The 72,089-nt window shown below is 42.4% G+C and overlaps 2 protein-coding genes across 3 annotated transcripts in view; both read left to right on the top strand.

The window, feature by feature from the left end:
• The first annotated feature begins 25,834 nt into the window (after positions 1 to 25,834).
• Positions 25,835 to 58,385, top strand: SLC25A43 (solute carrier family 25 member 43). Of its 2 annotated transcripts, none has more exons than XM_036017027.1 (5): positions 25,835 to 26,369; positions 32,665 to 32,906; positions 36,422 to 36,594; positions 42,792 to 42,802; positions 52,829 to 54,789. In XM_036017027.1, the coding sequence occupies exons 1-5, from the start codon at positions 26,095 to 26,097 to the stop codon at positions 53,025 to 53,027; spliced, it is 900 nt and encodes a 299-aa protein (XP_035872920.1). In that variant the 5' UTR covers positions 25,835 to 26,094; the 3' UTR covers positions 53,028 to 54,789. The 2 variants fall into 2 exon arrangements, with proteins under 2 accessions (XP_035872920.1, XP_028379147.1); XM_028523346.2 differs by lacking the exons at positions 42,792 to 42,802; positions 52,829 to 54,789 and adding exons at positions 56,319 to 56,453; positions 57,354 to 58,385 and having other exon boundaries at positions 25,874 to 26,369.
• Positions 58,386 to 69,575: 11,190 nt separating this feature from the next.
• SLC25A5 (solute carrier family 25 member 5) overlaps positions 69,576 to 72,089 on the top strand; it is a 2,884-nt gene continuing 370 nt past the window's right edge. The window contains exons 1-4 of the mRNA XM_028522558.2: positions 69,576 to 69,805; positions 70,790 to 71,276; positions 71,516 to 71,656; positions 72,036 to 72,089. The exon at positions 72,036 to 72,089 is cut by the window's right edge and continues 370 nt beyond it. Of these exons, the coding sequence (XP_028378359.1) occupies positions 69,695 to 69,805; positions 70,790 to 71,276; positions 71,516 to 71,656; positions 72,036 to 72,089 (793 nt within the window). The 5' untranslated portion in view covers positions 69,576 to 69,694. The remainder of the gene's footprint in view (positions 69,806 to 70,789; positions 71,277 to 71,515; positions 71,657 to 72,035) is intronic.

The raw sequence follows: 72,089 nt of genomic DNA on the forward strand, positions 1-72,089 counted from the left end.
TTTCTTTGTTTTCTCTCTCTCCCTCTTTTTTTTTGCCATTTTCCTCCTCCTATTCCATATGCTTGTTTTTGTTCCTTCTCTGCTCCCACAATTATTTTTCTTCCCTTTGGTCTTCTTGTATTTTTTTTTTCTTTTACTATTTTATTTCTCTTTCTTCTTTTTTAAAAGATTTTATTTATTTTTAGAGATAGGGGAAGGGAGGGAGAAAGAGAGGGAGAGAAACACCAATGTGTGGTTGCCTCTCATGCACTCCTACTGGGAACCTGGCCCACAACCCAGGCATGTGCCCTGACTGGGAATCAAACTGGGAACCCTTTGGTTTGCAGGCCGGTGCTCAGTCTACTGATCTACACCATCTAGGGCTTCTCTTTTTTTAGTCTTTGCCCTTTTGTCATTGATTTTGCTGTTTTTGTTGGGGAGAGGGTTTTTGTTTGTTTTTGTTTTGTTTCATATGTTGCTTTGTTTCATTCTGTCAGCACCTGTACAACAGTATACAGATGTGGTTGGGGTTCAGCCTCTCAGCCAGCCAGCCAGAGGAGATCCCAACAACAAATGATCTAACAACAATCAAGACCCAAATATAGCAGGAGAGCAACATAACTCACAGAAGGGACATTCCTAGAACATTTAGCTCAGGAGAACAAGGAGACTGGACCACTGGATCCCACAGGACTCCTACCAGATAAGGCCACCCCACAAAGATAGGGAGTCAAAGCAGATCTACTAATACACAGAAACAAATAAAAAGAGACAGCTAAAATAGAAAGACAAAGAAACAATGTCCAAACAAAAGGAGAAATCCCCAGAAAATGAGCTAAATGAAATTGAAGCAAGCAATTTATCAGACATAGAGTTCAAAGTAATGGTTATAAGGATGCTCAAGGAACTTAGAACTACATCAGCACAAAAAAAGGACACTAACTATAAATAAGAACCAGTTGGAAATGAAGAATGCAATATCTCAAATAAAGAATACACTAGAAGGAATTGAAAGCAGGATAGATGAAGCAGAGGAGAAAATCAGCAATTTAGAAAGCAAGGCAGAAAAAAAAACACACAATCAGAGCAACAAAAAGAAAAAAAAGACTTAAAAAGAATGACGATAGTTTAAGGGAACTTTAGGACAACATGAAACATAACAATAGCTATATCATAGAGATACCAGAAGATGAAGAGAGTGAGCAAGGGATGGAAAACCTGTTTGAAGAAATAATGACAGAAAACTTCCCTAACCTAGTGAAGGAAAAAGTCATACAAGTTCAGGAAGCACAGAGAGTCATAGTCAAGACAAACCTAAAGACTCTACCCTCAACCAACATAAAAGAAAATCTTTAAATCCCTAAATTTAGAGGAAAAAACCCCACAATATTCTCACAGAAATAGAGTATGGACACACAATTGTAACAAAACAGAGAGAGAGCACTCTGGCAAACAAACAACTTAAAACAAAGCGATATGGTAAACACAAAGGAACACTAATTGAAGAATCAAAGCTAATACTGAGGTTTCCCCACTTGCCAGGCACTGTTGACTCCATGTAACTCCTGCTAAGCCAAAGTAAATCTCACTTCCTCAGGTGCAAATCCAAGCTTGTTGCAGCAGTCAGAACTGGGTGTGTGGGCTGGAGGCAGGACCAAATATATCATGAAGTTCAAGAAACTATGAAGGCAGTGTTGAATAAAGAACCAGAGTCAAGGTCTACTGGAAGCATTTTGTTGGTGAAGCAAAGAAAGACTGCAAACTGTGAGCCACCTTGTAGTGATCTTTGTTGGTTTGGCTGAATTATTCACCCCCCCCAAAAAAAAAGACAAACCCAAAGAGACCCATACCAAGACACATCATAATTAAAATGGCAAAGTTTAAAGACAAAAAGAGAAATAATAACCTTAAATGTAAATGGATTAAATGTTCCATTCAAAAGACATAGGGTAGCTGAATGGATAAGATGACATGACCTGCACATATGCTGCCTACAAGAGACACACCTCAGAACAAAAGATTTACACAGCCTGAAAATGAAGGAATGGAAAAAATTTTACATGCAAACGGAGATGAAAAAAAAAAAGCTGAGATAGCAATACTTATATCTGACAAAAATTTGTGCTTGCAGTATTAGTGTTATTTTTATTCCCTGGCTGGGTTTGTGGGGAGGTTGAGCAGAAGGGTATTTGTTTTTATTGGAATCTATTTGATGTACTTTTACATTTTGTAAGGCTTAGTGTATTTAAAACAAGATCGTATTATCCATGAATTCACTTAACTTGGCATAGTAAATGGGAAAAAAACCTTGAAATACACTATGAGTATAGCACTACCACCAAACCATCTGTGCTGTGGAACTCCCACTCTTCTTTCAGGATACCCTGTGTCCTATTTCTGACACCAACTGTCAGACATAAGACTAAGTGAGCATACTCATGATGTCAATCCATATGTTAACTAGTAATATCTTACTTTGTGGTTTAAAATATGAAGAGATATTCTGATTTTTATACTCTCCCTGAAAGGTTGGTGTATGGGCCAAATTACACCCCCCCAAAAACAGATATGTTGAAGTCCTAAACTCCAGTACCTCAGAATGTGACCTTATTTGGAAATAGGGCCTTTAGAGAGGTAATCATGTTAAAATGTGGTCATTAGGGTGGGCCCTAATTCGATATAACTGATGTGCTTTAAAGAGAAGAAATTTGGACACAGCCAGAGACACAGGGAGAATATCATATGAAGATGAAGGCAGAGATTGGAGCAATTCACTAACAAACCAAGGAACACCAAAGATTACTAGCAAACCACCAGAAGCTAGGAAAGAAGTATGGAAAAAAGTCTCTTTCACAGCCCTCAGATGAAATCAACACTGCTAATACCTTGATCTCAGACTTCAAGCTTTCCAGCCCCTAGAACTGTGAGACAATAAATGTTTGTACTCAGTCTGTAGTACTTTGCACTGCTTCTGTGTTAGTGATATTAATTAATATTAATATTAATGTTACTAATGCAGTTGAGATTCATTAATCTTGTTTACCATGTTAATGGAACTTGATATCTTTAAGGATACTTCTTGACTTCTCTAATTCACAATTTTTAGTGATTTTATTCAATAGTAGAAGACAACAAATTGTTAGAAATATTTTAAACTAATTTCTTCATTCAATAAATATTTATTGAACATGCTACATAACACTTATAAAAATATAGCAGAAAATAAAACAGACAAGCTTCTCCCCTCATGGAGCTTGTGTGCCATTGAGGGAGATAGACATGAAGCAAATAAAATAATATGTAGTGACAGACATTTTAAGTGATGTTAGGAAAATACAGTGCATTATGGGAGTATACGAGAGTGTTCATAGAAGTTCTCTCTGGAAAGATAATCTGTTATTTTCTTTTTAGCATTTTTTTAGAATTTTTAAAATTTTTCAATTACAGTAACATACAATGTTATATTAATTTCAGGTGTATAACACAGTGGTTAGACATTTATGTAACTTACAAAGTGATCACCCCAAATAAGTCTAGTATGGAGAGATAATGTGTAAGGTAAGATTTGAAGAAGGATCCCCATTTAAAGGCAAGGGGAAGATAATTTCGGAATTATCTTCTGAACTGCACAAGGAACTGCATGTGGAAATACCTTAGCATGTTTGAAGAACAGATGGGATATCAGAACTTGCTAATGCACTGTATATTGTGGAAAATGACAGACAGGAAACAACCAAAGATTACTAACTTGGAAACTTGGTGCCCTGGCTGGTGTGCCTTAATGGATTGAGCGCCAGCCTGCGAACCAGAGTCACTGCTTTGATTCTCCGTCAGGGCACATGCCTGGGTTGTAGGCCAGGTCCCCAGTAGGGGGCACTCAACAGGCAACTGCACACTGATGTTTCCCTTTCTCCCTTCCCCTCTGTCTAAAAATAAAAATAAATAAAGTCTTTCTTTTAAGAAACTAAATTTTAAAAAAAGAAACTTTGTGAACAATGGCAGCTATTTACTGAGTGAGGTGAGGAAAACTCTAGGAAGCACAGACTGGGTCAGGGTTCAAATCAAGAGTTCAGTTTTAGACATATTGAATTGAAAATCTAGTAAATCTTCAAGTGGAGGTATCAAGTGGACAATTGAATATATAAATTTGGAGTTCAGGGGAAATGTCTGGGTTGGAGATATAAATTTGAGGGTCATTAGTATAGATGGTATTTAAAGCCATGGGACTGGAAGGGATTAGTACAGGAGTGGGTATTATAACTAGAGAAAAGAAGAGGACCAAAGGCTGAGTCCTGGAGCATTCTGACATTTTGAGATTAGACTTTGTCAGATATGCACTGTAGTCTGAAACTCTCCCTTCCAATTTCTGCTGCCTAATCAATCCCTTTCTGTTCACAAGTATCAGGTCTGCATCATGGTCTGAGGCATTTCCTACATAATCCTGCTTCCTTCCACTTTGTCTTTCACAGGCAGTACTTCCAGTAAACCTCTTGCCCTACTAATTCTGTCTTAGTGTCTGCTTCCCAGAGGACCTCAATTGGCACAACTGGTACTAGGACTGGTCTGAGGAAACAGAGGAAAGGTTGGACTTTGGGACTGGATTGCATACTACCGGAAATGAAATGACGACTTCATCCTAGGTGGTATGTGGGCCAGCAATGGTCCCTGGTAAAAGATGGTGGCCCAAGTACTAAAATTTTCACTAGTAGTGAGTTGGAAGAATGTTCTAGCAAAAGATAATGCTCTGGCAAGCGCAATGGAAAATAAATGTGGATAACATTGCTTCCGAGGACAGTGGAGTTGACTGGTTGTTAAGTTTCACTGACACTCTGTTAAAGGGTTTTTTTTTTACTGCTGAGGACAATTAACAATAGAAAACTAAGTGTAAATACCAGAGTGCCTCTTTGGTAGCTCACGAAGAGGACCTTATCTCCTTCAATGAGTGAGCAGAAAAACCTAAAGACCAAACTAAGAACTTAATAATCAGAATCACCAAGCTTCAATGATGACTGAATGCTTATCTGAGGCAGGTCTGTTATGCCAAGGTTAGGGCTGTAGTTGGGAAAACTGAGGATCATGGTTCATGGCACGGGAACATCTAAATAGATACCCCTAGAAATTTGGGGCTCCCCAGACTGAATCCACAGAGCCTGCAGAGTTAACCCACTCTTTCTATTAAGGGCTACCATTCACACTGCCCCTTAAAAGAAGACTGTACAATGGTCACTCCCCTATAAGGCAACAAGATCTGCTTCCACCTATTTTCCTGGCTATTAGGCCAGTAACTAAGGTTAAGTCAGGGTATAATCCAGCCAGAGATGTGCTGGGCTTGCTAAGAAAGAAAAGGGTCTATACACCAAAGGAGCTGCAACACCTAGGCAACATATATTGGAATAAGTCAGAGAGAGATCCCATGGAGAGGATTTCAAGGGTATTTGATCAATGGGTCCAAAACATAAGACTGGATAAGGGAGAGTTTATTGACTTTGGGCATTCCATTGGGATGTAAGATTTAACACCCTGGGAAGGACCCTAGAGGTAGGTGCAAACTTGCTTTTATGGTGGCTCCTAAAAGCCTGGAGAAAGTGATGACTTACACTGGATGAGATTTAAATGCCCAAATTGCCACAGCAAATGGTAAAGAAAGGAATTAAAAGGCTCGGGGAAGTGAACACGCTGGAGTAGATATGTTACCTGATACCACAAGACCCACCAGAGAATTATGTTACATGGGAGAGCTCAGGAGACATACTATCCACCAAAGCCAAGAGGAATGCACTGGTGAGAGGGATGCCAGCATCACCAATAAGTTCTGTGGTAGCTCTTCTCTACAAACCAGGGGAGATGTTAGGGGGGACAATCACAAAGTTGGGTTCATTAATAGAGACCAACATAATAAGGACCAGGTGGCTATGTTTAACTGCCCAAAGCTAGAAGGCCACAGTAACCACAATGACTGGCAAATTCACAGGGCCAACCAAGGGGACTTAACCATCAGGGAGTCAAAAGGATTAATAAACTATGGTGTCCCTGGGAGCAAATAAATAGACGGCCAATAAGAATGTTGTTTAATTATATAATTTTTTAAACAGCAAAAGAAAAGGGACCAAGGATTAACACCCCAATAAAAAGCCATGATCCCCTACCTAGTTCCTGGACCTGAGTCAGTTTTCAGGCCTATAACCCATTGACTGAAGAAGTAGCTAGGTCCCCAGGAGAAAGAACCCTGAATCACCATGGCAATTACATACCTAAATGATAGTTCCAGTGCTTCTCTGAAGGGACCTATGGCCATTTACTTGGGTGACTGTACACTGGGGAAAGTGGAGACATTTAGAGGGTTACTGAGGATTGATACCCAGAGACCCAAAGTGTCTGTTTAGCAAGGGGTTCAGGTAATAAATAGGGAGTTATAATACAAATTTGGATAAGAGATATTTTGTATATATAGAAGTCTCTCCTGGGATCCAGGATTTAATAACACCCTGGCAAGGACCCTGGAAGATGGTACAAACACACTGTTAAAATGGACCCTAGAGGCATAGGAAACATCTTGGCTGACACCTAGTTGAGTAGAAATGCCTGAATTGCCATGACAGACAGTGAGTAGAAGACTCAGAGCCGAGCCTCCTGAGTGAATGTTATGTGAGGTCAGAAGATCCACTGGAGGAATATATTGTACAGAACAGCTCAGGGAACACACTGTTCACCAAGACCATGAGAAGTGTGCTGATGATAAGGCAACAGCATTACTAAGAAGTTCATACAGCATTCCTTTGTAGGCCAGGGCAGATAGTAGGAGGGGAAATCACACAGCTGGGCTCATAACTAGCAATGGGGGTGATAGGGTGCCTTCCATCCTGGAAGGACCAGCAATTCATCCTCATAGAGATGATATTTACTCTGGGTGTGGTTTTGCCTTTACTGCCCATAGAACCTCAGCCAGTACCACTCTCCAGGAATTTAAGGAATGCCTGATCTGCACTATAGCATCTGACCAGGGGACTTATTTCAAAGCAAAAAAATTGTGGGAGTGTGCCCATGACAATAGGATCCTCTGAGCATATCACATTCCACACCATTTAGAAGCAGCTGACCTGTAAAAGTGATAGAATAGCTTGCTGAAGGTACAGCTGAAGCACAAGCTCAGAAGCAATACTCTGCAAGGATGTGGTACCATCCTCCAGGATAAACTGTGAATGCTAAATCAGAGACCTGTATATAGCACCATTTCCCCAAGAGGACAAATATATGGGTATAGGAACCAAGTGGTAGAAGCAGGAATGACCCCAAATATCATCATTCCCAATAACCAACCTACTAGTAGGAAGACATTGTGCTTTTGGTAATGGAAGGAGATTTGACTTGGGGTGGTGAACACACAATATAATTTACAGATGATGTATTATAGAATTGTACGCCTGAAAGCTATATAATTTTATTAACCAATGTCACCCCAATAAATAAATATTTTTAAAAAGAAATAAGGTTAAGAGACAAAAGAGAGAATAAAGAGGAGCATGACATAATGATAAAGGAGCCAATTCTCAAGAAGACATAACAATCCTAAATATATATGCACCCAACAACATAGCATCAAAATAAGTAAGGCAAAACTCATAAAACTTCAAGGAGGAATAAATATACCCACTGTTGTAACTGGAGACTTCCACACTCTTTTGTAAGTAATAGGTAAAACAGGCAAAAATCAGTATGAATGTAGAAAGGATAGTGGAGAAAGGAAAAGATGGCTCTGAGAACAACTGCAGCAAGGTGGGTTATAATTCTTCCCTCTAACCTCCTCTTCCACATTTCTCCTTAGGAAGAAAGGCCCACAGGAACTCTGAACAGGTTTGGAGAACATGCAGCACAAAGGGTGGACTTCAGCAGGCATGGAAGTGTACATGGCTTAGATCTCCCTTCAAGAAAGAATTTGCCATCTATCTGTGAAGAGTGTAATTAGCTGATAGCCTCCAGCTGCAGCACCTTCCAAGATCAGCCACAGTGTTCTTGACAAGGCCATGCTTTTCCTTGGAAGATTCCAGCCAATGGCTGAGCATGGTGGCAGTACTAGGGCCTGGTCATTTCTGCCTAATGTGAGACTCTTCTAACAGGCAGCCTTTCCCCCAGAACTCCCCATTGGGTTGATCAAGACTTTATAACACCTAACTCACATTCTAAAGCCATTCTGCCCAATTCTTCCTCCCCAACATCCTTTCACATGTGTCAGATTTGCATTATGGTCTAGGAGATTTCTCTGCCCAATCTTGCTCCCTGCCATTTTATCTTTCATGGCCATTATCCCCAATCAACATCTTGCATTCCTAACTCCATGTTAACATCTGCTACCTGGAGGAAAAATCAGTACAATTACACACTCACCACAGCAGTCCACCTTGGAGAAATTCTACAGAAGACATCAAGGATTCCAAGAGTCTCCTCATTATGATCAAAATGTTTTCAGCAACTTCATCAGTTGAATTCACAACTAGGTAATTCAGACAATGAAAACCATTTAATACCCCAAACTCACAATTTCCATCAAGTCTTATGTGCTGTAGCTATAGTTTTTGCAACTATTGCATTCAGTTTCTCTTGCATGGTACCACATTGATGAAGCTTGCCATAAAATCATAAATCTGGGTTGTTTCAAGCCAATCCTAGTCATTCTTATGGTCATTAAGAATGAAGGTTTTTCCAGAAAGATGCAAATTTTTCTTGAAAGTCAAAAAGTCAAAGGAAAGTCATAAGGATGACTTTTCCTTATGAAAGTCAGTAAGAAGATGGTGGCATAGGCAGACATGGCTCACCTCCTTGCACAACCACATCAAAATTACAACTAAAATATAGAACAAGCATCTTCAAAACCATCAGAAATCAAAGTGAATGGAAGTCTGACAACTATGGAACTAAATAAACCTCATTCATCCAGACTGGTAGGAGAGGCACAGATGTGGAATGGGCTGGTCCCACACCCACATGTTGTGGATAAAAATTCAGTAGGGATATCTCAGGAGTGAGGAGTCCCAACCCCACACCACACTCCCAGCCTAGGGTTCCAGTGCCAGGAAGATAAGTCCCCACAACTTTTGGCTGCAAAAGTCAGTGGGAATTGAGTTGGGGGAAGAAACTTCTGGAGCCCCAAGCAGTTCCTCTTAAAGAACTCACACACAGACTTAGACTCACTCTCTCTGAGCTCCAGCACTGGAGTAGCAGCTGGAAAGGCACCAGTGGCATACAGGATGGAAGTGAAGTAACTGCCATCAAGGCAAGCAGAGGCCACTGGCCCTTTTCTAAACCCTCCCCCCACGAAGCCAGGAAGCTGGTGCCATATCTGAGACTCCATCAACCTGGCTAACACTGTTTGACCCACCAGAGACTCCACCCCACACAACGTATGAGCCCACCCAAGTTGCTTTTCCATATGAATGGCTGGCCTTGGCTCTTGCTGCACCACTTCCCAAATCGACTCAAATAAGGAACAGCTGGCCTCAGTGAGCCCCAGACTGGGCACTAACAGCAGCCAGACTAGATTCACAGACTGGCTTTGCCTGGAAATCTCCAAATCCAGCACAAGCAGCAGCCATCTCAGATTGCTTTATAGCTCAGGCAGGGTTGCCTTGGACAAAACACAGGTGGAGACTGACCATGGCCTGCACCACCTGGGAAACCCCAGAGCCTGTGCACCCAGTGGACAGCTACAAACCACGTTGGAAAACCACCACCCTGCCCCTGCACAGTTGATGCTCCACAGAGGATGGATGTTGGTGGTCAGTGGTCATAGCCAGGCCTTGCAGCTGACTGGCCTGGGTAAATCCCTCCCATTGATCTGCCAATAGCAATCAAGACTCAACTACAAGAGGAGGGTATACTCAGCCCACACAAAGGTTATACCTGGATTACCCATTTTGGGTGATAGGGGAAGCTGTTCTACTGGACCCTATAGGACACCTACTACATTAGACCACCCTACTAAGAAATGGAGTCAAAGTACCTCTACCTAATACATACAAACAAACACAGGGAGGCAGACAAAATGAGGAGACAAAGAAACATGGCCCAAATGAAAAAAAAAAAAAAAAAGATTGAAACTCCAGAAAAGGAGCTAAACAAAATGGATAAGCAATCTATCAGATGAGGAGTTCAAAACAATGGTTATGAGGATGCTCAAGGAACTTAGTGAGGACCTCAACAGCATAAAAAAATCCAGTCAGAAAGGAAGGCTACACTAATGGAAATAAAGAGCAATTTACAGGGAAACAACAGTAGAGTGGATGAAGCTGAGAATCAAATCAATGATTTAGAACATAAGGAAGCAAAAAGCAACCATGCAGAACAAGAAGAAAAAAAATCCAAAAAATGAGGGTAGTGTAAGCAGCCTCTGGGACAACTTCAAGTGTACCAACATTCACATTATAGAGGTGCCAGAAGAACAGAAAGAGCAAGAAATTGGAAATCTATTTGAAAAAATAATGAAAGAAAACTTCCCTAATTTGGTAAAAGAAATAGACATGCAAGTTTAGGCAGCACAGAGAGTTCCAAACAAGAGACTTGCAAAGAGGCCCGCTCCAAGGCATATCATAATTAAAATGCCAAAGGTTAAAGATAAAGGTTTCTCTAAAAGCAGCAAGAGAAAAAAATTTAGTTACCTGCATGGGAGTTCACACAACACTATCAGCTGATTTCTCAAAAGAAACTTTACAAACTAGTAGGGATTGGGAAAAAATATTCAAAGTCATGAAAAGCAGGGACCTACAGCCAAGATTGCTCTACCCAGCAAAGCCCTCATTTAGAATCAAAGGGCAGATAAAGATCTTCTCAGACAAGAAAAAAAACTAAAGGAGTTCATCATCACCATACCATTATTATATGAAATGTTCAACAGACTTATTTAAGAAGAAGAAGATCAAAACTATGAACAATGACAAAAAATACATATCCGTCAACAATTGAATCTAAAAACAAACTAAACAAACAAGAAGAACTGAGACAAAAGCATGGATAGGGAGAGCGTTTTGATGGTTGCCAAATGGGAGGGGTGTGGGGGAACGGGTGAAGAAGTAAGAGGATTAAGAAGTACCAATAGGTAGTTACAGAACAGCCATGAGGATGTAAAGTACAGTGTAGGAAATGGAGTAGTCAAATAATTTATATACATGACCCATGGACATGAACAATAGTGTGGGGATTACCTGAGGGAGTGGGGGGCACTGGGTGGAGGGGGGCAAAGGGGGAAACATCAGGACAACTGTAATAGCATAATCAGTAAAATATAATTTTATTTTATTTTTTTAAAGATTTTATTTATTCATTTTTAGAGAAGGAGAGAAATATCAATGTGTGGTTGCCTCTCACACACCCTGTACTGGGAACCTGGCCCACAACCCAGGCATGAGCCCTGACTGGGAATAGAACTGGTAACCCTTTGGTTCGCAGCCCACGCTCAATCCACTGAGCTACACCAGCCAGGACAATAAAATATAATTTTTAAAAAGTCAATGACTTTCTTGGACAAGAGTAGTTATTTATAGTCATTGCCCACCTCTTCATAAAACTGAAAAAATTCCTTAACATAACCAACAAGTATTAAATGCTTATATTAAAGCTTCACGTGTAGCTCAGGTGGAGAGAGCTTTCCTACAGACAACAGTGTGTGGCAGTGTTAGTTGGAGTGGATTAGACTCTGCTCTGATATAAAATAAACCCTGAAATTTTACTGGCTTAAGACAAAGGGTTATTTCTCACTCATGCAAAGTCCCATGAGATGGTTCCTGTCTGAACAACTCTCCTAGATAGGTTTTCTCTAAGTGGTGAACTCAGGGGTCCAGGTTCCTTGCATTGTTCTCTGCCATTTCAGAGTCCAGCGGAGAGATTCAGTCTGAAAAATTATGAGGCAATTGTATGGGTTAGGCCTGGAAGTGACAGTTATCAATTTCACCAACATTTCATTGGCCAGAACAAAATCACATGGCCTCACCTGGCTAAAAGGAAAGCTGAAAAAATATAGAGGAGAACATAGATATTGGTTTACAGTCTCTGCCATAAAAGACTCTGCTTTTGGTGTAACAGCTTAAATACATGAAACAAGCTCTTAAGTTGGATTTAACATAGCTTTAACAACTTTCCTACTTTATCTTTGTATATCACTTTGAGTCTAAATTATTCTCATGAAATCATCGATACACTTAAAGTCTTTCCCTATCTCAGTTAATTGCATCACCATCCAATCATATACTCAAGTCCAAAATTTGGAAGTTATCCTAGTTTCCTCTACAAGGAAATTAGAAAAAAGAGAGTCAAAGAGCCCAATGCAGGGGTGATTCCAGAGCAGCTTCCATGAATACTACAGTCCAATAAGAAGGCATATTCCTACAACAAAAATGAGTTGATACCAATACCTGTATAGAGTGTCTTATTCCCCTAACTTCTCATTATAGTATGTATTTCTCATAGCCTATTAAGATTCCCCTAAAGGGAATGTTGAGTAGTCAGGTCTGCCTAGCCGTCACAACTGATAAACAGACATTCTGATTCATATATCACTATCTTATAAGTTAGATCATTTATTCATTCATATATTCAACAAAATGTTTATTGAGTACATACTAGCCTACTATGTGCCATGACACTGTTCTACATGCTTGAAATATGTAAGTATAAAAAACAGACAAAACCCATAGCTCAAGCTTATATTCTGGTGGGCTAAAGAAAGACAGTTTGTTTAAAGGAAAATATACAGGGTAGAGGTTCATAAGAGCCTCTCCAGAATGTGCCACCCTGGTAAGCAGATTATTTTAAGCTGAAGGCAATTAAAACTCCACAAACTAAAGAAGAGGTTTTGTGTTTTTTTTTTTAAATCTCCCCCTTTACCTGGCTAAAGAAATTCAGATAGACAACCCTGCTTCAGGAAGGAAATCTTAGCATATCCATCTTAATATATACAAACTAAGTGTGGCAGACAGGGAGGGTCCAGACAAGTCTGTTTTTAAGACTCCCCTCTGTGTCCATTGTTTGAGGGTGCCCAGGCAAAGATTTATTTACCACATGGTTTCTCTTTTGCACCTACCTGTGAATTGCCTACTTTCTCTTTGAAGTCCCAGACCCCTACTTCTCACTCCTTAGTTCAGAATATACCTCATCTTGCCTCACTGTCTTTGTAACTTTCATGCTTATGTGAGCTCCCAGTGCACATGTATTAAAACTTGATTTTTCCCCATTAATCTGCTGTATGTCATTTTAATCATTTAACCATCCTGTAGAAGAAGGGAAGAGAAAGTTTCTCCATCTCCCACCAACAGTATGTCAGATAATGATAAATTATATAAAGAAAAAGAAAGCAGGGAAAGAGACAATGGTGGAAGCAAAAAGACCTGTTGGGAGAAAATTCCAACCATGTAAGTGAGAAATGAGAAGTTTTAAAGAGAAAAATGAATGTCAGGCATGACTACAAGATTTTGGCCTGAGTTACCAAAAGAAACAAGTTTCCATTTACTGAGATGGGGAGGACGAGGGGATGGGCAGATTTAGTGGGAAAGACCAGGAATTTGTTTGGTTTGAGACATATTAGGCTTGAGACATTAAATGTCCAAGAGGAACTATTAAGGAGGCGTCTAGGTATGAGAATCTAGAAGTCTAGGGCAGAATTCCAAGCTGGAGATACATATTTAAAAGTCATCAGGGCATAAATGGTATTTCAAGACATGAGACTAGATGAAATCATCGTGGAAATCAGTTTAAATAGAGAAGAGGCTCAAGGACTGAGCCTGCAGTACTCCAATACTTAGAGGTTGTGGAGATGCAGAAGAAATAGCACAAGAAACTGAGAAGGACTGACCAAGAATCAGTCTCCTGAACCAGCTCATTGCAGGGTACACTGATAAAGCTGAATTTCTGGGTCTACAAAGCTAAGAAATAAATAGCAAGGACCCCCACCAACGAACTGCTGTCCTGTGAAGTCTGGCTAAGTAGTCGGTCTGCCTTCCTTTCGTCATCTTTTAAATGCAACAAACCTCATGCAGTTTATATGCAAAATAGCAACTGAGACAGGCAGTAAGTCAGGACAAGTGGAATAAGAAAACTGAGACAGATGGCTAAACAAACTAGCCAAGCAATTTACAGCCAGATAGAGGTCACCTCCTCAGAGATAGAATCTAGGCCTCAGTTGTGTTTCAGCTCCAGGCCCAGCAAAGCGGCAAAACCAGGTGGGTGACACCAGAAACCATTGCAAAGACTGATGACCTTCTGCCATAGCACCAACCAATCAGTGGAGGCCACGACCCTGAAAGGGCATACCTGGAGAACTGATGGATATTCTGCTGAAACCCTCCTCTAAGACTCTTGCCTTCAAGACAGAGATAAAAGCCTCAAGACAAGGGAACAACCGGTGCCATCCCCTTCCCCCACTTCTTCCCTCTCTTCTTCCCCCGTAGGCATGCATCTCCTAAACCCTAAGGTTCCCCCAGGGGAACAGCAGGCAGGGGCAGCTCACCCTGGGCTAACCCCCTGAAGCTATCTCCAAGGCCCCCTTTTCTCTGACTTCCTAGGGAGCTAAGGCAGCCCAGCCTACGCTCTCCTGCTGCTGCTTCTATGCTGAGCCCTTCCTTGTTTCACTGTCCCCAGCTTTAGTAAACATACCCTCATAGTTATCTGGCTTGTGTTGTGAAATCTTTTTTACAGTCAAAAACCCACACACTACTGGCTGGCCCTGGGCAGTTCCAATCAGGGCCAGGCCTCTGTCCGGTACCAGCAATGACATGGCCATATTGTGGTAGATAAGGCAAGTCTCTGGTTGGGGATGTCAAATACCAGAACTGTAGATGCCACTTTTACAGGACGAGCTCAGCACTATATCCTCAAACAGACCCTCAGGCCCAGTTTTGGAGAACACCCAGAAGGGACCCTGAACACATTCCCAGGGCCCCAATAGCTCAGGGCTCCATGACTCATTGCAGCCAGCTGCTGCTTGCTACCTTCACTATTGCTGCCAACAGGAGCTGACCTAGAAGTAAAGGAATACTTTATACTAGAACACCTGGACCTTACCAGCAGATTAGGGTCAGGATGAGGGTTAAATTAGGGTTAGAGTTGGATTAAGGTTAGAATTCCCAGTCCCTCATGGGCTAAATTCTAATAGCCTCAAACATCTCCTTACAATGTTCCCTCCATATCCTGCTGTAACTGACATCTTGGCTGTCTGCTGGCCCCTCTAAAGTTCAGGCTGTTTTTCCTCTCATTTCCCTGCAGCTAAATAGCTTAGAGTGCAAAGAGGTGACGCTGGAGGTCTCCTTGCTCCCCAAGGGCATTTTCTGACCTTTGCTCCTTCCCACTTTTGAGAAACATCTGGTTCCTTCTCAGCTCACACCATCACATTGTTTCACCATCTCCCCATCTTGGTAGTAGTCCTTTGTCACCCTCCTGGTCATTGCCCTCCATGAAGGCTTTAGTTCTTGACTCACTGTCTGTCCTCTTTGTCTCAACTTCTCCCATCATTCTCAGTGATTTCAACATTCACATGGCCAACCACCCAGTACCCCTGGCCTCTTGTTTCTTCCATCAGCACATTGCTAATCATCACTGCCATTTCACAAAGCATTTTACAACCCAGAGCACCACTATGGGGCCTTGTATCCTGAAGGTCCCTGTACATCAGTGTATTTATATGACATTCCCAAAAAGCAAAACTATACAGACAGAGAACAGATCAGTGGTTGCCAAGGGCTGGGGCTAAGGGAGGTCTTGACTATAAAAAGGCAGCACATGAAAATTCTGGGGGGTGATGGAGCAGCTCTGTATCCTGACTATGGTGGTAATAGTCACACAGATCTAGTGTTAAAACTCTGAGAACTCTACGCCAAAGATTACAAGGTAATTTTATCATATATAAAGTGCAAAAAGCATACAAGTGAAGTGATTAAAATGTGAAGTCCTAGGTCTTCAGCTAGGTATCAGAAATTTATCATTCCTCACCTGGATCATCTTTTAGTGTTGTAAAAATATCAAAGGCAAAGAAACTAAAAGTATCACGTGAAAAACCATAGAAATTTGTATGACTATAGCCTGGTAATGGGAGTAAATTAAATTCCATTAAGTGGTATATGTATCCCCAGAATAGTTCCTGATATAGAGTAAGTAGTCAATAAATATTTTTGGAATGAATAAGTCAGTGAGTGAGTGAATGAATGAATGAAAAGACACATTCTGATATGAAATCTTCTTGCTTCGAATATCAAAAAAAAATTGAAGCAGAGTAGAAGGACACTCACACATTGCCTAAAGTTAAATATAGTGTGCCAAGGATAAAAATGCAAAAGCCATAGAAACCACATTTTATAGTGTTATATTTAATTGTAAAGGTTAAAGCTGCTAAAGGCATTGTTGACACACTTGCCAAAACTGCCGCTAAAGACATGGTGAAAATGATAATTGGGGACAAAGCAAATCTTTCTGTTAAAAGTCACAGTTCAGGAGGACTTCCAGCTAAGATGGAGGGATAGGTAGACACACTATGCCTCCTTGCACAACCAAAAAGACAACAACAATTTAAAAATAAAAAACAACCATAACTGACAGAAAATCAAACTGTATGGAAGTCCGACAACCAAGGAGTTAAAGAAGACACATTCATCCAGACCGGTAGGAGGGGCAGAGATGGGCAACTGGGCAAAGAGGACTTGAGGCAAGGTGGCGGCTGGCCGGTGAGGCAGCAACTGGTGGACCCGGCGAGACGGCGGCTGGTGGAGCAGGCAGTCCCACATCATGTGCAGATAAACCGGGAGGAACAACTGGGGAACAAAACATACCACACAACCCAGGGCTCCAGCATGGGGAAATAAAGCCTCAAACCTCTGACTGAAAACACTTGTGGGGGTTGCGGTGGCAGCACGAGAAACTCTCAGCCTCATAGGAGAGTTCATTGGAGAGACTCACAGAGTGTTAGAACGTATACAAGCCCACCCACCTGGGAATCAGCACCAGAAGGGCCCACTTTGCTCTTGGGTAGTGGGGGAGGTGACTGAAATCTGGCAGAGAGCTGAGCAAGTGCCATTGTTCCCTCTCAGATCCCTTCCCCACATACAGCATCACGATACAGCCACGTGGGTTACCCCGCCCTGGTGAACACCTAAGGCTCTGCCCCTCACTATGTAACAGGCACGCTGAGACAAAAAAAAAAAAATGTACCAAATGAAAGAACAGATCACAGCTCCAGAAAAAATACAACTAAATGACAAAGAGATAGCCAGCCTATCAGATGTGTAGTTCAAAACACTAGTAATCAGGATGCTCACAGAATTGGTTGAATTTGGTCGCAAATTAGATGAAAAAATGAAGGCTATGTTAAGTGAAATAAAGGAAAATGTACAGGGAACCAACAGTGATGGGAAGAAAACTGGGACTCAAATCAATGATGTAGGCCAGAAGAAAGAAAGAAATATTCAACCAGAAAAGAATGAAGAAACAAGAATTATTTTTAAAGATTTTATTTATTTATTTATTTTTAGAGAGGGAAGGGAGGGAGGGAGAGAGAGAGAGAGAGAGAGAGAGAGAGAGAGAGAAACATCAATGTGCGGTTGCTCGGGGTTATGACCTGCAACCCAGGCATGTACCCTGGCTGGGAATCAAACCTGCGACACTTTGGTTCGCAGCCCGCGCTCAATCCACTGAGCTATGCCAGCCAGGGCGGAAACAAGAATTTTAAAAATTAGGAAAGGATTAGGAACTTCCAGGACATCTTTAAACAGTCCAACATCCGAATTTTAGGAGTACCAAAAGGAGAAAAGGAAGAGCAAGAAATTGAAAACTTATTTGAAAACATAATGAAGGAGAACTTCCCCAATCTGGCAAAGGAAAGAGATTTCCAGGAAGTCCAGGAAGCTCAAAGAGTCCAAAAGAAGTTGGACCCAAGGAGGAACATACCAAGGCACATCATAATTACATTACCCAAGATTAAAAATAAGGAGAGACACTTAGAAGCAGCAGAAAAGGAGACAGTTACCTACAAAGGAGTTCCCATAAGACTGTCAGCTGATTTCCCAAAAGAGACCTTACAGGCAAGAAGGGATTGGAAAGAAGTATTCCAAGTCATGAAAGGCAAGGACCTACATCCAAGATGACTCTATCCAGCAAAGCTATCATTTACAATGGTGGGGCAGGTAAAGTGTTTCTCAGATAAGGTCAAATTAAAGGAGTTCATCATCACCAAGCCCTTATTATATGAAATGTTAAAGGGACTTATTTAAGAAAAAGAAGATAAAAAATATGAACAGTAAAATGACAGCAAACTCACAATTAACAACCACACTTAAAACAAAAACAAAAGCAAACTAAGCAAACTAGTAAAACAGGAAGAGAACCACAGAAATTGAGATCACATGGAAGGTTATCAATAGGGGAGTGGGAGGAGGAGAGAGGGGGAAAAGGTACAGAGAATAAATAGCATACATGGTAGATAGAAAATAGGGGGAGGGCAAGAATAGTATGGGAAATGTAGAAGTCAAAGAACTTATACGTATGACCCATGGACATGAACAAATTGGGGGAATGTGGGTGGGAGGGGGTATGCAGGAACTAGAAAGCATTATGCTAAGCGAAATAAGCCTGGCAGTGAAAGACAAATACCATATGATCTCATCTTTAACAGGAATCTAATCAACAGAATAAACAAACAAGTAAAATATAACCAAAGACACTGAAATAGAGGACAGGCTGACAGTGACCAGAGGGGAGAGGGGAGGGAATTTCAGGAGAAAGGGGAAGGGTTTACAGGAACAAGTATAAAGGATACATGGACAAAAACAAGGGGGGTGGAAATGGGAGGGAAGTGGGGAGGGCTGTGGGGTAGGCTGGGATGGGAAAAATTAAAAAATAATAAACAATCAAACAAACAAAAAGGAACAGAACCACAGAAATGGAGATCACATGGAGGGTTATCAACGGGGGGAGCAAGGGGGTGTGCAGGGAAGAGGAGAATAAAGGGGAGAAATGGGACAACTGTAATAGCATAAGCAATAAAATAAATTTTAAAAATAAAATAAAATAGGAACAATAAAAAAAAGTCACTGTTTACTTTAGAATTACAGATGTGGCTGTAAACTTAAAATGGCAAATATTCAATTTATAACAAGGTTGATTTTATTTATTGTGCATTGATGAATCCACCAATCTCTTGAATTAGTTAATCTTTTGCTATTTATCACATATGACCTAAATAAAATAATTTCATGAAGACACTATGCTCTACTAATTTTTTCCAACTTGTAGAACTGGAAAACAATTTCCTTCCTTCTTTTCTCTCTTCCATCCTTTCTTCATTCTTCTAACTAATGACTGCTGAGCACTCACTAGGTGCCAGCCAGTGTTCCAGGCACAGGGGACACAGCTGTGAACAAGAGACAAGATCCCTTTCCTTATGAATCTTACATCCAAGTAGGTGGAAACAGACAATAAACCAAGAAAAGAAAGATAACAGAGATAAATGCTATACAGAGAATTGAAATGGGGTGATGTGGTAGTGTGAATGGAGGCTCTGTACATTGGGTGGTCAGGTCAGCCCTCTGAGAAAAGATAATTCAAGCTAACCTCTGAATTACAAGAAAGAATCAGCTCTGCAAACATCTGAGGAAATAACTTTCCAAGCAGTGGGAGTGGTTAGACCAGTGGTTCTTTAAGGAATGGCACTTGCCTCCTAGGGGGCATTTTGGAAATGGGGGGGGGCAGTGCTACAATAATTGGGCACTGTACTGGCACTTAATAGGCCAGGGATGCTGCATATTTGCAATGCACAAGACTGTCCTTTAAACTTCATAGCTTTCAAAGATCCCACCATACATCTGTGCAGATGGAAAGGTTGTTTATAATTATCAGAGCTGAGAACTTAAGTCTGCTCTACTACTAAAGACAAAACATTTTTGCACAAACCATGGCTTAACTGTAGATTTTTAGCCTGGTGTCTCTGGAATATTTCATTTCCTTCCTGTTTTGTTAATGATATATAGCTTTGTGAATCTATCTTTGCTGTTTCGATTAATTTTATGAACAAAAACTGGAAATACTTATTAATTCCAGTAAAACTATTTTTCACAGTGTTTATGTACATAGAATTGTCCAGAAATGCAAGTACCATGTAAATAGAAATCAGAATTTATTTTATTTCATTCAGAACTTCACCAAGAGTTGGTCAGCATTTCAAAACTAACACCTCCCCAATGGCAAGACCATGTCACAGAAAACGATGCACCTAATGGGAATACTTCACAGAAAATCGGTGATAGTGGAGAGATTTTTAAAAAAGATTTTATTTATTTATTTTTAGAGAGAGTGGAAAGGATGGAGAAAGAGAGGAAGAGAAACATTGATTTGCGTTAAACAGATTGATTGGTTGCCTCTTTCATGCCCCCAGCTGGGGACCTGGCCTGCAACCCAGGTATATGCCCTGACTGGGAGTCGAACCAGTGACCCTTTGGTTCACAGGCCAGCACTCAATCCACTGAGCCACACCAGCTTTTTAATTGGAGAGATTTTTTTCATTGATAATACATACCCATGGTAAAAAGAAAAGAGGAAAAAAAGCAAACTGTACAAAAGGGCACATAGTCAAAAGTCAATCTTCCTTCCACCTCTGTTCCCAAGTCTCCCAGTTTCCTTCCCTGGAGATAACCTGATCATCAGTCTTTTGACTATTCTCCCAGAGGGATTATCTCATTTTTTGTTTAAACAAAGGCAGGTATCCTAGCCAGTTTCCTCAGTTGGTTGAAGCATCATCCCATACACTAAAAAAGGTTGTGCTTTCAATTCCCAGTCAGGGCACATAGGTGGATTGTGGGTTTGATCCCCAGTCATGGGCACATAAAGGAGACAAGCAGTTAATGTTTCTTCTCTTCCCTCTCCCTCTCCCTCTCCCTCTGATCAGTGAAAATATCCTCCGGTGAGGATTAAAAATAAAAAAATAGTCCTGACTAGTGTGGTTCTGTTGGCTGGGCACTGTTCTGGAAAGCAAATGGGTACTGGTTCGATTCCCAGTTAGGGCACATTACCTGGGTTGCAGATTCTGTCCCTGGCTGAGGTGTGTGCAAGAAGCAATGGATTGATGTTTCTCTCTCACATCAATGTTTTTCTCCCTCCCTTCCCCTCTCTCTAAAAAATAAATTAAAGAAGTAAATAAATAAATAAATAAATGGCAAGCAGGGAGGGAGGGAAGGAATGAGAAAAGGGGGAAAATCCATATGAATAAATATTTATTTGTCTGAACATTTTTTTTAATTAATTTTTTTAGATTTTATTTATTTATTTTTAGAGAGGGAAGGGAGGGAGAGAGAGAGAGAGAGAGAGAGGGAGAGAGAGGGAGAGAGAGAGAGAGAGAGAGAGAGAGAGAGAGAGAGAGAGAGAGAAACATCAATGTGTGGTTGCTGGGGGTTCTGGCCTGCAACCCAGGAATGTATCCTGGCTGGGAATCGAACCTGGGACACTTTAGTTCCCAGCCCACGCTCAATCCACTGAGCTACGCCAGCCAGGTGTCTGAACATTTTTTAAAAATGTGAGGAAGGATGTACGCATACATACCAAACCCTTAACGTTGGTTACCTCAGGGTATGTGCAGGGGAACACCCTCAAAGATTGACTTCTATTCAAGATTGTGAATAAAAAGGGGGTTCCATGGAAAGTGACCTCGTAGAATTATATAATCATAAATTCCTAACTGGGCAGGTCATGATGGGTAGTCACACTTCTTTAGTAAAAAGCTTATCTGCCTTAAGCAAGCCCTGTCCATTCTATCTGTGCATCTATGTTACACAACTTTGAAATGCCTCTTTCCAGACCTCCTTCTAAAATGCGACCACCCTCAAGAGAATAATCTTAACGATCCTGTAATCTGATCTCTGCCTTACTTTCCCCCACCTTCACGTAATCTGTTTGGTTTTTAATCTCAAATGCATAAAAGAAACTGGAAACTGTTATCCTCTGGAGTATCTGAGATCTTCCTCTCTGGCATATGTCCTCAGTTTGGTTCAAATAAAGTCTTATATACAGGTTTGGACATTTCTTACATGGACATTTATATAAGACAGTATGGCAAAATTCCAAAGGAGCTCACCCAGGACTATCCCTTAGACCTAGGCCCAGTGCTAGGTACCAGCAAGGGCCCACTGTGCTCCTTCGGTTCCCCACTTCACATCAGGTGAACCTGAGTGAGTTTTTTTCTTGGAATCCTGATCTTACCTGTTTAGGTCACAGTTTCTGACTTTGAGCAGTTCCTATGCAAATGTTTTTAATTTCAGCTTTTTAAAATTGGTTCAAAAGAAAAATTAAAATTAAGATGGGAAATTGTGCCACGGAGGCCAACAAACTCCACAACAGCCAGCCTGTCTTTATTACTCTGGCATGTTTTATGTATAATACCTACAGAGCCTCAACTTGTGTTTACAGAAATGGGGAGGTTTAACTAAAACTTATATCAGCTGATGATGGCCAAAATAGGGCTCTTCTGAGACCTCAAAATTAATTTTTCTGTTGTGCTCAGTTGGAAAAAGCAGGCTTTAAAATTGAATGGAATAAATGGGATGCTTCCCTTGACTGGAAACTAGAAGCCTCTAAAAAGAGCGTAGATAAACTTTCTTCTTTTCAGGAAGTTAATAGGAAAATTTTAATGACTGTCTTTGAACTCTCAAATAAAATCTCTTCTCTTCAGGTAGTAAGAAACTTTCAGAAACTGTCTTCTGAACAAAAGAAGGCTCCTGAAACTGCTCAAGGCCAATACCCCACGTCCCCACTTCTCCAACTGCCCACTACTTTCCAAGCTCCCTTTTCTGAACTCACCCTCCTTCCTCCTCCTCCTCTTCTCTCATCTCCACCACCACCCTCTACTGACTTAAGGGAAACTAAGAACAGAAAGCCAGACCAGGAAAGGCTAGAAATTCTGACAGCTGTCTTTTTAGAAAAAGCAGTCCCAAGACAAGGGGAATCAGCAATAATTTACTCCCCTTGGACTAAAGCAGAATTAAGGATTCGAACTAAAAATGTTCCTGATTTTCTCTAGACCTTGTTGGATTGGCAAAAGAATTTTATTTGTTAGAATATATGATCCTGGCTATTCTGACCTGTTCCAACTAACAGACCTATTGGTTTCTGAGAGCAAAGAAGCAGAATGGCTAGGTAAAGAAAACTCCTTCAGAGGATATTTTTTTAACAAAGAGAAACGGACCGAGAAAAATGAAAGGAATTAACCCACCAGCTTCACCAAGCCAGCCCTGAGATTTTCCCTTGGAAAACAGATTAGACAAAAGCCCAGCAATGAAGACAAAAACCTGATGAAACCATACTTGCTTTCTTTGATTCTTTTGAAAAATCTTTCAAACAATATTCAGGATTTTCTCTAGATACTTTTAAGAATCATTAAAATGATTATAATGCTCCATTTGGCACTTCTGGAAGGAGTAGATGAGGAGTAATTCTGATTAAATAACATGAAATAAACTGGGCAGAGTCGTAAACTAGTGACTCTAGTCAATCAATTATTTAAATCTATTCAAAAGGAAGAAGTGGATAAAGCTACTTGAAGCATTTATCTCAGTCTGTTGAGATCTTGCTTCCAGGTAGTAGCCTCTGTTTGGCTCAAAAAAAGTCTTACAAAATTTTTCTACAGGTTTGGATGGTTTTTATGTCAACACCGCAATCGTTGAGAGCGGAGCAAGTCCTCTAGATCTAAACCCTGCAATACCTTTTAGAAAAGGTTCCTTTATCATGTGTGTCATTAAATAGAGAACATAACCATAGAAACCTAAAAGCAATTGTGTACCCGAGATGACTTATACTAACAGACTGCTGACTGCCCCTGTCCTTTTTATTCTTATTTTAGATAGGTTCTGGTCTCTCTGCCCTGGTCTATACCATAAAAACCACAGTTTAGAGCATCTAACATTACCCTTCACACCACCAAGGACCAATACCACCCCTGTACTCACATATGTGGCTAAAAAAAATTGGCGTTGGGATATGTGATATATAAGGAAGACACTGGGCAAATGACCAATTCTAATTTCTATTTGATGTCATAGTCTTGGTGATGGTAAGTTTACACAAGTGTACCATCTTCTACGAAGCCAACATCATAAGATCCCAATTCATGTAAAACACATTTGTAATCCCATTTATTTGCTATGTACTCCTATGAAACATGACTTATGTTTTAATTGATAAACACTTTTTTAGAAATATATTCATAGTGTTATCAAATCACCACTGAACCAACATTAAATTCTGTATTAATTTTTCCTCAAAAGGATAAAAACATGAAGAGACAGAGAAATTCAGAATTTTGTTTTAGGTTTTATTTATTTATTTTTAGAGAGAGTAGAAGGAAGGGAGAGAGGGAGAGAAACATCGATGCAAGAGAGGAACACTGATCAGTTGCCTCTTGCACACACCCCAACCACAGGACCAAACCTGCAACCCAGGCATGTGTCCTGACTGGGAATCAAACCAGACACACTTCACCTTATGGAATGATGCCCAACCAACTGAGCCACACAGGTCAAGCGAGAAATTCTTTTTTTTTTTAATTTATCAAAATCTTTCTTGGATTCTTGCCAACTCACTCTTAGCCCCTTTTTCCCACTACTGTCCTTTTAGCTAAGAGATCCATTAAAAATGTTCTTACCCGAATTACACTCTACAGTCAGGTGAATGTGTAGTATAGCTGATAGTGGGCGTTGGCATAAAACTGACCTAAATTTTACTCCTGACTGTGTGGTAGTAGTAGCTGTGTGACCTGGAGCAAGTGAATCTCTCTGTCTTGGTTTCCTCTGTAAAATAATATCTAATCATAGTTAACATATATATGGTGCTTACCTGTATCAGTCATTATACATTTAATCTTTGTAACACCCCCTAGAGGAAGAAACTATAGATGAAGCAACTGAGGCACTGGGAGGTTGAGTGACTTCCCCAAGGGCACACTGCTGATGAACTGCAGAGCCAAGATTGTAATGCAGGTTCCAGAGTCCAGGCTCTAACCACCACATCTACAGCCTCTCCAAATGAGGGTATAACTACTAATGGCTGTTATGAGGGCTAAATGAGATGATGTCTATAAAGCCCAATACCTGTACTTGACAAGCGTCTGATAGGTAGCAGCTGTGTGTTACAGATTTTTCCTTTTACACTGAGAAATCTGCAAGGTTTTGTCTTGGGGTAGAAAAAAAAAAGTTGGATGAAAGAGAACAGAAGCCAGGGGAGAAAGGGGTGAGGCAGAATATGGAAGGGAAATAGTGGGGTTGTGGGGGAGAAAGAAACTGTCTACTATCTTTTAAGGTTGTTTTCGCTAGTCTAATAGTCAAATTGACATAGACCAATTAACAAGAGACAATAAATTTAATTACATGCATATGTATGGGAACTTTACATACATGGGAGAGACCCCCCACACACACACACACGAGGGGATCAGAGACAGAAAGGGAAAATGAGGTGTATATGACATTCTGAGGTAAGGATGAGGTAAGGCTCCTTGGGGCTTCAGAGGGGAGGAAGGTCATTCCCAGGACACTAGGAAGAGCAGGTATTCAGTGATTAGATGTTTGCCCTGCCGTGTAGATACGTCAAAAAAGTCATTTCTGATTAACTCAGTATGGGCAAGGCCCCTAATTTAAATTCTTTAAGGGAAAGAGAAAACTTTCTCATGAGTCTGCAGGATCCGGTTTAGCCTTCATGTTAAAATAATCCGCACGCCACAGAGGTACATTTTAGGGTGACTGGTTCTGAATCCTTACAGGGTATACAAGAAGACAAGCAGGAGTGAATACTTAGGAAACGTGAAGTCTAGCTGACTGGGCCTAGAGAGAGCACAGTGACTCTTTTTTCAACAGCAAACAGAAACTTGCCAGCTGCAGAGCAGATGGCAAATCCGGGAGGCCTTGGGCTGTGGCGGCCTCCTCCGCTCCACCCACCGCACCGCACCCCACCCCACCTAAGGCCGCCAGGGCGGGTTAGGCTTTCCGAGTTGGCCGCGCATCCGTGCCCCTGCGGGAGGGCTTCGACTGCCCCGCTGCCGAGAGCCCGGGAGCCCCAGGCCCGAGACACTCCGAGTTCCGGTGTCCCGGGCCAGGGCTTGGCCGGCGGGGCGCGATGGCGACATGGCGGCGTGACCGCCGGCTGACCGGCAGCCAGCGGCTGCTGTGCGCCGGGCTGGCCGGGGCGCTCAGCTTGAGTCTCACCGCACCACTGGAGCTCGTGACTGTGCTAGCCCAGGTCGGCGTGGTGCGAGGTCGCGACCGAGGGCCGTGGACCACAGGGCTCGCGGTGTGGCGGGCCGAGGGGCCCCGGGCCCTGTGGAAGGGGAATACGGTGGCCTACCTGCGCCTCTTTCCTTACAGCGCCTTGCAGCTCACTGCCTACCGCAAGTAAGGGCCGAGCCGTGCGGGCGGGTGGGCCGGGAACCGGGACCGTCAGAATTCCCGAGGGCAGGGCCCTGCCGTGAGCCCGGGCTGTTCTGCTGTTTTCCTGATCGCGTGGGAGACCCTCGGGGCACTTTAGCCGACGGGAAACGTCTACGTCCCCCAAAGCGCAGCCTCCAAGTCTGTCACGTGCTCTTGGCCAGGTGTAGTTTTGTGGGGGCAGCCCTAACCCAGAGAGGCTCACCGGGTAGGACAGGTGAGGGGGTGGCATGTGGCAAAAGGGGATTTGGGGGATGGAGTGAAGAGACCTCCAGAAAGATGGCTCCTAACCATTCCCACCGTCCATCAACCTGGAAACCGCCTTGACTAGCCAGGAGAGAGAGATCTGTTTGAAATGTGTGTATGCAACTGTGCCTGTGTGACCAAAACCCGCAGAAAAAAAGTGGTTGGTAGGACCAGAGGACTCCCTCCATTGCCACATGACAGGCTACAGGTTTCTACAGAGACAAACACCCCCCACCAAATGAGGCTTGCCTTTAGGGTCCAACACCTCCCCATGCTGTACTGCTCACTCCACACTCATTGCCCACCAGCTTTGTGCTTCTTCAACAGCTGCTTCTTAGGACTGGATAATGCCAGATGAGTTCAAGCTTCCTCAAAACTCACAGCTATTTGCATTTTAACTGGAAACAAAACCTAAAACAGTGATGGAATTTCAGGAAAAGGAGATGTTTCTATGCTTGGAAGGATGGTTCCTGTGTTCCTCAGTGGGGATCACAGTGCAAACTCCAAAGACTGGCCTTGGTTCTGAATTAGATCAACAGCCCACAGCCTTGACCACATTGTTCAGCCTTGAAGGCTAACAGTCAAAGAATTTTGCCTTTGACTCTGGGAGGCCAGAGCTGGAAGGCTCATCTGGCAGCTGACAAGCAAGATGGAACTGAGTCCTGCAGGCCAGAACTCATTCCACTTATCACCTGGGAAGTAGTTTACATTGTCTTCCTCTGAGAAGGGAAGGTACTGAGATCACCAGGCGTTTCTGTCAAGGCTGTCTTTCCGACCCAGCATTCCCTTGCCTCAGCAACTTCTGGCCTGAAGTCTGTAGACAGCTCTCTGAATTTTAATGACTCAACTTCTCCCCACTTCACTCTCTTCTCCACCAAGCCAGTATGGAAATCTTCCTTTGGAATGCATACCAGAGGAAGAAGACAGCTTCAAAGGCTGGTTTAAGAATTGTGGCTTCTCTGGTAACCATTTAATATATACATCATTAGATTTTTTAAACACCTTTATTGAGATAGAGTTGACATAAAAATTGTATACATTTAAGGTGTACAATTGGATATTTTGATATACATTGTGAAATAATTATCTTGATCAAGCTAATTAATGTCTATCACCTCCATATAGTCATTTTATCTGTGTATACATGCATGTGTACATCATTGAATTTTTTTTAAGATTTTATCCATTTATTTTTAGAGAGGGAAGGGAGGGAGATAGAGAGAGAGAGAAACATCAATGTGCGGTTGCTGGGGGTTCTGGCCTGCAACCCGGGAATGTACCCTGGCTGGGAATCGAACCTGGGACACTTTGGTTCCCAGCCCGCGCTCAATCCACTGAGCTACGCCAGCCAGGACATCATTGAATTTTTAAAACTCCTGCCTCATACCCTGTAAGGTTCATAGGGTGGGAAATGTGTCCATTCTACAGATGCAGAATGGGACACAGACTGGCCATACCATTCATTAGTGACATAGCTGAGTGCCACTACCTGGCTTTCTGATATCAAATCTCATACCCTATTACATCATGCTTCTTTTCTCTCTGCCTTTATTTGATTTTAATGTACTGAGTGTTCATTAAGTGCCCACTGTGTGCATGATGCTGGGGATGAGGTAAGGATGAAAGCCACATGATCCCTGTGCCCCAAGCTTACAAACTAATAGAAGAATAAGACCAGTGTGTCCATAGTGTGTGATTTCCATGGTTAAAGTGCTATAGAAATAAACACTTCTTTTTTTAAGATTTTATTTACTTATTTTTAGAGAGGGAAGAAAGGGAGATAGAGAGAGAAAGAGAAACATCAATGTGCGGTTGCTGGGGGTTATGGCCTGCAACCTAGGCATGTACCCTGGCTGGGAATCGAACCTGGGGTTCCCAGCCCGCGCTCAATCCACTGAGCTATGCCAGCCAGGGCTGAAATAAACACTTCTGATGAGGGATGAGGAGGAAGAGAAGTACAGAATTCTCAGAGGAAAAAAACCATCTGAGTTTGGTCTTAGGAGAATGAGTAGGAGTTTGTTGGGTAAAGATGGAGAGAAAGATATTGAAGGTAGTGTCAAGCACAGGGGTGGAAGGCATGCAGCATGACTGGAGCATAAGGTGTGTCTACAACTGTAATGGGAAATACAGCCAGAAAAACAGGTTGGGATCGGATGTTGAGGGGCGGGGTTAAGGAGCTTGGACTTGACTTGGTATGCAAGGGTAGCTGTGGGAGATTTTTGGTGGGGGGAAGTGCTGTGATTAAAGCAATTCAACAGTAATAATTGTCACCTGGAAGCAGGGTAGGATGATTACAGAGGAAGAAGGCTGAGGGCAGATGGCAGGACCAGTTAGGAACCTATGGCACTAGTCTATGTGACAGCTGAGGGCAGCTGAAATACACTAGTGACAATGGGAGTGGAGCAGATTTGATCCATGGGAGAGGAAGAAGAGATAGTTACTCAGGTTTGCTCATTTTTTTCCTGGAAGATTTTTTTTTCCTGGAAACTAAAAGGAAGTATTTCAGTGAATGGCTGGGTATAGATAGAAAGCAAAGTGGTTGATTAATCATGGTGCCATCCTTCCTAAGTATAGATGATACCTTTGGTCTGTCATCATACTGATTCATCTCTACTCTTTCCTGACCATGAATTTGCAAAATCATTGCATGGGGGTAATGGTACAGCTTATGATCATAGATTTCAGCAAAGAATAAACATCTGCATGTTCAGAGAATGGAATGCAGTGGTTAAATAACTTGTCTACAAACACAATTAAGGACAGACCTGGAGCTTGAAACCAGATCTTCTGGCTCCACAGTCCAGGACTGTGCTCACCATTGTGATACTTGAAATGTGTGCTTACTTGGGTTAACAATCAAAAGAGTACGCTCGGGAGAGTCTATTAGGCTCTAGGTACTTGTGATAAATAAATAATACCTAACACAATGCATGGCTTTCAAATATATCAAATAGCCCTCACCCAGCTTTATACCACCACTGCTTGTCTAACTGTGTAAGTATTGATTTGGGTCCTTGCAGCTCTGAAATTGTTCATAAGCAACACCAACTCCTTATTGTGTAAGCACTTCATGAGCTTGTGTTTGGCTGCTAACTTGTATTAGGTTGAAGTGTTGGCAGTTTTAACTACATATATCCAGGGTATGTGCAATATTCGTGTGCTTGAAAAGAATGGGTCACTTCTGTTCACCAGCTTATGCAGTCTCACTGGAAAAAACTACCACGCATGTGTGTGGGGGTTGGGGGAAGAGTAGAAAGGGGAACACTGGTGTCCTGGCCAATCAAACAAGAACCTAAAATGTGGGGACCAGGGTGAGATCAAAGGCTTATTAGGGTTGTCTGCCTGGACTCTGTGATTCTAAGGGGAATGATAAGTGGTCATTGTCTCTGTATCAGGTGGCCAGTGTCTAAGAAGGGACTTCATTTGGTTCTTTTTAAATTTTGTGTATTTGATAGGAAGAACTGATTTTATAAGGCAGTCTGATATAAGACAGTTCCTCTTCCTAGCTCATCAAGTTAACCAAAAATGTATTTCCTCTCCCGTTGCCCTTACCAGTCATTTCTTTAGCAGGACTGTTGAACTCTCTTCTGATCTATGCTGAGTTTTAGTACAGTGTCTGGCACATTGTAGACATTCAATAAATGGATAATGAATTCATTAATGCCCCAGAAGTGGCCAAGTGGGATAGGGAATAAGGGTGAGGCAATGAGAATGAATGGTGTTTCCTTTGGCATTTCAAACTCCATGTTTTTCTAGGTTGTTCTGCTTTACTGTGAACCATTCCTTCAGTCAAGCACTTTCATTTCCTCAATCTTCCCTTCCTCTTCTAAGGTCCCCCCCCCACCAACTTGACTGGCCAGAGGAGAGAGGAAGGAGAAACAAGGAAGTATGCAGGCAGTGAAACTGAGGCAAATGGCCCATTGATGGTAGCTAGATCTAGTTACCTGGGTCTTTAAAAGGTAGATGGTTAACTCAGACCACTGTTTCAGTCAGCGCAGTTAAGGTACGTTAACAAAATGAAGTCAAGATTTTCCTACAGCTTGAAGGAGATGCTTTTTTTTTAAACAAGAAATCATTGAGTTTACTTGAGAACAAGGAGCCATCCTAAAACCCCTTCAATAACTGCACCTGCACACCCACTCATCTTATTTAGGGCCCTGGTTTGCTGCCAATCTGAAGGAACAGGGAAGACACCTCTTCACTGGAGGTTTGAAAGTGAAAGCACTAGGGATATTCTCAGTTTTTTAAAGGTACAATACTTTTATTTTAGCCTAGTTCTGTTCACTTTCCTTTTATTCAAACCCTTGCTATGCTTCTCGCTCTCTCCCTCCCCACTCTCTGGCACAAAATATTTATTTCCTGGTTTCCAAGTCATTTTTGATCTTAGACTCATAAGTAATATGGAGTAAAATTCCTTTGCTTCCTGTTCCTGACCAGGGAACATATGTCATGCAAATGTCCCCTTATAACAGTTTCTCCCCAGGTAGGCCCTCATGCCTGGGGATGTGCTGCTCCCCAAAAGAGGGATTGTAAAAGAATAACTTTCTATTTTGTATTTGGAAAAGTCCACCCAAAACCATTTTTACTACATTGTAAAACTGCAGAGAAACACAAAACATAACATAGCAAACCCCCACCATCCAGAATTGACAGCACGATAATTAGTATAAAAGATACTTCAATATCTTTTTAATACAAGGAATAAAATATCACTCTGGCTGGTGGCTCACTGGATTGAGTGCTGGCCCACAAACCAAAGAGTCACTGGTTCCATTCCTAGTCAGGGCACATGCCTGGGCTGCAGGCCAGGTCCCTTGTGGGCATGCCAAGGGGCTACCACACGTTAATGTTTCTCTCCCTCTCTTTCTCCCTTCCTTCTGCTCTCTCTAAAAATAAATAAAATCTTTTTTTAAAAAAAGAAAAGAAATAAAATATCATAGATCAAACTGCAGTCCACTTCATTCTCTTTCCCAGTTCATCCCCTCTTCCACCTTCCAGGAGGTCTATTTTACACTTTTTTATATCTATCTGTAACTATCCATGAGTAATATAAAGTATGACTTTGTGGGTGTGTTTCTTAATTTAAATAGATCTTTGTCATAGACTATAGGTTACTCTGCAACTTTCTTTTTTCACTCAACTTTATGATTTATTTATGTTAATACGTAGTTCTAAGCCCATTCATTTAAACTATATAGTGTCCATTGTATGGCTATACTGTAATTTATCCATTTCCCTACCAATGGTCATTTAAATGGTTTGCCTTTTTCACACTTACAGATGCTGTTTGTGTCTTCATATGTACATGTACAAGAATTTCTCTAGGTTATGCATCTAGAAAGGGGATTGCTGAGGTAAAAGTACACATGCTTTCAATTTTACTAGATACTACAAAATGGCCATACCAATGTGCACTTCTACAAGCAGTGGGTGAGAGATCCTGTTTCCACTCATCCTCACCATCACTTAATATTATCCAACTTTTAATCCTTGTCAATCTGCTAGGTGAGAAATGGTATCTTGTTATTGTTTTTATTCGTCATTTCCCTGACAACTAGTGGGGTAGCACATCTTCTAATTAACCCAATATATTTTTAAAACTCAATTTCTGGGGAATTTCAAAGTCATCATTTCAAGCAATTTCGTTTCTTTTAAGTTTCAACAGAAGCAAAGGAGTACACTACACTTTAGTATTTACTAAGTACTTATGCAAATTTACACCACACAGGCAAGCCAGAATTGAGTTACGTGGATAAAGGGGGAAATACTTAAAGTGAAGTGGGAAGGACATAAGGGTAGCTATAAATAAGAGGGCTGGGCATCTCTTCCTTACAGCTAACTAGAATTATACAAATATAGTAGAGTTAATGTGTTATTCATTAATCCTAATTCATTAGCATGGTAGTTTTCATTTTGTAAATCATTTTCAAATGCTGGAAGATGTTTCAAGTAGTGTGGAGTACTCTAGCACAATCCATAGCTGACTCCCTTGGGCTTTCCCCCTGTTTTCTCCCAGGTTTGTTGTACTCTTCATGGATGACCTGGGCCATATTTCCCAGTGGAGTGCCATCGTGGCTGGAAGTCTTGCAGGCATGGTTTCCACCATTGTGACATATCCTGCAGACCTCATCAAAACGCGCTTGATTGTGCAGAATATTCTGGAACCATCATATAGGGGGATCCTCCATGCTTTTTCTACTGTTTATCAACAGGAAGGATTCCTGGCTCTTTATCGAGGGGTTTCCCTTACGGTTTTAGGTAAGAGAAATTCACCTTGTCCAAGGAAAGGCTGCATTCTTTGACATATATGAATGTACTGTGTACCTTTATAGCCAGTTAAATCCATTTTATTGAGGTCAATGGCATATGGATTTAGTCCATATAGAGCCACTTAGCTTCATTCTATTCCATAGCTATACAGCCCACTCCTAACTTTGGCTTGTCACATCCAAGAGTTGGGTGGAGGATAGAGTGTAGAGGTGGCTATACCCAAACTGATTGGAAGACAATACCATATATTCCCCATCCAACTGTGGGAAGGAGTCTCAGTATGCATATGTGCATGTATGAGCACAACCAGCGTAGCAGTTGTAGCGTCTATGGTCTTTGGAGCCTGTGTCAAGGCTACACACACACAGGTCACCCGGGACCTCCAATGGCCAATCCAGTAGACACTTGCCCTTTATCTGACCTTTGTTGCAACATATGATGAGATTGATCACCCCTTCTTCTGGAAACTTGGCTTCTCAGACCCCACTGTCTCCTGGATATCTTCCCCGTCTCTCTGGCAGCTCTCTCTTATCTCACTTATCTGGCTCATCTGACACTGCCAGTCCCCTACATTATCACTATCCCCCCAGCTTCTTCCTTAACTCTTCTTTCATTCTCCATACCCTCCCTAGGTGGCCTCTTATAAGCTGTGGCTTAAACAAGCATCATTGTACTCTAATGAACCCCATTATAATTTCTTTGTTTTAAAGATTTTATTTATTTTTAGAGAGAGGAAAATGGAGGAAGAAAGAGAGGGAGGCAAACAGTGATGTGAGAGAGGAACATTGATCAGTTGCCTTTCCTTTGTGTTGCCTCTCGTACACGTCCTGACCAGGGATGGAGCCCACAACCCAGGCATATGCCCTGACTGGGAATCAAACCAGTGACCTTTTTTCCTTGTGGGACGATGCCCAGTCACCTAAGCCATACCGGTCAGGGCCCAATATCATTTCTATAGTAACATTTGTAGGTGTTTACTATGTGCCAGACAGTGTGCTAAATGCTTTCCATACAAGTTGTCATTTAAGCCTTATCTTACAGATGAGGAAATAGATGTTTAGGGAAGCTAAGTGACTTCCCCATGACCACATAGATAGAAAGTGGAAGAACCTAGCAATATAACACCAGAGCCCTCTTTCTGAACCACTGACTGCTACCAATTCCCTATGGCAGTACGAATACCTACTATTGGACACCCTCACCTGATGCTCCCTTGGCTCATAAAACTCAAGATTAAACCCAGTGTCATTAATCTCACACCTGCTCTCCTCTTGTGCTCCCTAATGAATGAGACACCTTTTCTTTCACCCAGTGGCCCAAGCCAGAAGAAACCTAGGCTCACTTCAACTCTTCCCCTGATTCCACTCTCACTTTAGTCAGCAAATGCTGTCAAGTTGACCTCTTTGAACTCACCATCTATCCCCCTTCTCCAGCCCCATCTCCTCTGCCCTAGGTCATACTCACATCACCATCTTTCCCATAGACACTTACAAGAGGCTCCTCCTGCCTGTTCCCAGTCTTGGGTCTCTCCTGCCCCGGTCTGCCCTGTGCACTGCAGCCAGGGTGTGGTGATCTCTCTAAAGGCAAGATGATTGTTTCACCACCCTCACTCCACTGCCCTGCTCAAAAGCCTTCACTGCCTCTTAAGCTGCAGGGAAAGGCCCCAATTCTTTGTAGCCTACCAGACCCTTCAGAACAGCCCGTCCTACCTCCTCTCCTGCCATACCTCCACCTGCACTGATGCTCCAGCCATACAGAAATACTCGCATTTCCTGGAAATACTACTTACTCCCTTTGTTCATGCTGTTCCCTCTGCCTGGACTGCCTGTCCACTCTATGTCTGGTGAACTCCTACTCATTCCTCAAGACTCAGTTGAGAAGTTCTCTTTTCTGCGAAGTCCTTCCTGATTCCCCCTCTGGCAAAATTAACCCCTCTGATCCTAGTGTACCTAAAGCACTTTGTATAGCGCCCCCCGCCCCACCCTTATGTCACCTATCTGGGGCCTTACCACTAGAAGGTGATCTTCTCCAGGAATTAGCCTACCTTTTTTTGTATTTCTGCACCTGGCCTAGGTCCCAGCACATAGCATAAACTACATGAATGTTTTCTGAATGAAGGCAAATGGTTCATCATTTTAATGTGTTTATTAAATATAAATATTATATTATTCTAAGGACAAGCAACCCCTTTGTGTTATCCACTCTTTTAAATCCCCTTTTGAAGGAGACACTTAGTCCCTCTGTAAAATTAACATGATTCTCAAAGTTTCTGGAAGTTTGTGAAAGTGCTGCCTACTATGCTCCTTGCTCACCATATTTTCCTAGAAAGCTGAGGATGCCATACAGTGCACGGTGCCCACTGGACCCTGATACGGCCACATCATTTCCAAAGACAAGGTCAAGTGACCTCCCTCACCACTACAGTCTCACTCTCCAGTTTTCACAGAATGTTTCCTTCCCAGCTACAGACCAGTCCCTCTTTGTCTCCACAAGTTGATTACGTGCAGCCTACTTTTTCTTGTGAGACTTATTTTCTTTCAGTATTTTTTATTTTTACAACTTTAAACACCCAGAAAAGTTTAATAAACTAGTAAATGCCCAGCCCTGGCTGGTGTGGCTCAGTGGATTGAGCGCCAGCCTGCGGACCAAAGTGTCACTGGTTTACTTCTCAGTTGGAGCATATGCCTGGGTTGCAGGCTGGGTCCCTGGCTGGGGACATATGAGAAGCAACCGATTGATGTATTTCTCACACGTTGATGTTTTTCTCCCTCTCTTTCTGTTGGTCTAAAATAAATTTTTAAATATTTGGAAACACCCATATACCCACCACCTAGATGCTACAATTAATATTTGGCTTTATCATGTATATGTCCATCTATCCACCCCTTCAGCATTCATCAGTCCATCACACACACACACACACACACACACACACACACACAAAGATGTTATTTATATTTTTGGAGAGAAGGGAAGGGAGAAAGAGAGGGAGAGAAACATCAATGTGTGGTTGCCTCTTGCATGCCCCCAACTGGGGATCTGGCCCACAATGCAGGCATGTGCCCTAACTGGTGATTAAACCAGTGACTTTCTGGTTTGCAGGTCAATGCTCAACCCACTGGGCCACACCAGTCAAAGTTATTTTTGATGATTTCCATATAACTTGCAAACATCAATATACTTCACCCCTCAACTCTTCAACATGTATATCATGAACAAGGTTAGAGTTCAATATTTGTTTTTAAAGTAAAATTTACATAGAGTAAAAGTATGCAAACCTTTTGCAATTCATTTGATGCATTTTGACAAATGACACAATCCCTATCAAAACAGAGCATGTTGTTATTACCCAAGAAAGTTTCTTCCCACTGCTTCAGCTGGAGTGATTTTAACAAGCCCAGAGAGGGTCTTGTTTACTTGCCCTGGATTCCCCGTAGGCATTTATGTTCTCAAGCCATTGTTTCCCTAGACCTCAGCAGCCTCTTCCTGGCCTTGTTTTGCAGGTGCTCTCCCTTTCTCTGCTGGCTCCCTTCTAGTTTACATGAACCTGGAGAAAATCTGGAATGAACCCCGAGATCGCTTCTCTCTCCTCCAGAACTTTGCCAATGTCTGCCTGGCTGCTGCTGTGACTCAGACCCTCTCCTTTCCCTTTGACACGGTAAAGAGGAAGATGCAGGTGAGGAGTGATTTTGGAGGGGGTAGTGGAGGGATGCCTTGCAGTGTTGGTGGATGGGTAATGACAGTAGAGAACACTGACCCTGAGCGGTGTCAGGTTTCCAAGGAGATTGTGACTGCTCACACCAGTACTGTGCAAATTCCCACTCCGGGCCATTTCCACTGCTAACCTCAGGGCTATTGGCTCCAGCTCAAACTATTTCATTCCCATGCTCTGCTTTTTTTAGGGCTTTTATTACTCCTCCAGATGAGGCCCAATTTTCTTTTCTCTCTTCCTCTTAGCTGCTATCTCCTGTGACATCATTGAAACCCCCTGGCTCCCTCTCCCTGGGGCCTCCACAGAGAGGAGGAGAGGGCAGTCTTTCATTACCACCCCTTACCTCAGTGAAACAGACTGGAAAGAATGAAAATAAGCCAGGAGCTACTCGATGACCAAGCTCCAATAGTCCCTGAGTCCCTTGCTAAGGAAGTAACTACATTTGAAAAGGATTGGTATGTTGGTGGGACTGGACCTTCATTTTCTTAATTGTTACCTGGGAAACTCACATTTGCTCTATAGGCTACAGAGGCAACAGCCTGGTACCTGAGAGCCCAAAGTGAGTAACTGGCTTAGCCTAGAATCAGCCAATTTTGATTTAAAAAAAAAAATCAGTGGGTCAAGTAAGGTTGGGGGTTACAAGCAGGTCTTCACAGTGAGGGTGGGTTCAGAATGGAGAGCTCTGAGGCTTTGTATTTGCCTTTAACCCTACTTGCTCTCTGATAGCCTCCGTAAAACTCCAGTCCACAGATTTGCTTGACTCCCTGGCCTTTTCTGGGCAAATCTTGATTTCTGTGATTAATACATGTTCCTAAAGAGCTGCTTGGATATTAATGTGGGGTAAGTTGAGTCCAGTTTTAAATGATTGATCCCAGCTGAATTCATTTTTCCACACGTCTGTAACTTGTTCCTCCGCAATCTTAGTGGCCCCTGGCTTCCCTTCAGTGGCTTTCTTGGCTGGGCTGGACCCCACTTACCTCAGCACTAAAAAACCTGAAGGACCCTGACTGGGTAGTTCAGTTGGTTAGAGTGTCATTCTGATACACCAACATTGCTGGTTCCATCCCCAATCATGGCACATACAACAAGCAACCAATGAATGCATGAATAAGTGGAGCAACAAATCAGTGTTTCTGTCTCTCTCTCTCCCCTTTCCTCTCTCTTTCTAAAATCAATAAATGAAAAAATATGTACTTTAAAAAGCATAAAGGTACTTATCTCAACCTATAAAGAAAAGCTGCCTTCAGAATAACACACATCACAATGACATTCAGTTCTGCTGTTTCAGTGCACCAAACTTTTCATCTGTCTGGGTTATGTTCCTTTCCTGTGCTTTGTCGAGAGAAATAAATAATTGTCACACTGTTGTAATTGTAATTGTTGTAATTGCAATGTAGATGCAAGTTCAGAGCCTGCTCAGTGCGTGCTTATTTGTAATGCATCATTCCTAATTTTAAAAGTATTGTACGTAAGCTTAAAAATGGTTAAAATGGTCAATTTTATGCTATGTTTTGCACAGACTATAGAAAGGTATGAAAAAGAAAACAATTATTTATAAGCCCAACACATACATACTATAATGATTAATAGTTTTTCTTTTATGTATATTTATGTGTGTACATGTGCATACATGTGGGTGTGCATAAATATAAAATATATGTAATACATGTATATGGAAGGTTTTTTTTTTCACAACACTGTGTTCCTGTGATATAAAAATCACTGTATATAAAAATTAGTATCCTGCTTGTTTCACTTCTTATATAATAGATATTACCCTAGGCTATCAAGTGTTGAGAACTTCTTTTTAAATTATCACATAATTTTCTACCCTATAGATGTGCCACAAATATTTTTTAAAGTAACAAATATTTATTCTCAAAGTTCTGGAGGCTGGAAGTTTAATATCAAAGTGCTGGTGAGGCCATGCCCCTTTTGAATGCTTTAGGGGAGGATCCTTCCTGTCTTTTCCAGCCTCTGGTAGCCCTCACAGTTCCTTGGTTTGTGGCAACATAACTTCCATCTCTGCCTCCATCATGCCATAAATAGTTTCTCAAGGTTTTTTTTTTTTTTAATATTTAGGCTGTTTCTGATTCTTCAGTAAAAACCCTTGTATGTTTTCACATTTGTGATGACACCTTTCAGCAGTATTCCTAGAAATCAACTTACAGGTCACAAGATAAAAATAATTCTAAGGTTCTTAATGAAGTTTGCACCCTAGCAAGGTTGTAAGTTTACACTTGCACCAGCAGTAGGAGTGGTTCACCTCAACTCTCATCAACAGTAATTACTATCACTTTCTAAAGCGTTGGGAGCCTAATAGCTGACAAATACCATTACATTGTCTTCATTTGAATTTCATTGATTATATAAGCAAATTGTACATTTTTCATATATAAATAGGCCGTTTGTATTTTTTTTTTTTGGAACTACTCTCTTTATGTCTAACACCTATTTGTCTAGGATATTCAGCTTTTTCTACTGATTGGTAAGAAGTCTTTATATGTTAAAGATATTAACCCTTTCCCATATATTACACGTATTTTCCCCAGTTAGACATTTGGTTTCTGATGCTATTTATGCACTATTGTTATTAGACATGTTTTTTAGATTTTTATGCCATTACATCTATTACTGTTTTTTGTTTCTACCTTTGCTTTTCTGCATAAAAGGCCTGCCCCATCCCACAATGATAGGAGTATTCATCAATATAGATCTTTTTTTAAAAAAATTTAGTTATTTACTTTTAGACAGAGGGGAAGGAAGGGAGAAAGAGAGGGAGAAAAACAGCAATGTGCAAGAGAAACATTGATCAGGTGCCTCTCACACGCCCCCTACTGGGGAACTGGCCCGGAACCCAGGCATGTGCCCTGACTGGAATCGAATCAGTGACCCTTTGGTTCACAGGCCAGTGCTGGATCCACTGAACCACACCAGTCAGGGCTGTAATACCTTTTAATAGGTGGCAGAACACCTCCCTTCTCATTGCTCTTCTTTTCAGCATTTCCTTGATTATTCTCAGTCATTTGTTTCTCCTGATAAACTTTAGAATTACCTTGTGATTATGAATGGAGTTATGTCAAACCTACAAACTTGGAATAATTCATATAAGATATTTTATCTTTTACTTAGGAATGCCATATATTTCTCTTAGTTTCAGTCATCTTTCTTTAGATTGAACTATATAAAATTGCCAATATTCTACCATTGTTAAATGATTTTTTAAAATTTATTGATTTGAGAGAGAGAGAAAGAGATTTGTTTCACTCATTTATGCATTCATTTGTTGATTCTTGTATGTGCCCTGACTGGGGATAGAACCTACATCCTTGGCATATTGGGACAATGCTCTAGCCAACTAAATTACCCAGCCAGGGCTAATATTCTACCTTTACCTTTTTGACATACTCAAATGGTAATTTCATATGGTTCAACCCTTAGAAAAATTGATTTCTTCATGTGGTAATTATGTTTTCTCTTTAGAAAAAGATAGCTTTTTTAAAAACAATGTCAGGGAAAGGTTTATTAGGAAAGATTTATGATATAGCAGAAGCTTTTTATTCATTTCTTAAAAACCCTGGCCCTAAGAATTTATTTTACTGTCTGGAGTGAGAATAGGCTCTCATTGGCTGAGCATCAGAAGCTGGATGGAACAAAAGCTATTTATAGCACTGGCTTCCATGCTCGGAGGATCACTTTTTGAAATAGTAGAGCCAGTCTATGACCATACTACCCTGAGCGTGCCTCATCTCATCTGAAATAGTAGAGCCAGAGGCATCTCTCCAATACTTTCTGCCACCTCTTATAATTTAATGTTCCTTATACATCGTTTAAGGCCTTGAGCCTAGTGGTAGGGGTAGTCAAGGGAAAAGGTAAAATTCTGGGACCAGTTCGTATGTGTGAGGTTTTTTCCCCCCATACCAATCAGTTCTCCAACACCAGCTGGGTGTCCTACAATGGAACTCATTTCTTTTTTTTTTTTAAGATCTTTTATTTATTTATTTCCAGAGAGAGAGGAAGGGAGGGAGAAAGAGAGGGAGAGAAACATTGATGTGGAGAGAAACACTTATTGGCTGCCTCTCTCACACCCCCAACCAGGAACCTGGCCTGCAACCCAGGCATGTGTCCTAACTGAGAATCAATCAGTGACCTTTCACTTCAGGATAACACCCCATGCACTGAGCCATACCAGTCAGGGCTCAACTCAATTCTGACACTATCTACCTGGAGATAGCATCAGATCACAGGGTAAGAGCTTAACTCCATAAGACAGCCACCCCCTCTTCAGATGCCAATCTCAAGTCCAGGTGCTTCTGACTAATTGGCTATAAATCAGAGGTTCCCAGGACCCCATCCTTGAGTTGACTTAATTCGCTAGAGCAGCTAATAGAACTCAGGAAACCAAATTACTCACCAGGTTACCAGTTTATTAAAAAGGATATTAAAGGATATGAATCAATAGTCAGATGAAGAGATTCACAGGGCACAGTCCCAAACAAAGGAGCTTCTGTCCCCATGGAATTTGGGACTTGGCACTGTGGCACCTGGATGTGTTCTGCTTCGCCAGCCTGGAATCTCTCTGAGCCCTGTGCTTTTGGGGTTTTATGGAGGCTTCATTACATAGGCATGATTGACTAAATCATTAGCCATTGGTGACTGATCCACACTCCAGCCCCTCATCCCTCCCAGGAGGTCGGGGAAGCTGGACTGAAAGTTCAGCCTTCAGTCCCATGGTTGGTTCCCCTGGCAACCAGCTTCCATTCTTTGGTGTCACTCCAAAAGTCATCTCATTCACATAAGCTTAGGTGTGGTTGAACGGGGATTGTTATGAATATCAAGACATCTTCATCACTCTCATTACTCAGGAAATTGCAAGGGTTTCAGGAGTGCTGTGCCAGAAATGGGGATGAAGGCCATATATATATTTCTTATTATAAGTCATAGTATCACAGAGGGTTTTAGATAAAAGTCAATGACATCTAAATGTGGGAGTGGGGGTTTCAGTCTTCCCTATAAACTTTTAGTTTTCCTTTATCCCCCTGAGAGCTAGAACAATGATCTCTTGTGGGGGAATCTAGCCACTACTACATTCCACTCTGGAATATTTATATATATACAACAATGTACTATAAACCAGGGTAAGGTATATGAGAAGTGAGTATTTGGGGGTAAACTTGCTCATCTTTCCCCTTGTATAGAAACACTCTAAATAATGCATATGTAGAGTTTCAACAAGAAGCTTTAAAATGAATGCCAAGTCATAGTGATTATGTAAAAAAAAAAAAAAAACAAAGAAGCAATCGCTGTTTTCAAAAGGTATGATCAGCATCCAGTTATGAATAACATCATAGATGACATCTAAAGATATAGGAAATGAATTCTTAGGATTTTAGTTAAAGTGTTATTTAACAGGGGTGAACAAACATAATAATACCTTGTCCGCTCTACTTTTTAAAAAAAGTAATCCCCAAGACAGAACCAGAGGCTTTTAAATGTAAGCATGCATTGCTTTCTCTCGCCATTAGATGTCGCTGCAGTAAAATGGAGCGCACCTGAGTACAATCTGAGGGTATTAGAACCAGAGCACTGGTGATGTCTGTCTAGTTAAAACCTCCTAATCCCTGCTTGAAATTCATATTCAGTTTGGAGGATAAGGGGCCTAGAAACAACAGTCGAACTCTAAATTTTGCTGTAGTTGTTTTTTTTTTTTTTTTCCTGCAAAGCACACAATCCAAATTCTCCAAGAAGAGAGAGCTTTAGTAACAATCTCCCCTCAGGGGAGCAGGCAGAGTTTGCCAGCAGAATTTGTAAGGAGGGAGCTTTGCAGGGCAGCCATGCGCTCTGACCCGGGTACACTTAGTGATAACATTTAAATTCCATTGGCTGTCCTTGTTGCCCTGCCTGTCAGGAAGCAAATCCACGTCAAGTGTCTTACCCCACACTGTCTACTTTGTCCAAATGTCTCCTTCTAATATGTTTTTATACACACACACACACAGATACACACTGCCTGTTTATGCCATATCAGGTTGAAACTCTCTTAAACATTAATGCCAATAATCAGAAGTCTTGTTTAACCAGCTGGGCCCTTTCTTCACGGTGCTTATTCTCATTTTATTCCTTTTTCTTTTTCTTTCCTGGGCTCCTGGCTGGCATGCTAGAGAATGGAGAGGTAAATAAATTATGCATGTGCATGTTTTGATGGCATGGTTTCTGATGTGAAGGGGTGGATCTGCCCTCTGTTCAAATGGAATGAGGTGCCCCCCACCTGGTGTGCTTTCACAGATGCCAAGACCACCCTATCCCACTTCAGTGCCTTTCACTTCAAACTCTTCCAGGTATGGCTTGGCCTTTCCACCATCATATCTCCCACACCTGGCCCAGAGCCTGGGCCTGAAGAGGTTAGCGACATTATTGTATTGAGAGAGTAGAAAGGGTAAAAATTGACAGAGATTTAATTAATCTCACTAATCTGTGGGCTTCTAATAAGGATTTGGGATTCCTGAGCAAATAATTCTCTGGATAGGCACCTGTGGAGAAGAGAGGGTGACAGGCTGCCCTGAACGTCCAAGGAGCAGCTGAGAACATGAAACCTCCTGAGAGGAGCAGGAAGGAGGCACCAGGCACAAGCTTGATTCCCCCATAGCTCTATCTGCCACCCTCCCATGTTGCCCATATTAGGTGTGTCCATTTCATCAAATATAAAACTGAATGTCAGCCTGTTGCTTTACACTCCAGGGGACTTTGACCCCATCAAGCTCACAAGGTAAGCAGGATTGGGCCAGGTCAGCATTTGAACTGAAAACACATAAGATGAAGAACAAAGGTAGTGTCCAAGTGGCACAGCTGACAAAGCAAAATACACGTGGTACCTGAGTGAAGGGAGGCCCTGGCCTGTTCAAACAGAGATGCTGAGCCTGACAGAGATGCTTAACACCTCTGCTGCTTTTAGTCAACTGGACACTGTTGCTTCACCAGTCCCTCCCAGAGTCTCCCTCCCCCCCACACAGTTTCTCATGCTCAAATCCACGTCTTCATCCCCGATCCCACACTGTGGACATTGCCATTTAGCTATCACCTCTCCACTGGCACCTCTAACTGAATATGTATTAAACGGACTTCTTCCTCTGAAACATTCTTCCCAAGAGTTTTCCATTTCAGTACCACCATTCCCCCAGTTATCGAGGCTGGAAATCCACAAGGTATCTTTGAGTTTCCTTTTCCCCTATCCCCAATCAACGTTGAGGCCAGTTACTTCTTCATTCCCGATATTCCCAATGCTCCCACGCTGGTCTTTCTTTTTGTCACTGTCCCTGGCCTAACCTGGGACCTTAACAGGTCATACCTAGGCCATTGCAGCAATCCTGTAATTGGCCTCCAGGATTAATTCTAAAAATGATCCTGGAGCACCAATGTACCCAGCACTGTGGGAAGTGCTTTAAGCTTATTATCTTATTTTATCCTTACAACAGCCCTATGAGGTGGGTACTGTTCCTATCAAGCCCATTATACAGATGAGAAAACGAAGGCACTGAAAGGTTCTGTAGCCTCCCAGAGTTCACCCACCTAGTAACTGAGCTGAAATTTGAGACCAGATAGCGTGACCCCAACAGCAATACTCATTTAAGTGCCTCAGCCCAGCTCATAGCTTCTTCCAGACTAACTTTCTTAACATCTGCCTGTGTTTTGTCCTTCTTCATTGCCCCTAGAGAATAAAGGCTGAGCCCCTTGGCCTACCATGCTGCCCGTACCAATATTGCCACCCTCATTGGCATAGAGGCCCTCTATATCAGGAGTAGCAAAATCAAACAGCAGGAACTTGGAAGTAACGTGAAAGAGAGTAAATAGGAAAATGCAGACAATATACAGTTGCCCCCTAAAGAATAAGCTTTCAAATGTGTTCTGAGCCATCAGGGTTTTTGGCTTTCAAAAGCATTCTGGAGAACTAACTGCACTGTGCTCACCACATGTGATTAGCATCCGAATGTGAATATCAGAGAAGAACAAAATGAGCCTGCAGAGGCTGAAGCAGGCAAGCTCCCCTTTTCCAAAGGATGGATGCCATTTAGAAATGTGGGCCCAGTTTTTCAAGGGAGCCTAAAATCCAGATTTTTATGTAAAATCTCCCCATTTGTCAATGTTGGCAAATAAAATTAGGTAAATACTGCCTGGGCTAAACAAAACACCCCTTTTTATAGTCTCTGCTCTATTCAAGCCTCCACAACCAAAATGATCTCTGTCCACCTCCCACCTCCCTCAGCATATGTCACATATGAGGCACCTCTGGCCGGAGCATCTGTCTCTACCTCCTTAAAGGCTCAACTAAGGTTTGCCTCAGTGATGTCTGTCTCTTCTGACCTAAAATAGCACATACCTGTTCCTTCTGTTTGACAAATGAGTTGCCTTTTCCCACCCCCTAAAGAGCATCCCATCCCAATGGGGAAAGGCAGGTGTTTCACCTTTGTAGAGCCGCAATGGGGTGTTCCATGTCACTGCAGAGGCGATTATGGAGCAGGAAAAGCCAGTTAACTAACAGTGTGCTCTAGCAATAATTGAAGAGGCTATGTTTTCACTGTCACCTCACCCCACCCCCAAGGGCACTGTTATTTTGTGGCAGTTTTGTGGGTGAATAAACCCTTTGAAATGATGCTATTAGTCTGTGTGTGCCCTCTGACCCAGCCAATTGAATTTTCAAAGCATTTTTCTATATGCCTCCACTTCTCCCATCTCTACACCATTGCTCTGTCTCTCCATCCTGTCAAAGCCCCATCCTGAGGTCTTCTGTCACCTCCTGCAACAGGAGTTTCCTTCTTCTGAATGCACGTAGCATGCACCCACTGTAGCTCTCTGAGGCCCATATAACATGCTTCCCTGTGCTATAATTGTCTATGTCATTATTCCCTCTAGAGTATGAGCTTTTTGCCTTTGGGATATATATCTTACTCATTTGTACATGCCCATAGCACATAGCCTCGTGTAGCAGGCACTTGATACTTGTTTAAAAATGAATGAAGTTCAGGGCCGGCTTATGGTATCTCACTGTGTGTGAGTACAGAATTGAACCTTAGCTGCCACTGGATGAGCTCCAACTCTATGTGCTTGTCCCTACCCGTGCAGAAGGTAAGAACAGCCTGCTCTAAGGAAACCCATGTTTTGTCCCCTGCCTATAATAATCCTCACTCTGATAATGCACTATCTTCTTCCTGCCTTACCACTTAGGTTCTATTTAATCTCAGCCCAAACAGCTGTTAACATTTCAAGATAGGCAAATATGCTGACAGGACAGAGTAAAATAATCATAACACCATTTGGATATATACCCGCGCTTCAATGCAACCTCCCACCACTGTGTATGGTGCCTGGAAATGCTTGACAAATCATCATAGAACTTATATTTGTTAGTTTCTCAATTTCACTAAATGTGACCTGATGTAAATGAATGTGTCTAAATCTGTGCTCTTCTTTGGTGGGGCATTTTTGTCAGGGGTAAGGATGGGGACAAAATATGTCAGGAGGAGGTAATGAAAGGAGAGTGTTCCCTGGGATTAAAAAATTATAATAATATGCCTACCATTTATTGGTCATATAATATGGACAAGGCCATTTAGCATCCCATTCCACCCTTTTTATAGACCTTATGAAATAAGTGCCAATATGATTCCTATTTTTTTGTGACTTTTTAAAAAGATTTTTATTTATTTATTTTTAGACAGAAGGAAAAGGAGAGAGAAAGAGAGGGAGAGAAACATCAATGTGTGGTTGCCTCTTATGTACCCCCTACTGGGGACCTGGCCCCAACCCAGGCATGTGCCCTGACTGGGAATCGAACTGGTAACCCTTTGGTTCGCAGGCCCGCACTCAAGCCCCTGAGCCACACTACTTAGCCAGGGCTGATTCCTATTTTCTAGATGAAGAAATGAGACACACAGAGGATCGACAATTTGCCTAACAGTCACATAGCTAACAAGTGGTGGGGGTGGGATGGAACCCAGGTCTCTCCTTCAGGCCCATGCTTTATCCACCAGAAGTACAGGGGCTTGTTCCCAGGTGCTGGGCAGTCAGTTCATTTCTTTTTCAGTTCCTTTGCCCCAGGCTTGGCAGTAGTGGAAGAGGGAGAAGAAAACCTAAATTTGAGAACTGGGCGCTCACAGTGTGGGGCAGAAAAATAACTTTCCTTCTACTCTTCTAATTCTTCTGATTGGACCAATAATAAAATTAGCACAAGGCAGAGTAAGAGGAGAAAATTTATTACATAGGTACAAGTAATAAATGTAGATACATATAGTATATGAATTCCTAGGAGTCGGGACTTCAAAGGGCAAGTAGGCAGTTCACAGGTAGATGAGAAGGAGCAAACATGTGGTGAACAAATTATTGCCTGGTCATGCAGAAACAATGGGATCTCGAGGGCAGTCTAACAGACTTTATTAGATTGCTAGGGTCCCACTGTCAGAACATGTAGTTCCTATTATGATGTTAAGGTAATAGCTCCCTTCCTTTAAGCAGCCATTTCTATCTGAATTCCTTTAGGCACATAAGAGGGAAGGGTCAAAGTTTCTTTTGGAGTCTTTCATTTCTTAATAACCAGCTTAAAATAATCAAATCCAGAAAAGCATATTTTGGGGTAGCAAACTCTGCTTCCCCTTCCACTTGCAAGAGCAGTTGACACACACACACACACACACACACACACACACACACAATAGTGTACAAGCTCAGAAACAGGCAAGAGCCTGGCTTTGGCCAGGGAATGGTTAACTCAAGTTAGAGGGGAGGGGAAATCTTTGGAAAAGCGGACTGGCCAGGGCTTGCTTTAGTCTCTGGCAGCCTGACAATGGAAGGCTTGAAGCCGGCAGACAGAATGAGGAGCATAGATCATTCAGTAGCCACAGACCTTTGGCCTGCTACAAACTGATCAAGCTGCTCACAAGGACTGGAGAGAAAGCCCCACTGGCTCTTCAAGCTCCTGGGAGAGCAGATGCAAAGCCCCACAAGGGGAAAGGAAGTTGTGATCATCACACTTGCTAGGAGCTGCTAACAGTTTTCAAGTTTTCGGCCTGGTTCAAGGTTTCTTGGTTGACATAGCATCCATTCTCAGTAGGAACAGAGCTCTGTTTTCCCAACAGAGCCAGCTTACCTGTCCTGAAGTGCAAACACTGCTGGGCTCTAAGCTATTGGTGTAGTGGGAAGAGATGGGAACATTACCTTTAGTTTGCTGCATTTTCAGCTCCTTGCTTTCATCTCACTTTGGGGCCTGACTACTCCCGAAGTCAGCAACACTGCCTTGGCAGTCTGGCATAAAAGGCCAGTTTTTGGCTCCAGGTAGGTGTCTGGATATCCCTTAAACGTGGTGGATTTGAGCATCATTGTTAAAGTGCAGGGAAAGGAAAACATGCCCCCTTGGGTTTTTTTTTCCCTAAAAGGTATAGAGTGAGGTAAATACCTGAGGTGTGGCAGTTGTTGATCATGGAAACAACAATCCCTAGAGGTCAGGCAAGGAAGGCATATGGAGGAACCCTCTTCGTTCTGTTCTTTGTGAAATCACTCTGCCCTTTTCTCCTGACCTGAGCTGGCTAACTCCTTTGAAGAGATAAAGCCTGGGAATCAAAATGCCCTAAGCAGGCTTCTTTGCACTCCAGCTAAACAGTAATAGCAACTAAGATGGGAGTTGATCCCCCTCTCCATGCTCACCCCACCTCCAGAGTGTGGGTGAAGGGAGAGGTAGGGGAAAGGGAAACAAACATCCCAGAAAGAGACTGATGTCAGCCAAGACCCGCAGCTGTGAGCAGTCATCTGCACCTCCTGCTGTCAGGAGATGACGAGAGCTTGCTGGCCTCGCTGGCACTGGCCCCTCCCCCACTGTCCTCAAGCCACTTCTAGAAATGGGATGGAGAGTACCTTGTAGGTGGGCCATGCCAACAAAGCCGCCTGCACCTACTTTTGTGGAATCCCCACGGAGCCTTTAGAAGCCAGTTTTCACCTCCTTTTCCCATGTAGCTGTTGCTTGTTTGTTTTTGATGGCTGTGTTCATCTTAAAGCTTTAATGGGCAGAGTGGCTCCATAGTCAGGAGTGTGAACTTTGGATACCAGCACTCCCTTTACTCCTGCATGAACTTGGGTAAGCCATGAACCCTCTCTGAGCCTCATCTTCCTCACTTGTAAAACATGGGCAGAAGCATAGTGCCTAGCTCATATATGGAGAGAGGAGATTGAATTGGGTTAATGCAGATACAGAACCAGGCACGTGATACGTATTCAATAAAGCCAACGTGCTATTTTTATTGTTCTTGAAGCATCTCTTCAGAATCTACATAGGGCATTGAAGGCCTGATTACAACTATAAAAGCTGGTCCAGGTGTGTTTTTATGTTTCCTATGATTGCTGTAAATACACAAATGAGTTTAGCACCACAAAACCTCAAAAGACCCTCTATAGATAATGACAAGCAGGGATGGTTGGAGCATTAATTATTCATTTGTTCGGTTATTTTAACAGGCATTTACCTAGGTCCTAGGGGCTACCATGTGCAAGTCTGTATGTTCCCAGACTTCTGAAAACTCATCTTCCAAATCGTTTCCCTCACCCTTCCTACCAGATCTCACTCCCAATCAAGGTGACACTAAAAGTTGGCGCTCCCAGCTGCTGCTGCATGCGCTCCCCTGACCCCGTCCTGGGCAGCTCCAGCAGCTCTGCTCACTTGCATCTCAATTGCTTTCTCTAGCCTGACCCAGCTGCACTTTTGGTTTCCCCACCCCATCCCCCACCACCAGACAGGAACTGTTTCTCTTCTCTCTTTCCAAGTGGAATACTAACCTGTTGTCTGTTTGCCTGCTCCCCCCACCCCCCCCACCCCCCCCACCCCCGTCTGTTATCCCGTTATCCTGGGCTTTCTGACCAGCTGCTCAGTGTTCCAGCCTGCTGCTGAACCATGAGGTGCGCACGTCAGCCAGAATAGAGGGTATCTTCTAGGTGGGCCATGCTGGGGGCAGCTGTCTGCACCTACTTTTGTGGACATCCCTAGTGCAGAGCCACAGTGTGTCCCAGTTCTGAGGACCTGCCTCTGCCAAGAGAAACTTGGGCCATGTGGTTAACAGGACAGAAAGGTCTTTTTACTTCAATACGATTGGCCTTTTTTGTTTGTTTGTTTGATTACTGGGGATTTGCCAGATGACAAAAGCCTCCCACCACAACTGCCATCCAGGCAGGTGTGTCCTCAGATGGTTTGGAAATGGGACAGCTTGGTCTCCAGCTTGTGTCCGATACATCCAAGGGAGACAGAGTTGTTTCCAACCAGCAGGAAAAGGGTTCTAAGCTCCTGTTTGCTCTAACTAGCAGGCTCTTCTGTTTTGTTGTTGTTGTTGTTGTTGTTGTTGTTTTGTCTCTCCTTTTAAATGCCTCTTTAAAATTGACTTTATGTTTTTAGAAAAGTTTTAGGTTGACAACAAAATGGACAGGAAAGGGTGGAGGGTGGGTGAGAGGTGAAAGCGAGTAAGAGGGACAACTTCCAGTTATAAAATAAACAAGCCACAGCGATGTGGACAGGGAATGTCCACAAACAGGGAATGTAGTCAATAATATTGTAATAACTTTGCACAGTGATAGATGGTTACTAGACTTACCATGGTGATCACATCATAAGGTATATAAATGTCAAGTCACTATGTTGTACATCTGAAACTAATACAGCATTGTATTCCAACTTTCTTTAATTTAAAAAAATTAATTGAAAGGAAGGTAGAGACACTTTTCATGTACTCACTGCCTGCACAATGCATTACCAGCTTCCCCATGAGAATGGTTACATGTTAAAATTCAGGAACCTACACAGACACATCATAATCACCTGGAGTCCACAGTTTATCTTAGAGCTCACTCTTGGTGTTGTACATTCTGTGGGTTTGAACAAGTGTATAATGACGTGCATCCATCGTTGTAGTATCATACAGAGTATTTCCAATGCCCTAAAAATCCTCTGCTCTGCCTATTCACTCCTCCCCTCTCCCCCTAACCCTGGCAACCACTGACCTTTTTACTGTTTTTATAGTTTTCGAGAATGTCAGATAGTTGGAATCACATAGTATGTAGCCTTCTCAGAGTACCTTCCTTCCTTCCTTCCTTCCTTCCTTCCTTCCTTCCTTCCTTCCTTCCTTCCATCCATCCATCACTCTTTTTACATAGAATTTATTGTGGTGACATTGGTTAATAAAACTATATAGCTTTCAGGTGTACATCATCTGTATATTGTATTGTATGTCCACCACCCCAAGTCAAGTCTCCTCCCATCACCATTTATCCCCCCTTCTCTATTTTCTACCTTCCCCATCCCCCTTTCCCTCTGGCAATCACCATATGTCTGTGTTTGTGAGGGTTCTTTTTTCCTTAATCCCCTCACCTTTTTCACCAGCCTCCTAACCCCCCTCCTCTCTGGCAGCTGTCAGTTTGTTTCTATTTTGCTTATTAGTTCAGTTTGTTCATTAGATTCCACATATAAGTGAAATCATGTGGTGCTTGTCTTTCTCTAACTGGTTTATTTCCCCTAGAATAATGTTCTCCAGGTCCATCCATGCTATCTTAAAAGGTAAGATTCCCTTCTTTTTACAGCCAAGTACAATTCCATTGAATAAATGTCCCATAGTTGTGTTATCCACTCATCTATTGATGGACACTTGGGCTGCTTCCATATCTTGGCAATTGTAAATAACACTGGAATGAACATAGGGGAGCATATATTCTTTCAAATTAGTGTTTCAGATTTCTTTGGATATATTTCCAGAAGTGGGATCACTGGATCACAAGGCAGACCCATTTTTAATTTTTTTACGTAACTCCATACTGCTCTCCACAGTGGCTGCACTCAGATTGTGTGGTTTTTTTTTTATCGTAGTAATATGCATTTAAGTTCTCCCTATGTCTTTTCATGGCTTGACAGCTCACTTCTTTTTCATGCTGAACAATGTTCCATTGTCTGGATGTACCACAGTTTATTTATCCATTTACCTAAGGACACCTTGGTTGTCTCCAAGCTTTGGCAATTAGGAACAAAACTGTTGTAAAAACACCCACATGCAAGTTTCATGTGGACATAAGTTTTCAACTTATTTGGGTAAATACCAAGATCTAGCCTAATCTAATCATCAGAATTGCTGGATCGTATGTTTAGTTGTGTAAGAAACCAGCCAACTGTCTTCCAAAATGACCATACCATTTTGCATTCCCACCAGCAATGAGTGAGAGCTCCTGTTGCTCCACATGCTGCCAGCATTTGGTAGTGTCAGTGTTCTGGATATTGGCCATTCTGATTAGGTGTGCAGTAATGTCCCACGGTTGTTTTCATTTGCATTTCCCTGATGACATATAATGTGCAGCATCTATTCATATGCTTATTCACCATTTGTATATATTCTTTGGTGAGGTGTCTGTTAAAGTCTTTGGCCCAATTTTTAGTTATTTTCTTATTGTTAAGTTTCAAGTGTTTTTTATATTTTGGAACAGCCATTCATCAGGTGTGTCTTTTGCAAATATCATCTCCCAGTCTGTGGTTTGTCTTCTCATTTTCTTGATTAATGCTCTTTTAAAATCATATACTCTACCTTCTGCATCGCTAACATATGCATATGATATTAGGTTCCTCTGTACAGCCCAGTGATTGGACATTTATATAATTTATAAAGTGATCACCCTGATAAATCCAGTGCCCACCTGATGCCATGCATAGTTTTTCATATTATTGACTATATTCCCTATGTTGTACTTTACATCCCTGGGTCTATTCTGTAACTACCAATTTGTACTTCTTAAATCCTCCCCCTTTTTCACCCATATCCCTAATCTCCTCCCATCCAGCAACCATCAAAATGTTCTCTATATCTATGAGTTTGTTTCTGTTTTGTTTGTTCATTTATTTTGTTTTGTAGATTCCACATATAAGTGAAACCATATGGTATTTGTCTTTCTTTCTCTGTCTGACTTATTTCACTCAGCATAATAGATGTAGCATTTCTTTAACTACCTCCTATTAGTGGGCATGTAAATTATTTCCAATTTTCTGCTGTTACTAATAATGCTGCAACAGAAATCCCTATAAAATATATCAGTTCCCACATGGGCAAATATATCTGTACAATAAATTCCTAGAAATAGGATTGCTTTGGTCAAAGGGTGTGACTTTTATATATTTATACAATATTTTTTATTTCAGTACTCATGGAAAGAATAAACAACCTGAAATGTTGCCTTTGCTGGAAGGCCTCTTTGGAGTTTATCACAGAAACCATCAAGTGCTTGGCTTTGAAGTATTTGTCTTTTATCTTGATCTCCTGCAAGTTTGTTCCTTCTTTCCCCCAGTATGTATTCAGCAAATACTGTATACCAGGCATGTTGGTAGGCTTTGGGGATAAAACCACAAACAAGGGAGACATGGTCGCTGCCCTCATAATATTTATAGTTTGGGAGGTCGGGGTTGTGGGGGGAGAAAGAAAGAATTTACACCACAGAAATTAACACATGAAAGAAATAATTTTACACCAAGTCATTACAAAGTGTGTCAAATGCCATGAAGGAGAAGTACAATGTGACCAAAGGTGTTTACTAGGCTCCTGACTTTGGGGATCTGAGAAGACTTCCTAGAGGAAGTGATACATATTCTGATCAATGAGAGAAATCCAGGTAGATGGAGGAAATGGTAGGTTTGAAGGCTTGGAGTCAGAAAGAAGTGTACAGTAGGGCCAGCAGCCTGGATTATAGGATCAAGAAAGGGCTTTCAAGGTCATTTAACTCCAATCTCCCCACTTGACATATGAACAAACTTAGGTTCAAAGAACTAAATGACTTGGTCAAGGTAATACAGATAGCAGCAGAGCCAGGACTAGCACCTGGCTCCTCTGGTATTTTTCAGATGGCGCTGTGCTGCAAAATGCAGCATGCCCATCCTGGGGTCTACACACCTATGGGATAATTGCCTAGCTTCATGTGGAGGGAGTGTTTAAGTTCAGGTCCTGTGACTAGCAGCCTGACATGTTTGTTTCTCTTTACTAGTAAGATACAGTTTGGGCAAGTGGCAGTGTAGCATTCGAGTGGGTTGTTTTAGTCCTCAGCATGCCTGTCTCTTCTCCAAGTTTAGATAATAAATAATAATGATATTAATAACGGTGGTCATTTATATAGTGCTTGCTATATGTCAAATGCTGTTCTAAGCATTTTATATGTATTTCACTTAATCTTGACAATAATCCTACAAGGTAGGTATTATTATCACCCCATTTTACAGATGAAGAAATTGAAGCTCTGAAGGTCAAGGCATTTGCTCAAGGTCGCAGAGCTAGTGAGTGGCAAAGCATGGACTCGGTCCAGGCAGTCTGGTTTTAGGGCCCACATACTTTTCCCAATCACTCTCAGTGTCAGCAGCAAAGTAGTAGACTCAGGTCTGGACCCTGAGCAGCTTTGTGCTTTAGAGGGCCCACACAACCCTAGCTGCACATAAGAACCACTTGAGGAGCTTGCCAAAAATGCTGATGTCCAGGCCTCACCCTAGGTCAGTTAAATCAGTCTCTAGGGGTGGATTCCAATCATTGATGGTTTTGAAAAGCTTCTCTAGTTAGTCCGATACACAGCTAAGGTTGAGAAGCACTGGAATATAGCCTTACCATTCCTTCTTCATTTGGATGTGTTTTAGTTCAAGCTGGTGCAACAAAATACTATAGGCTGGGAGGCTTAAACAACACTTCTCATAGTTCTGTAGGCTGGTAAGTCCAAGGTCAAGGTGGCAGTAGATTCAGTGTCTGGTGAGAACCTACTTCCTGGTTTGCAGGCAGCCACCTTCTTGCCTGTGTCCTCACATGGTTGAGTAAGAGAGATCATCTAAGTCTGTCATTATAAGGGCACTAATCCCATTCATGAGGGCTCCACCTTCATGACTTAATCATTTCCCAAAGGCCCCCATCTCCACATAGCATCACACTGGGGATCAGGCCTTCAATATATGATTTGTGGGGGCACACAAACATTCAGTCCCTAGCAGGAGGCAACCAGCAATACATGTTTTCTTTTGTGTTCTGAATATCAGTTTAGTATGACACTTGTAGAGGCATTGATTCATACCACACCATGAGCTCCAGTCTTAGCATAAAGAATTCATTCAGCCCTGGCTGGTGTGGCTCAGTGGATTGAGCACCAGCCTGCAAACCAAAGAGTCACTGGTTCGATTCCCAGTCAGGGCACATGCCTGAGTTGTGGGCCAGGTCCGTGGTTGGGGGTGTGTGAAAGACAACCAGTTGATGTATCTCTCACACATTAATGTTTTTCTCCCTTGCTTCCCATCTCTCTAAAAATAAATATTTTTTTTAAAAGAATTCGTTCAGTGCCCTGGCTGGTGTTGCTCAGTTGGTTGGAGCGTAGTCCCATAAACTGAAAGATCACAGGTTTGATTCCTGGTCAGGGCACATGCTTAGGTTGTGGGTTTGGTTTTCTATCTGTATGCATAGAAAAACTGTCCACATATGAGAACAGTACCCAATGGGGGCAAATATGGGAGGTAACTAATGTTTCTCTCTCACATCAAGGTTTCTCTCCTTCTCTTCCTCCCTTCCCCTCTCTCTAAAATCAATGAGCATGTTCTTGGGTAAGGATTTAAAGAAAAATAATTCATTCAGTGCACATGCTGTGGTAGCCACATTCAATGTTGATGTGTGGTTACAATGTTGATGGCGTATCAAGGGCTAAGATAAGACAGCATTCTCAGTGCTGGGCATCAGGAGACAGTGTAGCTTAGTGGTATAGAGCTTCATTCTGCATCAAACATACCCAAATTCAGATGGATGCTTTGTCTCTCATGTTCTGTAATTTGGGGATTTATCCTTTTACCAACTCTATTTTGTCATCTCTAAACTCTGGCTAATAAGATAATATTACCCATTTCGTGAGGTTTTTGTGAAGATTAAATGAGCCAGAACATGTAAAGGACTCAGTGTAATGCCTGGCACCTAACATTTGGTAAATATTGGCCTTTTTTTCTTTCTTTCTTTTTTTCTTTCTTTCTTTTTTTTTTAACTTCATGACAATTCATATAGCTTATTCAAGCCTGGTCACAAGCAAACAGTTGTATTTGAGAAAAGCTACTAGTGACACTGATATTGAAGGAAATTTGGTTTGGCATTTCCTAAGTGCCTGATATATGCAATCTTTGAAGGTTCCTAGGCCCTGAAGAGCTAGAACAGGGAGGAAGGCCCAGTACCTGCTCCCCTAAGCTGGCTGGCTGCCAGCCCAGATATTGTACCCAGATAACTCTTACCAGATAGACTGTGCCATAGCAGAAGTCTAAACAAGGGGAGGAATCAGTTAAGGCAAGGAGATGGGGACACTCAAACAAGGTTAAGGACACGGGAGTGTGTGTTGATCGTATCCAGAGGGCATAGGCTGAGAAAGAATGTTAAGTGTGAGGTTGAGGCTGTCCCAAATGGCCGTTTCCTTCCAGGCAAAAGAAGCCACACATTTGTGAGTGATGTCATGACTTTACTGCATGTTAATATTCATTCTAAGCCCATGGAACAAGAAGAGCCCTGTGACAGCCATTCCTTGCCATCATCTTGGCTAGGAGCATGGCATCCAGAGTCCAGACTTCAGGGCCTGGCTACTTGGACTGGAATATTTATTTCTTGGTGACTAAATTACTTCATCCCATCTTCTATTTTCAGGCTCAGAGCCCTTACCTTCCCCACTGTGGGGGAGTAGACGTCCATTTCTCAGGAGCCATGGACTGCTTCCGGCAGATAGTGAAGGCCCAAGGGGTACTGGGGCTCTGGAATGGATTGGCAGCCAACTTACTGAGGGTGAGAAGAGTCATCAGTCTCTACTGTTTCTTTACCTCTTCCAGTTCCTTTGCCACTCCACGTGTAGTTTGGATGGAGATGCCCCCTCTAATATTTATGGTAACTTGAGGCCCATGAGTACAGCCTGGCTGTCAACCCTGAAGACAGAAGACCTTGTGCAATGTTGGGGCATCTGATACCCCATCCCAGAGGAGCTGATCATTTAATGCAGAGGTTCCTACCATGGGGGTTCATGGACTCCCAATGGGAACCTAACCCCCATCCTAAAATTGTCTGCAAAAATGTGGATGTATGTGCATGTGTGCCCTTCTCTGGGGAAAGGATCCATAGATTTCATCATATTCCCAAGAAACTCCATGACAAAAAAAAAAAAAAGGTAAGAACTCTGGATTACCCTGACCGGTGTGGCTCAATAAGTTGGGCATTGTCCTGCAAAGCAGAAGGTCAGCCGTTCAATCCCTGGTCATGGCACATAACTGGGTTCTGGGTTCTGTCCTGGTTGGGGCACATACAAGAAGGAACCAATCAATGTTTCTCTCCTTCTCTTTCTCCCTCCCTTCTCTTCCCTCTGAAAATAAATAAATAAAATCATTTTTTTTAAGAGAACTCTGGATTAACCTTACATTAGTTGACACATAAACGGGTACAATCAAGACAGGCATATGTTGACAGAAAGTATCAGATTGTCTATGTGTATATTAATCCAGACCTATGCTTCCCCAGAGCCATTCAACTGCTCTGCCATTCCTCACCCCCCACCTGCCATCTTCCCTGATTCCAAAAAGAATTACCACGTTGTATTATCCATAGCCTTTAACTCAGTTTACCCTGACTCAAGTTGATTGCAGATACATTAACACTTTAAGACTTTAACATGATTTTTATTTTATTTTTAAACAGATAGTTCCATATTTTGGAGTTATGTTTGGTACCTTTGAGTTCTGCAAGAGAATCTGTCTTTACCAAAATGGTTACATTGTGTCACCTCTGAGCTATAAATTGACCCCAGGGGTGGATCAGAGTTTGAAGCCTCAGGAATTACGAGAATTAAAGAAGTTCTTCAAAACTGGAAAACTAAACTCTAGAAAACCGACTCTTTAAAACTGAATGGAACTAAAAGTGCACTGACTGAAGGGGTGTTGCAATCGCAGACAAATGTAGCCTCATAATTGCACACATGTGGAGTGATAAGAGGGTACTCTGATCTGCTGCTCTTGGAAATTAGAAGATTCAGCCATACGCAACCTCTGAGCTCCAAACTGATGTGCCCGGGAACATCTGCACTGTGGGAAGGTTTCCCAACATGACCTTCTCCTGATGGTGTTTCACCAGATTTTATAACAAAAGCTAGTAGTAATGATATGTGCTGTTTACACAATACCAAAGAAAGGGCATTGTTATGACACCTCAAAGCAACATGTATTTGAAGTGGCTGAACAGAGACCATGTCATGCACTCAGGTCACAAGGTCATAGCTTTGCACTAACCCATATTGGCCCAGTTTTGCTCAATTTGACCTGAGATTTCCTACTATAATCATTCTGGAATTCATAATCTTTGCTGACTTCTGAGTACATACATCACAGTGTAAACTATGCCTTATCAGAAGCTAAATGAAAGTGTTTAACATTTGAAAGTTATGACTATCACAGTAGAATCATCCATTATTTAAATTTGAAGCATCCCAGACTTAGAACCTGGTATCTCAGGAAGGCAGTTTTTAGCATGACTGCTTATTCATGCCCCGAAAGACCTTCTTCCAGTTGAAGTCAAGTACAGTTTAAGTGGCCTGAATTCTCTGCCTTTTTAACTTGCTTTGCAAGCCTACCTTGAAAATAAATTATTTATTCAACTTATGCTATTTTCACAAGACATCCCAGTTGCCTAGAAGAGATCAAATAGATCATTTTACACACATACCAAAAAAAAAAATAACTGACAACAGTTTAGGCTAATTATCTCTATTAGATTTTTAAAAAGTCAAATTTTGGATTGTTTCACCTTGGGGATTTTGTGTCAAGTTTATATAACTGTACTTTCAATTAGTGTCTATCCATGCATTAAGCAATATCTAATATTATGATACTAATTTATACACACACAAGCTTTTAGTATGTTGAAAATATTTTTCTCTATTAAATTCATTTTCCAAATAAAAATGATGTGTTGGTCATTTCTTACTAATCCGAGTCACAAAACTATCGTTAAATATATACTGGCCAAAATCTTTAAATTCTCAGAACCTTGTCCTATTGAAATATACCAAAATAACTCATTTTTCCAATTGCCATGGCAGGTTGTGTTTTATGGGGAGTAGCAGTTAATATACACATGAAAATATCATCTGTAGCCCAATCTGTTAGAGTCTGAAGGATGACTCTTTACCCAGAGTGAATAGTTCCCATTTGTTACTCTTTATTTCCCTTGGCGTGAACAATTTTTTTAAATTCTGAAAAGTGCAAAAATTTTGTTTTAGTAAATCTAAAATTATAATGGTTACTTACCTCATATCAGTTATCTTTTAAAAAGTTTTATATATTTATTGATTTTTAGGGGGGGGGGACATCAAGTTGCTATTCCACTTATTTATGCAATCACTAGTTGCTTCTTGTATATGCCCTGACCTGAGATCGAACCCACAACCTTGACATTGGGAAGATGTTCTAACTAACTGAGCTATGGGGCCAGGGCCTCATATCAATATCTTCTGTGTATTCTTCCACAGGTATGATGAAATAAATAGCTAAGCTCTTGCTACTGCCATGCATAGGAATGTTTTCTGAGCTGCTGTTTTGATTTTTTTTTTAATTAAGGAGGGAAAAGCATATGTGTCATTTTTCTAATTTGAAAAGAACTCTTTAAAACTCTAGCTCCGGTCATGGTCAGAAAGCTCAGTTGGTTGGAGTGTCATCCTGATGCACCAAGGTTGTGGGTTTGAGCCCCAGTCAGGACACATACAAGAAGCAACCAGTGAATGCACAGATGAGTGGAGCAACAAATCAATGATTCTCTCCCTCTGTCTGTCTCTCCATCCCCCTTCCCTCCCTTCCTCTATCTAAAAAAAAAAAAAAAAAAAAAAAAAAACAAAACCCTCTAGCTCTGTTTCTAAAACAAACTTAGAGGCACTTCCATTTTCTCAGTGTTATAAAGGGAATGTTCTGCTTTATGGTTGGCAGTGTGCACCAAACTGGACTAAGTACTTTAAGAGAATTATATAAAGTGTGATGCAGTATTGATCCAGGAGTAACTTACAGTCTTCAGGAACAAAACTTACATACATACATGAAATGGCTATGATTACAAAACAAATGCAAGCAAAGGCATGATAATGTGGTAACAGCTGGTTGCAAGATGGCCAGGGGTTCTGTGTACACTTACCGAATCAATGATTAACAGGACCGTTAGGTGAGAGGGGCCAGTAATGGGCAGGAGGGTTTGGAGGTAATGAGTCTTGAACTAAGTTTTGAAGGAAGTGACAGGATATTAGTTGGTTAAGAATAAGTTGGAGGGCACTAGAGGTTGAAGGCAGGTCATGTGCAGTGTCACAGAGAGGGAAGCGAGCAAAAGATGTTTGGGATAGGGTAAGAAAACTGGCTTCATGCATTTATTCAGCTGCTGGGTACTCTGGACCCAATGGTACATAAGTCAGATAAGGTCCTTGCCCTCCTAGAGCTTGCATTCTGGTAAAAGCAGCAGTCTATAAAAACAAACAAATCAACGAGATTGTAATGGTATGAGGAAATACACAGGGTGCTTTATTAGAGAAATATGTGGAAGTGAGGGGAATGTTTTAAATCAGGGAGCCAGGAAAGGCCACTCTGAGATGTGACATTTGAGATGAGACCTGGAGGGTGAGAATGACCTAACCATGCAAAGAACTAGAGGGAACATTTCTGGCCGAGAAAGCAGAAGGTGCCAAAGTGGTGCTGGTAAGCGGGGAAAGACTTAGTGAACAGAAAAGAGATGAGTGTAGCCAGCATGATTTGTGAGTGAGTCAGTGTGCAAGAGGAGGCTGGATAGAGAGCCAGATCAGATGTGGCCATTTGGGCCACAGTAAGAAGTTAGATTTTACTCTAAATGCAGTGGTGAATTATTGAAGGTTTTTTTTTTTTTAATATGTTGTAGTAAATTTTTTTAACATTTTATTTATTTATTTTTAGAGAGAGGGGGAGGAGAAAGAGGGAAACATCAATGTGTGGTTTCTTCTCATAGGCCCCTACTGGGGACCTGGCCCACAACCCAGGCAAGTATCCTGACTGGGAATCGAACCTGTGACCCTTTAGTTTGCAGGCCCATGCTCAATCTACTGAGCTACACCAGCCAGGGCTCATTGAAGGTTCTTGTGCTAAGAAGATACAATCTGATTTTCATTTTTAAAATTTCCTTCTGCTTGCTCTGTGGATAATAGATTGGAGGGAAGTGAGGCTGTGAGTGGAAAGACTAGTGAAGAGACTATTATAAAGTCCAAGTAAGACATGATGGCTTGGACTAGAATGGTAGCAATAAACATGGGAAGGAGTGAATGGGTTCAAGACCGACCTACTTTGGAGTCGGGCTCAGCAGGATTTGCTGGACAATCAAATGTAGGGAATAAAAAGAAGGAATCAAAATGGCACCTAGGTTTTTGGCTTTTGACTTGACTGACAAGGTAGATAATTTCGCCATTTGCTAATGTGGGAAAGACTGGTAAGGGCCAGAGTTTTGGTGGAGAAGGAATTCAAAGGTCTCTTTCGGCCCTGGTTGGTGCGGCTCAGTGGACTGAGTGCTGGCTTGGGAACCAAAGGGTCGCTGGGTTGATTCCCAGTCAGGGCACATGCCTAGGTTTCAGGCTAGGTCCCCTGCAGGGGGGTGCACGAGAGGCAACCACACACTGATGTTTCTCTTCTCTTTCTTCCTCCCTTTCCCTGTCTCTGAAAAATAAATAAATGAAATCTTTTTTAAAAAAGGTCTCTTTTGGAAATGTTAAATTCAAAATGCCCTATGAATATCCAAGTTGACAGCTGTCTCGAGTGTCACCTGTATTATTGTCCAAATCACTTGTGGTAGACAGAATAATGACCCCCCCCCCCAAGGGTCTCCACACCCTAATCCCTAGAATATGTGAACATTTATCTTACATTTATCTTGGCAAGTGGGGCTTTGCATCTGTGATTAAGGTTGAGATAATCATGGTTTATCTTGGTGGGCCCAATCACAAGTCCTTAAAGTTGGGAGATAGGTGGAAGAATGGGGCACAAGAGGTGGAAGAAATGGGGCAAGAAGAACTTTACTCATGCCAACTGTTGGCTGGCTTTGAAGACAAAGGTGCTCAGGAACCAAGGGATGGGTGTGACCTCTAGAAACTGAGCATAACCTTCAGCTGACTGCCAGCAAGGAAATGGGGACCTCAGTCTTACAACCACAAGGAGCTGAATTCAGTCAACAACCTGAATGAGCCGGAAAACAGACTTCCCCTGACACCTCCAAAAGGGACCCATTCTGGCCAGACACCTTGAGTTTAGCCCACTGAGACCCACGTCAGACTTCTTATCTCCATAACTGTAAGGTAGTAAATTTGTCTTGATTAAGTCACTGAGTTTGCAGTAATTTCTTACAGCAGCAATGGAAAACAAATATTTCAGAACACTCTTAATAATAAACCAGAAATGTCCTGGGCAAAACCTGGAAAAGTCTGCAGTTCAGGGGAGAGTAGTGACTTGAGACAGAAATTTGGGTGTCATCAGTACATAGATGGCATTTAAAGCCAAGAGACTGAATGAGACCACCAAAGGAGTGGATGGGAAGAAACCCCTGGTGGAGTCAGAAACAATAAAAAAAATTACTAAACAAAGGCCTCAAGGCCCTGGCTGGGTGGCTCAGTTGGTGTGAGTGTCGTCCCATGCAGCAAAAGGGTTGCAGGTTCAATACCTGATCAGGGCGCACTGGTATTTCTCTTTCTTTCTCTCTCTCTCTCTCTCTCTCTCTCTCTCTCTCTCTCTCTCTCTCTCTCTCTCTCAAATCAATAAACATATCCTTGGGTGAGGATTTTTTTTTAAGTGGCCTCAAGCAAGATGTGGAGGAACTGGAACTCTCGTGCCCTGCTATTGGGGATCCAAAATGGTACAATTGCCCTGACTGATGTGGCTCAGTGGATTGAATGCCAGCCTGTGAACCAAAGGGTCACAGGTTCAATTTCCCAGTCAGGGCACATGCCTGAGTTGCAGGTCAGGTCCCCAGTGGGGGGTGTGGGAGAGGCAACCACACATTAATGTTTCTCTCCTTCTCTTTCTCTCCCCCTTCCCTTCTCTAAAAATAAATAAAATCTTTAAAAAAAATAAAAGAATTGACTATTGATTCACAAAAAGGATGGATGAATCTCAATATAAAGGGAAAGAAGCCAGACACCTCCCCAAGGGTACATACTTTATGATTCCATTTATATTAAATTCTAGAAAAAGATAAACTAACTTATAGTGACAGAAAGCAGACCAGTGGTTGTTTAGGGAGAAAAGGAAGGATTACAGTGGGGCACACAAAAAATTTAGTTGGTGATTGATATGTTCACTATCTTAATTGTGATGTTTTCATGGGTGTATACATATGTTAAAGAACTTAGCAATTGTACACTTTGAATATGTACAGTTTTGCCCTAGCTGATATGGTGCAGTGGATTGAGTGCCGACCTTCAAACCAAAGGATCACTGATTCAGTTCCCAGTCAGGGCACATGCCTGGGTTTCCGGCCAGGTATCCAGTAGGTGGTCTATGAGAGGCAACCACACATTGATGTTTCTCTCCCTCTCCTTCTCCCTCCCTTCCCCTCTGTCTAAAAATAAATAAAATATTTTTAAATATGTACAGTTTTATTTTGTGATACTTCAAAAAGATTGTTTTTTATTTTATTTTTAGACAGAGGAGAAGGGAGTGAAAAAGTGAGGGAGAGAAACATCAATGCGTTGATCAGCTGCCTCTTGCACACCCCCAGCTGGGGACCTGGCCCACAACCCAGTCATGTGCCCTGGCTGGGAATTGTGAATCCAACCAGTGACCTTTTGTTTCATAGGCCACACTCAATCCACTGAGCCACGTCAGCCAGGGCTGTTGTTTTGTTGTAGGCAGTTACCCCAGGGCTGGAATTTCAAAGCCTGCCCAGAGGGGCAGGAAATGAAATCCTTGGGGAAGGAGAAAGAAAAGGACTTCAAATGCTAAACTGAGGAATTCAGGTTTGACCCAGCAAGCAAAGAGGAATCACTGGTTTCTTGACCAATATAGGTGACGTGATAAAAACTGGATGTGAGCAGATTGTTCCAGAAACTAAAGTGACATACTAGAGACAGCAAGATTGGCCCACAAACGATGAGCATTGTTTCCTCCTCAGTAATTACACTGTGAACATGAGTGTGACATTATAATCTTCCATATTGCAAATGCAAGCCAGATCCGAAAACTGAAGAGTGCCTGATCTAGGTACTTCTTAGAGACTCAAATCCTGCTAATATGGGCTCTGATATGGTTGCCATCCCTTCTCAGGGATGGAGAACTGGCTGACCACCTTCTTAAGTGAGGGCACAGTGATTTGGTCATTAAAACTCAGAGTTAGTCAACCTAAGTATTTTTCTTAGTATTAATGAAATCTAACATGTATTGAATGTTAACTATGTACAAGATTTTGTTTATACATATGTAATTATCACTTCAGTCCTTAGAGGTATAGGTACTATTCTCATTCCCATTTTACATGTGAAGATATTAGAGTTCAGAGATATTAAGTAACTTACCCAAGGCCTGACAGCAAGTGACAGAGCCAGTATTTGAACTCAAGCAGCATGGCTCCAGAGCCTACCCTGTTGACCACTAGGCTAAATTACCTCTCTTCTTATTTTGTCCCAGATTCCCAAACTCAGATGCTCAAAAGCAATTCAGTCTTATACACACAAAAGCAGATAGCCATAGAATCTTAGAATTGGAAAGGTGTAGAACTTTCTTTCCAGCCAAAACAGCAATCTCCTCTGCAGTGTCCCTAAGAAGTGACCAGTTCCACACTCCTAACATTTCCAATGACAAAAAGTTCTCCACATTCCACGTTTAAGTAGCTGATATTTTAGAATGTTATTTTTTGCTCAGCTGAAGTCTACCTCCATGAAACGTCTACCCACTGGTGTTGATTCCATATAGAATATCTAATTCTCTTTTGCCTGACAGTCCTGCTTCAGTTTTGAAATAGGCTGTCCCTCCTTCACCCAAAGCTCTCTCCCAGTTAAATACCTCTCAGTCAGGCAGCCATTTCTCATATGACATGAATTATAGGCACTTCCCTTTCCTGACTGCCTTCTTTCAATGTTCCAGTTTGTTAATGTCCTCTTAAACGTGGCATCCTAAAATAAGCACAAAACTCTATACGCTGGCCAGCAGAGAAAGCCCCCCTGATCAGTTCACCTCCATCCTCTTGTCCCAGCCTCATACTCATTAGCAGTTTTTGGCATTGTCACTTCACAGTCAACTAAGATCCCCAGTTTTCACAATGCTACGTTAGGCTCTAGCTCCTCATCTTTAAACATCCTGCACTAAATACAGTATTAGAGCACTTTATAGGGTCCTTCGTGTCTTATAAGCCTGGGTTTATTTGGGCCTTAGCCGTTCTGACTCAGTTCCTAGAGGTCTGTGATACCTTTTGGTCTTTGTCATTGAAAGCCCAGCCCTCCTTCTTTCATCTATATACTTTTATGTGCTTTTAAAATCTGAGCTCATCAGAGAATAATCTGTAAGGACACTTTAGTTTATTAGATATCTCTCCCTTTTTAATTTCTAATTGTGTCACAGATGGGCACAGGTAACCATGTTCTTGTTGATTGCAGGCAAAGAATTGAACCAAACACACAGAGAGTTTATATCAGAAAGAGAGACATTTATTAAGGGATAGTACACTCTATGGAACATGGGGGCAGGCCAACTCCGAGCAGAGACTGACCCCAAGGGGCTGGAAGAATTCTATTCTTTTACGGCGGATATTCCTGGCCAGTGCTGGAGGGATTCTGTTCTTATAGGGCAGATATTCCTGGCTAGTTTTGATGGGGCTTTTTTACTTATTTATTTATTTTTTTAGAGAGGGGAAGGGAGGGAGAAAGACAGGGAGAGAAACATCAATGTGTGGTTGCTTCTCATGTGCCCTGCACTGGGGACCTGGCCCACAACCCAGGCATGTGCTCTGGACTGGGAATTGAATCAGTGACCCTTTGATTCGCAGGCTGGCCCTCAACCACTGAGCCACACCAGCCAGGGCTATTTTAGAGGGGTTTATTGCACATGTACAAGTAGTTATATTACTTTAAAGCTACTGTGCATATGGTCTCCCATGATTTTCCTTGATTGGCCACCAGGGAAGGGGGTCGCACAATGTTAACTCATTATAATGCTATTATAATGAAGTAGGGGTCATGTAGCATCTTCTGCTCAATGCATTCATGATTCACCGTGATTCAGCACTTTTCCAGAGAGTGGAAACCACCGGTCTTAGAACAGGGTCTCTGCCCTGTATTGTTGTCCTTTGTCTTAGCCCTGGGGCATCTCCGGAGTTTCCTCCTTCCTGACTATTTCCTACCTCAACTGGACTTTTTCCAAAGTGTACAGGTCTGAATTTTATCTCTGGAATCTATTGACCTCTTGAGCTGTCTTTCTCTTTAGGCCTTTGGCCAGGAGATCATATCTATCTTTTCTCTGATCCTTTTGACCTCTCTTTCTCTCTCTTTCTCTTTCTCTCTCTCTCACACACACACACTAGTTAACCTACCTGACCATGCCTAGCATTCTTTTGTTTAACGGATCCCAACAGCATGGTCAGTTTCCCCAAGATTCTTTGTAATTTTTACTTTGCTAACCAGATTTTTCTTATTTATTGTCAGGATTAAGCCCAGTTTAGCCATTTACCTCTCTCTGCTTCTTCAGTCTTCTGAGAACTACACTTACCAGCAAGAGAATCAAGAATTTATCCAATGTGTTGTCATCAGAGTAATGAAACTTCTAGCAGATATTGGATGCCTTCTGCCTCTGATCACCATTTCTCCCCTATGTGATGGTTTTAAGAAGTGCTATTCAGAACTTTTATATTTCTATTCTCTTATATACTTCCACAACTACAATCACTTTCATTTCTCCCTTTCATTTTCACTGAATGCTTTTCACCCTCCAGCCAATGAATTACTGGTTATACCCTCTTGATATATTACTGTTCTGCTCTCCTTTTATATGGTATTTCCCTGAATAGGTTTACCCTTCCTTTTCCAGATGCCAGTCAGAAGTCCCATTCTACCAAGTTTGCACCATACCTATAAAGTTGTTTTCTTGCTTGTATTACCATCTTATATTCACTTTATTACCCACATTCTGGGTGTTGGTACATAGATAACTAATGGGGGGGGGGGCTTCGGTATCATTTCTGACCCTCTTTCTTGTTTTTTCTTGAGAATTATGAGGCACTGCCTTAGATTTAGTTCCTCTTTCTAAATTATACTTGTAGTCTACGCAGTTTCCAGTAACACAGGAGTTACTAACACAGAACCCCCAGTATGCCTCACTGGAAGAATCCATTTTTAATGAATTGACCAGCCATATATCATTATCACTAATATTAATGTCTATTTTAGTGGGATCTTGCTACTGGTTTCCTTTTTTTTTTCTTTTTGCTTTTCAATTTTCCTTAACCTTCAGACAGAAAAAAAATGTTACCCCAAAACCCAGTATAAAGAATTTCCATATATCTTTCAGTCAGGGTCTCCAAATGTTTGCATCTTACATAACCACTGTAACTAAGAATAGTACTGGTAGGATACTATTAACTAATCTGCAGATATTTGAATTGTACCAACAGTACCACCAGTGTCCATTTTCTGCTTCAGGATCCAATCCAGTATCACACATTGCTTTAAACTGTCATTCTCCTTAGTCTCCTTTACTCTGTGACAGTTCCTCAGCTTTTGTTTTCCATGACCTTGACACTTTTGAGAACATCTGACTCCTTGAAGTATACTTGGCATAGGCAACTAGGAGAACTCCAGCTTATGGTGGATTTGGAAGAACACCAAGCCAGGCATGAAGTTGCTTTCAAATGACTCATCTTGTATTTTATCTTCAGTAAAAGGACACTTAGGTACCCAAACACTGAGAAAACACAAACTCTGTGTAACTATTTGATCATCTTTTTTTCGTGGAGAGATGGAAATCTGACAGAGCAATAAATGTGGAAATGCTTGAAACTGTAAAAGGTATCCGGAATAGAATACAATAGGGACTTAATGCTCAAAGGGAGTAGCAGATGTGGCCTTGAGAGGTAGAAAAGAGGTAGATAAGTGATAGGCCTGCATTTCAAAGAGTAATTAACATTTGAATAAAATGCATTAAGCAGAATGTCAAGTGTTCAAACTAGAACGGTTTTGAATTTTATTTTGAAATGTGTTCTAAAAACCACCTCCCTCTAAATAAAATAACTCTGTAAATTTTTGCTTTAGCTGTTAATTCTGGCCCTGGCAGAAGAGTGACTATCACTTTCAAAGAATATGCTCCATCATCCTCTGAAACTGTACGGCAAGGTTATTTTTGTATCTAGATGCATCACTAACTAAAATCAACTAATGAGAAAACTAGCAGCCTCTCATGAGTACAGGTCAAAGATACCCCCCAAGATCAACAAAGCTGGATTCAAACTTGCTCTTCTTTAACATGTGGTATGTGCTCTTCACGTTGGGTTGCTGGAGTTCTGGGAGGGCTAACAAACTGTAAAGTATACTTAAGAGGACCTGAAAATCTTGGAGGAACTCTAGAATTAGGTCCTTTGGTGGGCACATCTGGAGAAGGTGGGAGACAGGAGGAAAGGAAATGAGGGATATGCCCCCTATGTCTTCAGCATGCTGGGCATCTACAGTTTGGCTGCAATTGACGTTTTCAAGAGTTATTCTTACTTTTATAAACATTGTTGTGATCACTTAGATATACGATTTGTGATTAACTCTTGGCTCCTGTTATGAACCTGAAAGTGCATTCAAACTAATAAGTAGATTTTTAAGGACATGCGTGGCAAATGCTTACCTAGTGCACGCATTAGGGGTTCAGTAAGCACTTGTCCATTCACACAATGGCTCTCAATCTAATTCTATTGATTCCTCTAAACTTTTCTGGAATTCAGAAATCTACTCAATCCAAGAGCACTTTACCTGGAGTCCAGGAAGCCATAGGCCAACCTGGTTCACACAGCCTCTTAATTGGTCCTGTACAAAACTCTGAATTTGGCTTCTGGCTGGATTTCCCAACCCCCAAGGGAGTTCTTTGGACTCTCCTCTGCCAATTCCCAACAACATCTTTGTTAAACTGTGTTTGCAAACCCGGGACTGGAGCACACGGACAGTATCCCAGCTTTGCTGTTCCCCCGAATGTCCTCTGGCTTCACTGGCAAAACTTCAGGGCAGTGCCAGGTCTAGAGGGAGGAGGCAGTTGCCTTGGTACAAAATTTAAGGAGGCACCAAATAACTTGGTAATCAAAATAAATGATTTTTAACGCGCTACTTTAAGAATTCAAAAGTAATGCAAAAATTTGATTCATGAACATGAAAAGATTCATGAACAAATTTGATATCAAAGTTTAAAGACAGAATCTCCACCCCCGCACTTGCATGACCCTTCCTCATTTGGCTCACCTTAATCCCAGGCCTGGGGGCTCCAATTAAAGCTATTTACTAAAACAGGTGACCAGCCAGAGGACTGTAGTTTGCCTGTATGAAATTTTTAAGATGTTGCATTAAATATCATTTATCTTGATCACTGGATTTTTCTTTCCTTTTTTTTTATGCTGTTCCCTTAGATTCTACACCTCACTCCTGTCCCTGCCCTGCTCCAGAGGGTTTTGTACAAGCACATGGTGACCTTAAGCGTCCCTCCCCGCTCCCAAGCCTCTCCCAGGGTCAAGCATCCGAATCCTGGTTATTTGCTGAAGCCTCCTCTCCTTCCAATCAGGTCAGCTCTCGGGGACCAGCCACGGGGGGAGGAGGGCCGCCCTAGCCCGACTCCGCGGCTCCTCCCCCGCCGTGCCGCGCCGAACCACTCAGCAGTCCCGCGGCTCAAAGCACCGCCCGCAAGACCCGCCTCTGACGCCGGTCTCTGGAGCGCCGGCTCCGCGTATATATATCAGCCATTTGCTTTGCTCCGCCCTAGAGCCCCGGAGTCCCAGCCGGTTACGAACCTGGTTCTGCATTCTCTCGCTCCTTGTTTCGTTTCAACATGACAGATGCTGCTGTGTCCTTTGCCAAGGACTTCCTGGCAGGTGGAGTGGCGGCGGCCATCTCCAAAACAGCGGTAGCGCCCATCGAGCGGGTCAAGCTGCTGCTGCAGGTACATTCTGGGATCAGGGAGCCCGACCAGGAAGTGGGGGAGGGGACGGGAAGGGGGTCGCGCAGAAAGCGGGACCCAAGGGTTGGAGGGGGAACTCTTTAGGTAGATCAGTGGAAAGGGCAGCGTGGGGGCCAGAGTGGCCACAGAGAGGGACGAAAAGGCTACCTGATGGAAGTGCTCTGGTGACCTGAAGTTATAGATCAAAGAAGGGGTCGGGCGTGGAGGGAGGTGATGAAGGCCGGGGCCTCGGCACCCCAGAGGCCGCGAACTTGGATGGGGTAGTCCGGAGTGGGTAGCAGACACCCCGGACCTTCGGGTCAAGGGCAAAGCCTGAAAGCCGGTGAATACCTGGGCTTACCGGAGCCACCAAGGTCGCGGCAAGGATATCACAGCCTTGGGGAAGCCACGCGGCCGGTAGAGCGGCCGCGTTCCAACCCGGCCGGGTCGGAAGCCTGTACCGGATAGCGTGTGTCTGCCGCGTCCGCCTCCGCGCAGCCGCCGGCGCGTCCCCGCGGCCGGCCTGCGCCGCGTGCTCGCACGCTCTGGCTCTAGGGGGCGCCCTCGGACGGGCGGAGGGGAATGGTGGCCCTCGGGTCACCTCTAGGAGAGGAGGGAGGGTGGAGCGGGAGAGAAGCATCTGTGGGAAGCTGAGACGTAGGGCCTGGTCTCGAAGGTGACCGCGCCCTACAGGGAACTCGCGTTAATGCCTCTGAACCTTTCTCTCAGATCTAAAGGTCACCGGTCTGCTGGAGTATGCCCTCTCTGCACCCTAAAGGGTGGAGGCTTAAAGCCTCTAATGATGCAGTTTGCCTCTTCCACCTGTGCCAGCTGTCTCAGGGTTAGGAGGGCCCAGCTTGTGATGCAGAAGACTAGATGGGGGGAGGGACTAACCTTAAGTCGTATTGATTGAGATAATATATTATCTTCCCTTTTCCCTTCTCCATGGTTATAACTCTCCCTGTTGGCCTCCTTCTTGTCTGTCAGGTGCAGCATGCCAGCAAGCAAATCACCGCAGATAAGCAGTACAAGGGTATTATAGACTGCGTGGTTCGTATCCCCAAGGAGCAGGGAGTCCTGTCCTTCTGGCGTGGTAACCTGGCCAATGTCATCAGATACTTCCCCACCCAGGCTCTCAACTTTGCCTTCAAAGATAAATACAAGCAAATCTTCCTGGGTGGTGTGGACAAGAGAACCCAGTTTTGGCGCTACTTTGCAGGAAATCTGGCATCAGGTGGTGCTGCTGGGGCCACCTCTTTGTGTTTTGTGTATCCTCTTGATTTTGCCCGTACCCGTCTAGCAGCCGATGTGGGCAAAGCTGGAGCAGAAAGGGAATTCAAAGGCCTTGGTGACTGCCTGGTTAAGATCTACAAATCTGATGGGATCAAGGGCCTGTACCAAGGCTTCAATGTGTCTGTGCAGGGTATCATCATCTACCGAGCTGCCTACTTCGGTATCTATGACACTGCAAAGGGTAAGTTTGCTTTGTGCTTAGAAGCTGTGTTCTTATGAGACAATGTAGGAGATCATTATGCCATCCTAGTTTGCCAGGAGCCAGAGATGTGGGTGTTTGTTTGTTTGTTTTTTGTAATTGCTAAAGGCAGCTAAGGTCATCCAGTACAACCCTTGTGACCAGATCAGATGTTGGGGGACATGGGAAACAAGCTGGTAAAACTCTGCTTTGTGGTTTAAGTGTCTCTTTCTTATTCTCAGGAATGCTCCCAGATCCCAAGAATACTCACATCTTCATCAGCTGGATGATTGCACAGTCTGTCACAGCGGTGGCTGGGTTGACTTCTTACCCATTTGACACTGTTCGTCGCCGCATGATGATGCAGTCAGGGCGCAAAGGAAGTAAGTTTCCCTTAAGCAGAAGAAGACATGGGCATAAACTAGTAATGCCTGGCATGAGACAGCAGCCTGTTCAGATAGCAAGATGGGGTTGATTGTGTATGCTGCACAGTTGCCTTTGAGCGGACCCTTTGGATGCGTATGAACAAGGATGCTTAAAAGGTATTAGATGTTAAGTCCAATCCAATTGGTAATCTACATATTGCTTACTGTTCTCTAGTGACGGCATTAATATTTCAGCATTGGCCATGCTACTGTATTGATGTTGGATTTTTAAAAGCTGACAATAGCTCTTCAGAGGTGGGGCTTGGGTTTAGTCTGGTAAATCCTAGGACTTTTCATCAGCACTTTGTCACGAACTCCATGTCTGTCTTCTTTGCAGCTGATATCATGTACACAGGCACGCTCGACTGCTGGAGGAAGATTGCTCGTGATG

Source organism: Phyllostomus discolor, chromosome X (assembly GCF_004126475.2).
Source record: "Phyllostomus discolor isolate MPI-MPIP mPhyDis1 chromosome X, mPhyDis1.pri.v3, whole genome shotgun sequence".
NCBI lineage: Eukaryota > Metazoa > Chordata > Mammalia > Chiroptera > Phyllostomidae > Phyllostomus > Phyllostomus discolor.

What these genes read in the sequence shown, in the direction of transcription:
- SLC25A43 (XM_028523346.2), top strand. Translation starts at nt 26,095, where the DNA reads ATGGCGACATGGCGGCGTGACCGCCGGCTGACCGGCAGCCAGCGGCTG. An exon ending in CAGCTCACTGCCTACCGCAA is followed by an intron (nt 26,370 to 32,664) that starts GTAAGGGCCGAG and finishes GTTTTCTCCCAG; the next exon opens with GTTTGTTGTACTCTTCATGG. An exon ending in CGGTAAAGAGGAAGATGCAG is followed by an intron (nt 36,595 to 56,318) that starts GTGAGGAGTGAT and finishes TTCTATTTTCAG; the next exon opens with GCTCAGAGCCCTTACCTTCC.